Genomic DNA, 72,089 nt, shown 5'->3' on the forward strand with positions numbered 1-72,089 from the left:
AACACTATATCTAACCCTAAACCTCACCCTCACCCTAACCATAATCCTAACCCAACCCTAAACCCCACCCTAACCCTAATGCTAACCCTCACCCGCACCCTCACACTCATCGTAACTCTAACCCAAACCCTAACAATAACACTAACCCTAACCATCACCCTAACCCTAATCCTCACCCCCACCCTCACCCCACCCTCACCCTTAGCCTAACTGTAAGCCTAAGCCTAATCCTCAGTCTAAACCTCACACTCAGCCTCACCCTAAACCTAACCCTCACCCTTAACTTAACCCTCACCCTCACCTTAACCCTCACCCTCATCTTAACCCTTACCCTCAGTGTAAACCTCTTTACCCTTACCATCATCCTCACCCTAACCTCACCCGAACCCTAAACCTCATCCTAAGCCTCACCCTAACAATAAACCTAGCCATCACGCTAACCCTAACCCTCACCCTCAAACTCACCCTCAGCCTAACTGGAAGCCTAAGCCTAAGCCTTACCCTAACCCTTACCCTCACCCGAGCCCTCACCCTTACCCTAATCCAAACGATCACACTAACTCTAATCCTCACCTCCATCCTCACACTCAGCCTAACCATAAGCCCAAGCCTAGCCCTAACCCTAATCCTCACCCCCACCCTCACTCTTAGCCTAACCATAAGCCTAAGCCTAATCCTCACCCTAAACCTCACACTCAGTCTCACCCTAACCCTATTCCTAAACCTAACCCTATCCCTAAACCTCGACCTAACCCTCACCCTCACACTTACCCTAACACTAACCCTAACCCTAAACCTCCCCCTATCCCTCCCCCTAACCCTAACCCTACCCATAACCCTCATCTTCAGCCTCATGCTCACCGCAAACTTAACCCTAATCATAACAATAACAATAAACCTAACGCTAAGCCTAACCCAAACCCTAACTCTAATCCTCAACCCCACCCTCACCCTCATCCTAAGCCTAAACCAAACCATAACTCTAACCCTAAACCTAACCCTAAAACTAACCCTAATCCTCACCTCACCCTCACACTAACCCAAACCCTAACCGTAACCCTCACCCTAATTCTAAGCCTAACCCTAACCATAAACTTCACACTCACCCTCACCCTAACCCTAATCCTAAACCTAACCCTATCCCTAACCCTAGCCCAAACCCTAACCCTAACCCTAGCCCTCACCCTTACCCTAATCCTAACCCTATACCTCAATCTAAACTTCACACTAACCCGAACCCTAACCCGAACCCTAACCCTCACCCTCATGCTTGGCCTAAGCCCATGGCTAAGCCTAAGCCTAAGCCTAAACTTAACCTTAACCCTCACCCTAACACTAACGCTAACACTAAAGCTAACTCTATCCCTAAATCTCACCTTCACCCTAAGCTTAACTCTAATCCTAAGACTAAAACTAAACCTCATCCTAACCCTAACCCTAACCCTAACACTAACACTAACCATAACCCTAAACCTAACCCTAACAATAACCCTAACCCTAACCTTCACACTCACCCTAACCATAACTCTAACCCTAAAACTAACCCTCACCCAAACACTTACCTTCACCTTAACATAAACCCTAACGCTAACACTAACGCTCACACTAACCCTAAGCATCACCCTAACAGTAAACCTCATCCTAACACTAACCCTAACCCTCAAGCTCACCCTAAAACTCACACTAACCCTAACACTAATCCTCAATCTAACCCTCATCCTCATCCTAACCCTAACACTAACCCTCACCCTAACCCTAACCCTCACCATTATTGTAAACCTCACCCTCAGCCAAACCCTCAAATTTACCCTTACCCACAACCCCACCCTAACCCGCACCCTAACCCTAAACTTTACCCTAACCCTCACCCTAAACCTAACTCTACTCCTAAACCTCACCCTCACTTTAACCCTAACCCTAACCCTAACACTAACATTAACTTCACCCTAAACCTAACCCTAACTCTCACCCTCACACTCACTGTAAACGTATCTCTAAACCTAACCCTAACAATAACCCTAACCCTAACCTCACCCAACCATAACCCTCACTCAAAACCTAACACTCACCCTAACACTTACCCTCACCCTAACACTGACCCTAAGCCGAACACTAACCCTCACACTAACCCTAACCCTCAACCTAATCCTAAACCTCACCATAACCCTATCCCGAACCCTAACACTCACCCTCACCCTAGCCCTCATCATAACCCTAATTTTAACCCTCACCTTCACCCTAACCCTCATCCTCACCCTAAACCTCACACTAACCCTAACCCTAATCCTCAATCTAACACTCACCCTGAACCTAACCCTAACCCTTACCCTAACCCTAAACCTAACCCTAACCCTCAACCTAACACTCAAACTCAGCCTAAACCTCACCTTTACCCTTACCATCATCCTCACCCTAACCCTCACCCTAACCCTAACCCTCACCCTCACCATAAACCTAACCCTCAACCTAACCCTCACCCTAACCCTAACTCTAACCCTAAACCTTAATCTAACACTAACACTAAACCTCACCCTCAACCTAGCTCTCACCCTATCCCTAATCTTCATTCTTAACTTTACCCTAACCCTAACCTTAACCCTTACCCTAACCATAATCCTAACCCTAAGCCTCAACCTTACCCTAAAACTCAAGCTCACCATAAACCTAACCCTAACCCTCACCCTAACCCTAAATTTACCCGAACCCTAACTCTCACCGTAAACCTAACCCTAACCCTCACTCTCAACCTCACCCTCAGCCTAACCCTAAGCCTAAACCTAACCCTAACCCTCATACTCACCCTAACCCTTATGCTAATCCTAATCCTAACCTTTAGCCTAACCCTTAGCCTCAACCTAACCCTCAACTTAACCCTAACTCTAACACTAACCCTAACCCTAACCCTCAATTTCAGCCTCACCCTAACCATAACTCTAACCGTAAACCTCAACCTCATCCTAACCCGAACCCTAACCCTAACCCTAAAGCTCACCCTAACGCTAACCCTAAACCTCAACCTCAAACTAGCCCTCACCCTAACCCTAATCCTATCCCTAACCCTCATCCTAGCCCTCACCCTAACACTAACCTTAAACTTCACCTCACACTAACCCTAATCCTAACACTAACCCTGAACCTAACCTTAACCCTCACCGTCACTGTAACCCTTACCCTAACCCTCAACCTAACCCTAAATTGAACCCGAACCCTAACTCTCACCCCAACCCTAAACCTAACCCTCACCCTAAGCCTAACCCTCACCCTTACCTTAACCCTCACGCTCAGGCTAACCCTCACCTTTAACCTTACCGACACCCTCACCCTAACCCTAATCCTAAACCTAAACCTATCCCTAACCCTAGCCCTCACCCTAACCCTAACCCTAAAACTCAATCTAACCTTCACCCTTACGCGAACCCTAAGCAGAACCCTACCCTAAACCAAATCCTAACCCTAACCCTCACCATAACCCTAAGCCTAACCTTAACCCTAACTCTCACACTCACCCTCACCCACAACCAAACCCTCACCCTCAACCTAACCGTAACCCTCACCCTAACCCTAACCCTCACCCTACCACTTACATCACCATAACACTAACCCTAACCCTAACACGAACCCTCACACTAACCCTAATCCTCACCCTCACCCTAGCCCTCACCCTAACCCTAATTCTAACCTTCACCCTCACCCTAAACCTGACCCTCATCCTCACACTAAACCTCACACTAACCCTAACACTAATCCTCAATCTAACCCTCATCCTATCGCTAACCCTAACCCTTACACTAACCCTAAACCTAACCCTAACACTCACCCTTATCTTAATACTCACCCTCAGCGTAAACCTCACCTTTACCCTTACCATCAATGTCACCCTAACCTTACCCTAACCCTAAACCTCATCCCAACCCTCACCCTAAGGGTAAACCTAACCATCATCCTAACCCTAACCCTCACCCTCACCCTCACCCTCAGCCTAAACCTAAGCCTTAGCCTAAGCCTTACCCTAACCCTCACCCTCACCCGAGCCCTCACCCTTACCCTAATCCTAACAATCACCCTAACCCTAATCCTCACCCCCACCCTCACCCTCAGCCTAACCCTAAGCCTAAGTTGTAACCTAACCCTAACCCTCACCCTAATACTAACACTAACCATAACCCTAACAATAAACCTCAACTTAACCCTCACCCTAACCTTAACCCTAACACTAACCCTAACCCTAACCCTCGACCTAACACTGCCCCTAACCCTAAATCTAACCCTAAACCTCACCCTCACCCTAACCCTAATCCTAACCCTAACCATAAACCTTACCCTAACCCTCACCCTAACCCACACCCTCACCCTCACCCTCACCCTCACTGTTACTCTAACCATAAACCTAAAAATAACACTAATCCTAACCCTAAACCTAACCCTAACCCTAACCCTAACCCTAACCTTAATCCTAACACTCACCATCAACCTAACCCTAACACTAACCCTAAACCTCACCCTAACCCTAACACTCACATCACCGTAACCCTAACTCTCATCCTAACCCTCACCCTAACCCTAACCCTAAACCTAAACCCTATCCTAACACTAACCCTCACCCTCACCCTCACCCTAGCCCTCACCCTAACCCTAATCCTAACCCTAATCCTCATCCTAACCCTCACACTAAGCCAAACCTTAACCCTCACCCTAACCCTATTATTAACCCTAATCCTCACCCTAACCCTCAACTTAACCCGAACCCTAAGTCTCACCCTAACACTAAACCTAACCCTCTCGCTAACCCTAACCCTCACCCTCACCCTCAACTTCAGTCTAAAACTAGCCTAACCCTAATCCTAAACCTAACCTTCACACTCACCCTAACCCTTACCCTAATCCTAACCCTAACCCTAACCCTCACCCTCAGCCTCACCCTAACCCTAATTCTAACCCTAAACCTCACCCTCACCCTAACCCTAACCCTAAACCTAAACCTCACACTAACCTTAACCCTAAACCTCACCCTCAGTATAGCCCTCACCATAACCTAATCCTAACCCTAACAATCATTCTAACCCTCACTCTTAACCTAACGCTAAACCTCACCCTCACCATCACCCTAATTTTAACCCTAACCCTCAAATTTACCCTAACCCTCAACTTCACCATAACCCTTACCCTAACCATCACCCTATCCCTAAACTGAACCCAAACGCTACCCCTCACCCTAAACCTAACCCTCAACCTCAACCTCACGCTCAGCCTAACCATAAGCCTAAATGTAAACCTAACCCTAACACACACAGGAACCCTCACCCTAAAACTAATCCTAAACCTAAACCTAACCCAAACACTAACCCTCCACCTAACTCTCACTGTAACCCTAACCCTAGCACTAAACCTAACCCTCAACCTAACCGTGACTCTAACCCTAACCCTAACCCTAACCCTAAACCTCACGCTCACCCTAAACCTAACTCTAACCCTAACCCAAACCCTAAACCTCACCCTAACCCTAACCCTAATCCTAACCCTCACCCTAACCCTAAAACTAAACCTAACCCTCACAATAAACCTAACCCTAACCCTTACCCTCACCCTCACCCTCAGCCTAAACCTAAGCCTAATTCTAACCCTTACCCTACCCATAACCCTAAACCTTACCGTAACCCTAACCCTAACCCTAACACTAACCCAAAACCTAAACATAACCCTAAACGTAACCCTAAACCTAACCTTAATCCTCAGCCTCAGCCTCACCCTAACCCTAAACCTAACCCTAACCCTCACCCTAACTCTAAGCCTAATCCTAAACCTAACCCTAACTCTCACACTCACACTCACCCTAACCCTATTCCTAAACCTAACCCTACCCCTATCCCTAGTCTCACCATAACCCTCACCCTAGCCCCCACCCTTACCCTAATCCAAACCCTAAATCTCATCCTAAACCTCACCCTAAACCTAACTCCAACCCTCACCATACCCCGAAGCCTAACCCTCACCCTCATGCTCGGCTTAAGCCTAAGCCTAAGCCTAACCCTAACATTAACCCTCAACCTAAACCTAACCCTAACACTAACCCTAACTCTAACCCTAAATCTCACCCTCATCCAAAACCTAACTCTAAACCTAACCCAAAAACTAAACCTCATTCTAACCCTAACCCTAACCCTCACCCTCAATGTAACTGTAACCCTAATCCTAACCCTAACCCTCACCCAAACCCTAAGCATAACCCTCATTTTTAACCTAACCCTAATCCTCACTGTAACCCTAACCCTAACCATAAACCTAACCCTAATCCTCAGCCGCACCCTCACCCTAACCCAAATATTAACCCTAACCCTCACCCTAGCCCTAAGCCTAACCCTATCCCAAAACCTAACGCTCAAACTCACCCTCACCCTAAACCTAATCCTAAACCTAACCCTATCCCTAACCCTAACCCTCACCCTCAGCCTCACCCTAGCCCTCACCCCAACCCTAAATCTAAACCTAAACCTCATCCTAACCCTAACCCTAAACGTAACCGAACCCTAACTCTCACCCTAATCCTAACATTAACCCTCACACTTACCCTAACCCTCAGCCTCACCCTTACCATCAGCCTAAATCTAAGCCTAACCCTAACCCTAACCTTAACACTCACACACACAATAACCTTTACCGTAATCCTAATCCTAACCCTAAGCCTAACCCTCACACTCTACCTAACCCTCACCCTAACCCTAACTCTAATACTAACCCAAACACTAACAATCAACCTCAGTCTCAACCTAAACCTAAATCTAACCTTAAAAGTCACACTCATCCTAACCCTAACCTTAACCCTAACCCTAAACCTCACCCTAACTCTAAACCTAAACCTCACCCTCACCCTAGCCCTCATCCTAACCCTTACCGTAACCCTCAACCTAACCGTAAACTTAACCCGAACCCTAAATCTCACCCTAACCATAACCCTAACCCTAACCCTAACCCTCACCCTTAGGCTAACCCTCACGTTTACCCTTATCGTCACCCCCACCCCAAACCTCACCCTAACCCTAACACTCAACAAAACACTCATCCTAACCCTAACTCTACCCCTAAACCTCACCCTCAACCTAATCCTAACTCTAACACTAACCCTAACACGAAACCACACCCTAACCCTAACACTAACCCTCAAACTAACCCTAACACTCACCCTCAACCTCACCCTCAGCCTAAACCTAAGGCTAACTCTAACCCTCACACTCCCCCTCTCCCTAACACTAATCCTAAACCTAAGCGTAACCCTAACACACACCCTCATCCTAAACCTCACCCTAACCCTAACTATAACACTAACACTAAGCCAAACCCTCACCCTAACACTCACCCTAAACCAATCTCTAACCCTAAACCTCAAACTAACACTGACCCTAACCCTAACCCTAAACCTCACCCTGACCCTAACCCTAAACCTCAACTTCACCCTAGCCCTCACCCTAAACCTAATCCTAAACCTAAACTTCATCCTAACCCTCACACTAACCCTAACCATAACCCTCACCCGACACCTAACCCTCCCCCTCAACCTAACCCTCAGCCTAACCCTAAGCCTAAACCTAAACCTAACCCTAACCCACACACTCACACTCACCCTAACCCTAATCCTAACCATAACCGTAACACTTAACCTCACCCTAAACCTAAACCTAAAACTAACCCTAACCCTAATCCTCATCCTAACCCTCACCTGAACCCTAACTCTAACCCTAAACCTCACACTCACCCTAACCCTAACTATAACCCTAACCCTAAGCCTAAACCTCCCCTAACTCTAACCCTCATCCTCACCCTCACCCTACCCCTAACCCTAAACCTCACAATAACCCTAAAACTAACCCTAAACCTCACCCTAACCATAACGCTCAACCCTCACGCTAACACTTACCCTCACCCTAACACTAACCCTAACTCTAACACTAACGCTCACAGTAACCCTAACTCTCACAATAACCCTAAACCTCACCCTCACCCTAACCCTAACCATCGGCTACACCCTAGCCCCCACCCTAAACTTAATTCTAACCCTAACACTCACCCAAACCCTAACCCTCATCCTCACCCTAATCCTCACACTAACCCTAAACGTAATCCACAATCTATCCCTCACCCTCACCCTAACACTCACCCTAACCCTAACCCTCATCTAAACACTCACCCTAATCCTAAACCTATCAATCACCCTAACCCTAACCTCACCCTCACCCTCACCCTCAGCCTAAACCTAAGCCTAAGCCTAACCCTAACCCTAACACTCACACTCACCCTAGCCCTCACCCTAAACCTAATCCTAACCCTAACCCTCACCCTAACCCTAATCATAACCATCACCGAAAACCTATTCCTCACTCCCAAGATCACCCTCAGCCTAACCCTAACCCTAAGCCTAATGCTCACACTCAACCTCACCCTAACCCTAATCCGAAAACTAACCCTATCCCTAACACTAACCCTCACCCTAACCAGAAGTCCTCACCCTAACCCTAAGCCTAAACCTAAACCTCATCCTAACCCTAACCCTAACCCTCACACTCATGCTAAGCCTAAGCCTAAGTTAAGCCTAAGCGTAAACCTAACCCTAAACCTAACCGTCAACCTAATCCTAACCCTAACTCTCACCCTAACCCTGACCCTAACACTAACCCTAACTCTAACCCTAATCCTCACCCTCACCCTAACCCAAACTCTAAACCTAATCCTAAACCTAAACCTCATCCTAACCCCAACCCTAACCCCCACCCTTACCCTCACGGTAAACATAACCCTAACACTAACACTAACAATAACCCTAACTCTAACCCTAACCCTCACCCTAACCATAACCATAACCATAACCCTCACCCTAAACCTAACCCTCAACCTAACACTAAGCCTAACCCTAAACCTAACCCTCACACTAACCCTAACCATCACCCTAACCCTAAACCTCACCCTAACACTAACCCTAAACCTCACCCTCACCCTAGCACTCACACTAACTCTAACTCTCATCCTCACCCTAAACCTCACACTAACCTTAACACTAATCCTCAATCTAACCCTCACCTTCACCTTAACCTAACCCTAACCCTCACCCTCAGCTAAACCCTCACCCTAACCCTAACCCTAACACTCACCCTAACCCTAATCCTCACCCTCTGCCTCATGCTAACCCTAACTATAACCCTAAACCTCACCCTCACCCTCACCCTAACCCTAACCCTAAACCTCAACCTAACCCTAACCCTAAAACTCACCCTCATCCTAGCCCTTACCCTAACCCTAAGTCTAACCCTAACCCTCAACATACACTGCCCCCTAACCCTAACTCTAACCCTAAACCTAACACTCAACCTAACGTTAACCCCAACCCTAACCCTAAACTTCACCCTAAACCTCACCCTAACGAAAATCCTCAACCTCACCCTCAAACTCACTGTAACTCTAACCATAACCCTAACAATAACCCTAACCCTAACCATAACCATAACCATAACCCTCACCCTCAGCCTCACCCTCACCACAAATTTAACCCTAACCACAACATTAACAATAACCCGAAATCTAACCCTAACACTAATCTTCACCCCCACCCTCAACCTTAACCTAAGCCTAAGCCTAATCCTAAACCTGACCCTCTCAATGAAAGCCTAACCTAACCCTAACCCTAAACCTAAACCTAAACCTCACCCTAACCCTAATCCTAAAACTTATCCTAATCCTCATCCACACCCTCACCCTAACCCAAACCCTAAACTTAACCCTCACCCTAAACCTAAGCCTAATCCTTAACCTAACACTAACCCTCACCCTCACCCTCACCTTAAACCTATTCCTAACCCTAACCCTATCTCTAACCCTAACCCTCACCTAACCCTCACCCTAACCCTAATCCTAACCCTAACCCTAATCTTAACCCTCAACTTCATGCTCGGCCTAAGCCTTAGCCTAAGCCTAATCCTAACCCTAACCCTCACCGTAACCCTAACTGTAACACTAAGGCTAACTCTAAGCCTAAACCTCATTCTCACATTAACCTTAACTCTAACCCTAACCCTAAACCTAAACCTCATCCTAACCCAAAATATAACACTCACTCTCACCCTCACCGTAATTGTAACTCTAACCCTAACCCTAACAATAACCCTAACCCTAACCCTAACCCTCACCTGAACCATAACCCTCACCCTAAACCAAACCCTCACGCTAACAAATACCCTCAACCTAACACTAACCCTAGCCCTAACACTAAGCCTCACACTAACCCTAATCACAACCCTAAACCTCAACCTAACTCTCACCCTCACACTAAACCTAACACTAACCCTAAACTTAACCCTCACCCTAACCCTCCCACTAAAACTGGATCTAACCCTAAATTTCACTCTCACCTTAACCCTAACCCTAACCCTAACCCTATACCCCACCATAACCCTAACCAAATTCCTCACCCGGACCCTCACTATCACCATAATTCTAACCCTAACCCTAACAATAACACTAATCCTAACCCTAAACCTAACCCTAACCCTAAGCCCAACTCTAATCCTAACACTCACCCACACCCTAACCCTAATCCTAACCCTAAACTTCACCCTAACACTAACCCTAACCCTCACCCAAACCCTAGCACTCACCCTAACTCTAATCCTAACCCTAATCACCATCCTAACCCTCACCCTAACCCTAACCCTAACCCTCACCTGCACCCACACCCTCACCGTAACTCTAAACTTAACCCTAACAATAACACTAACCCTAACCTGAACCATCACCATAACCCTAATCCTCACCCCCAACCTCACCCCCAGCCTAACCCTAAGCCTAAGCCTAACCCTCACACTAACCCTCATACTCACCCTCACCCTAACCCTAAAGCTAAACCTAACCCTATCCCTAAACCTCAACCTAACCCTCCTCCCTCCCCTAACCCTAAAACTAAACCTAAACCTAACCCTCACCCTCACCCTCCCCCTCACCCTAACTCTAACCCTAAACTTCACCCTGACCCTAAACAAAACCCTCACTCTCACCCTCAACCTCACCGTACCTCTAACCCTAACCCTAACAATAAAACTAACCCTAACCCTAACCCTAACCCTGACCCTAACAATAACCATAACCCTCACCCTCAACCTCACCCTCACCGCAAACTTAACCCGAACCATAACACTAACAATAAACCTAAACCTAACCATAACCCTAAACCTAATCCGCAACCCCACCCTCACCCTCACCTTCAGTCTAACCCTTAGCCTAATCCTAACCCTCACCATAATACTAACCTTTACCCTAAACCTAACCCTAACCCTAACCCTAAACTTAACCCTAATCCTCAGCCTCAACCACACCCTAACCCAAACCCTAACCCTAACCCTCACCCTAAACCTAAGCCTTAACCTAACCTTATCCCTCACCCTAACACTTACCCTCACCCTAACACTAACCCTAACTCTCACACTAATCCTCACAGTAACCCTAACTCTCACCCTAACCCTAAACCTCACCTTAACCCTAACCCTAACCCTCAGCGTCACCCTAGCCCCCACCCTAATCTTAATTCTAACCCTAACCCTCACCCTAACACTAACCCTCATCCTCACCCTAAACCTCACACTAACCCTAACCCTAATCCTCAATCTATCCTTCACCCTAACCCTAATCCTTACCCTAACAATCACCCTAATCCTAACCCTTACCCTTAGGGCAACATTCAACCTCAGCCTAACCTTCATCTTTACTCTGACCTTCACGCTCACCCTAACAGTCACCCTAACCCTAACCCTCATTCTAATACTCACCCTAACCCTAACCCTATCCATCACCCTAACCCTAACACTCACCCTCAGCCTCACCCTCAGCCTAAACCTATGTTTAAGCTTAACCCTAACCCTAACACTCAACCTCACCCTAGCCCTCACCCTAAACCTAATCCTAACCCTATCCCTCATCCTAACCCTCACCCTAACCCGCACACTAACCATCACCCAAAACCTATTCCTCACCCCCAATCTCACCCTCAGCCTAACCCTAAGCCTAAGCCTAAACTTAACCATAACCCTCACCCTCAGCCTCACCCTCACCGCAAAATAACCAAAACCATAACACTGAAAATAACACTAATTTTAACCTGAAACCTAACCCTAATCCTAACCCCCACCCTCACCCTCAGCCTAACCCTAAGCCTAACCCTAGGCGTAACACTAATCCTGATTGTGACCCTAAACACAACATTAACCCTAACCCTAAACCTAACCCTAAACCTAACACTAATCATCAGACGCACCCTCACCCTAACCCACACCCTAACCCTAAGCCTAAGCCTAACCCTAACCCTAAGGCTCACACGCACCCTCACCCTAAACCTAATCCTAAAACTAACCCTATCCCTAACCCTACCCCTCACCCTATCCCTCATCCTAATCCAACCCCTAACACTAACACTAACACAAACCCTCACCCTAACCCTCAACCTAACCCTAATTCTAATCCTAACCCTCACCCTCGCCTTAACTGTAACCCTAACCATAACCCTAAACCTTACCCTAACCCTAACCCTAAACCTCACTCTCACCCTAGCCCTCACCCTAACCCTAACCTTAACCCTAACCCTCACCCTAACCATAACACTCACCATAACTCTGACTTTCACACTAAACCTAACCCTAACCCTCACCCTCACCATCACCCTAAACCTTACCTAAACCTCACCCTCACTCTAAACCAAACGCTAACCCTAACACTGACTCTAAACCTAAGCCTAACCCTAACCCTAACCCTCACACTCACCCTCAATCTAAACCTAATCCTAAACCTATCCCTATCCCTAAGCCTCACATGAACCATCACCCTAGTGCTCACCCTAACCCTAATCCTAACACTTCACCTCATCAACACTCAACCTAACCCTAACCTAACCCTCACACTAACCCTCACCCTAACCCTAACAGTAACACTAACGCTAACTCTAACCCTAAACATCACCCTCACCCTAACCCTAATTCTAACCCTAACCCTTAATATAAACCTCACCCTAAACCGAAACCTAACCCTCACCCTCATAGTAACCGTAAGCCTAACCCTAACCCTAACAATAACACTAAAAGTAAACCTAACCCTCATTGTAACCATAACCGTCACCATAACCCTAACCCTCACCCTAACACTTACCCTCACCCTAACACTAACCCCAACCCTAACACTAATCCTCACACTAACCCTAACCATCACCCTAACCTAAACCGCACCCTAACCCTAAACCTCACCGTCACCCTAGCCCTCACCCTAACCCTAAACCTCACCCTAAACCTAGACCTAATCCTAACCCTCTACCTTAACCTAACCCTCACGTTCATCATAACCTTAACCCTAACCCTAAGAATAACCATAACCCTAAACCTAAACTTAAATTTCACCCTCACCGTAACTCTAACCCTAACCCAAACCCTCACCCTAACCCTAACACTGACGCTAGCCCTAACGACAAACCTCACCATAAACCTAACACTAACCCTAATCTTCACCCTAGGACATACCCTATCCCTAATCCAACCCTAACCCTCATCCTAACCCTCACTCTAACCCTAAACCAAACCCTCACCCTCACCCTTAGCCTCAGCCTAACCCTAAGCAAAACACTAACCCTAACAACAACTGTCACACTCACAGTTACCGTAACCCTAATCCTAACCCAGCACCAACCCTAACCCTAACACTAAAACTAAACCTAACCCTCACCCTAACCCTCACTCTAAAGCTAACCCTAACCCTATTGCTCTTCCTAGCACATAACCTAACGCTAATCCTATCCCTAACCCTCACCATAAGCCTCAACCTTACCCTCGCTGTAAACCTAAACCTGAAGCTAACCCTCACCTTCACCCTAACCCTAATGCTAACCCTAACCCTAACACAAACACTAACCTCACACTCACCCTCACCTTATCCCTAATCCTAATCCTAAACCTTACCCTAACCCTCACCCTCACCCTAACTCTCAGCCTAACCCTACCCCTACCACTAACACTAACACTAATCCTCACCCTAACCGTAGCTCCAATCCTATCCCTCACCCTCGCCTTAACTGTAACCCTAACCCTAACCCTAAACCTCACCCTAACCCTAACCATCAACCTCACTCTCACCCTAAACCTCACCCTAACCCTAACCCTAAACTTCACTCTCACCCTAGCCCTCACCCTAACCCTAACCCTAACCCTCAATCTCAGCCTAAGCCTAAACCTAACCCTAAGCTTAATCCTAACCCTAACCCTCAAACTAACCCTCACAATAACCCTCACCCTAACACTAACAGTAACACTAACGCTAACTCTAACCCTAAACTTCACTCTCACCCAAACCCTAATTCTAACCGTAACCCTTAATATAAACCTCACCCTAAACCGAACCCTAACACTTACCCTCACAGTAACCGTAACCCTAACCATAACTCTAACAATAACTCTAAACCTAACCCTAACCTTCATTGTAACCCTTTGCATCACCATAAACCTAACCCTCACCCTAACACTTCCCCTCACGTTAACACTAACCCTAACCCTAACACTAATTCTCACACTAACCCTAAACATCACCCTAACCATAAACCTCACCCTAAACCTAGACCTAATCATAACCCTCAACCTTACCCTAAACCTCACTCTCATCATAACCCTAACCCTAATCCCCACCCTATGCCTAAACCTAATCATAACCATAAACCTCACCCGAACTGTAACCCTAACCCTCACCCTCATGATAGCCCACACCCTAACCATAAACCTAAACCTAACCCTCATCCTAACACTCACCCTAACCCAAAACCTAAACCTCACCCTAAACCTAAACCTCACCCTCACCCTCAGCCTAACCCTAAGCCTAAACATAACCCTAACCATAACCCTCACACTCAACCTCACCCAAAACCTAATCCTAAACCTAACCCTATCCCTAACCCTAACCCTCACCCTAAACCTAACCCTGACACTAAACCTAACACTAACCCTCACAGTAAATCTCAACTTAACACTAACTCTAACCCTAAACCTCACCCTATCCCTCACTCTAACCCTAACTCTAACCCTAAACCTCACCCTCAACCTCATCCTAACCCTAATCCTAAACATCACCCTCATCCTAACCCTCACCCTAACACTAACCCTAACACTAATCCTAAACCTAATCCTCATCCTAACTCTCACCCTAACCCTAACCCTAACTCTCACTCAAACGCTAACCCTAACACAAACCCTAACCCTAACCCTCAACCTCACCCTCACCCTCAGCTTAACCCTAAGCCTAAACTTAACCTAAGCCTAACCGAAACACTCACCCTAACACTAACCTTTATCCTAATCCTAACCCTAACCCAAACCCTCACCTAAAACCCTCACCCTCATCCTAACCCTCACACTAACCCAAACCCTAACTCTAACCCTAATCCTAAACCTTACCCTAACCGTCACCTTAACCCTAAAACGAACACTAAACCTCACCCTCACCCTCACACGAAATCTAACACTAACCCTAAACCTCACCCTAACCATAACCCTCACAGTCACCCTCACATTCGCAGTAACTCTAACCCTAAACCTAACAATAACACTAACCCTCACCCTAACCCTGACACTCACCCTCACCGTAACGCTAACCCTAACCCTAAACCTCACCCTCACCCTAAACCTCACCCTAACCCTAACCCAAAACCTCACTCTCACCCTAGCCCTCACCCTAACCCTAACCCTAACCCTCACCATAACCCTAAATTTCACACTAACCCTAACCCTAACCCTCAACCTCAACCTAACCCTAATCCTAACCCTCACCCTCACCCTAAACCAAACCCTAACCCTAACACTGACTCTAACCCTAAGCCTAACCCTAACCCTAACCCTCACACTTACCCTCAATCTAAACCTAATCCTAAATGTAACCCTATCCCTAAGCCTAACCCTCACATTAACCATCACCCTAGCGCTCACCCTAACCCTAATTCTAACCCTACACCTCATCCTAACACTCAGCCTAACGCTAACCCTAACCCTTGCCCTAACCCTAACCCTAACCCTCACCCTCACTCTTGGCCTAAGCCTAAGCCTAACCCTAAGCTTAAGCCTAACACTAACCCTCACACTAACCTTCACTCTAACTCTAACACTAACACTAAAGCTAACTCTAGCCCTAAACCTCACCCTAACCCTAACTCTAACCCTAACACTTAATATAAACCTCACCCTAAACCGAAAACTAACCCTCACTCTCACAGTAACCGTAACCCTAACCCTAACCCTAACAGTAACACTAAACCTAAACCTAACCCTCATTGTAACCATAACCGTCACCATAAACATAACCCTCACCCTAACACTTACCCTCACCCTAACACTAACCCTAACCCTAACACTAATCCTCACACTAACCCTAACCATCACCCTAACCCTAAACCTCAACCTAACCCTAAACCTCACCCTCACCCTAGCCCTCAACCTAACCCTCACCCTAAACCTAGACCTAATCCTAACCCTCAAACTTACCCTAACCCTCACCCTCATCATAACTTTAACCCTAACACCCACCCTATGCCTAAAAATAATCCTAACCCTAAACTTCACCCTAACCCTAACCCTAAACCTCACCCTCATGCTAGCCCTCACCCTAATCCGAATGCTAAACCTAACCCTCATCCTAACCCTCACCGTAACCCTAAACCTAAACCTCACGCTAAACCTAAACCTCACCCTCACCCTCAGCCTAACCTTAAGCATAATCATAACCCTAAACATAACCCTCACATTCAAACTCACCCAAAACCTCATCCTAAACCTAACCCTATCCCTAACCCTAACCCTCAGCCTAAACCTCACCCTAACCCTAACCCTAACACTAAACCTAACACTAACCCTCACAGTAAATCTCAACTTAACACTAACTCTAACCCTAAAACTCACCCTCACCCTAACTCTAACCCTCACCCTCACCCTCACCCTCAGCCTATGCCTAAGCCTAAACCTAACCCTAACCCTAAACCTCATACCCTCACACTAACCCTAATCCTAATCCTAACCCTAAACATAACCCTCACCCTAACACTAACCCTCACCATAACCCTAACCCTATCACTAACCCTAACCCTAAACCTCACCCTATCCCTCACCCTAACCCTAACTCTAATCCTAAACCTCACCCTCACTCTCACCCTAACCCTAACCCTAAACATCACCCTCATCCTAACCCTCACACTAAACCTAACCCTAACACTAATCCTAACCCTAATCCTCATCCTAACTCTCACCCTAACCCTAACACTAACTCTCACCCAAACACTAACCCTAACCTAATCCTCACCCTCACCCTCACCCTCACCCTCAGCTTAATGCTAAGCCTAACCCTAACCCTAAGCCTAATCCAAACACTCACCCTAATGCTAACCCTAATCCTAATCCTAGCCCTAACACTAAACCTCACCCTAATCCTCACCCTCATCCTAACCCTCACCCTAACCCTAAACCTAACACTAACCCTAACCCTAAACCTCACCCTCAACCTCACCTTAACCCTACATCTAACCCTAAACCTCACCCTCACCCTCACGCTAAACCTAACACTAACCCTAATCCTCAACCTAGGACATACCCTAACCCTAATCTAACCCTAACCCTCACACTAACCCTCAATCTAACCCTAAACAAAACCCTCACCCTAAATCTAACCCTCACCCTCACCCTCAGCCTCAGCTTAACCCTAAGCCTAACACTAACCCTAACCCTATCTGTCACACTCACAGTCACCGTAACCCTACTCCTAAACCTAACACCAACCCTAACCCTAACACTAAACCTAAACCTAAACCTGCACCTAACCCTCACTCTAACCCTAACCTGAACCCTATTGCTCATCCTAGCACATACCCTAACGCTAATCCTATCCCTAACCCTCACCATAACCCTCACCCGTACCCTCACTCTAAACCTAACCCTAAAGTTAAACCTCAACCTCACCCTAAAACTAATGCTAACACTAACCCTAACACTAACACTAACCCTCACACTCACCCTCACCTTATCCCTAATCCTAATCCTAACCCTTACCCTAACCCTCACGCTCACCCTAACTCTCATCCTAACCCTACACCCAACACTAACACTAACAATAACCCTCCCCCTAACCCTCACCCTAACCCTAACTCTAACCCTAACCCTCACACTCGCCTTAACCGTAACCCTAACCATAACCCTAAAACTCACCCTAACCCTAACCCTAAACCTCACCCTCACCCTAAACCTCACCCTAACCCTAACCCTAAACCTCACTCTCACCCTAGCCCTCACCCTACCCCTAAACGAAACCCTCAAACTCGGCCTAAGCCTAAACCTAACCCTAAGCTTAAGCCTCACCCTAACCCTCACACTAAGCCTCATCCTAACCCTAACACTAACACTAACGCTAACTCTAACCCTAAACCTTACCCTCACCCTAACCCAAACTCTAACCCTAACCTTTAATATAAACCTCAACCTAAACAGAACCCTAACCCTCACACTCACAGTAACCGCAACCCTAACCCTAACCCTAACAATAACACTAAAACTAAATCTAACCCTCATTGTAACCATAACCGTCACCATAAACTTAACCCTCACCCTAACACTTACCCTCACATTAACACTAATCCTAACCCTAACACTAATCTTCACTCTAACACTAACCATCATCCTAACCCTAAACCTCACCCTAACCCTAAACCTGACCCTCACCCTAGCCCTCAACCTAACCCTAACCCTCACCCTAAACCTAGACCTAATCCTAACCATCAAACTTACCCTAAACCTCACCCTCATCATAACCGTAACCATAACCCCCACCCTATGCTTAAACTTAATCCTAACCCTAAACCTCACCCTAACCCTAACCCTAACCCTCAACCTCATGCTAGCCCTCACCCTAATCCTAATCCAAAACCTAATCCTCATCCTAACACTCACCCTAACCATAAACCTAACACTCACCCAAACCCTAAACCTCACCCTCACCCTCAGCCTAACCCTAAGCCTAATCATAATCCTAACCATAACCCTCACACTCAACCTCACCCAAAATCTAATCCTAAACCTAACCCTATCCCTAACACTAACCCTAACACTAACCCTCACACTAAACCTCAACTTAACACTAACTCTAACCCTAAATCTCACCGTCACCCTAACCCTAAACCTCACCCTCACCCTCAACCTCAGCCTATAGCTAAGCCTAAACCTAACCCTAACCCTAACCCTCATACTCACCCTCACACTAACCCTAATCCTAATCCTAACCCTAAACCTAACCCTCACCCTAACACTAATCCTCACCCTAACCCTAACCCTAACACTAACCCTAACCCTAAACCTCACCCTATCCCTTACTCTAACCCTAACTCTAACCCTAGAACTCACCCTCAACCTCACCCTAATCCTAATCCTAAACATCACCATCATCCCAACCCTCACCCTAACCCTAACCCTAACACTAATCCTAACCCTAATCCTCATCCTAACTCTCACCCTAACCCTAATCCTAACTCTCACCCAAACGCTAACCCTAACCCAAACCCAAACCCTAATCCTCACCCTCACCCTCACCCTCAGCTTAATGCTAAGCCAAACCCTAACCCTAAGTCTAACCCAAACACTCACCCTAATGCTAACCCTAATCCTAGCCCTAACTCTAAACCTCAACCTAACCCTCACCCTCATCCTAACCCTCACCCTAACACTAACCCTAACACTAACCCTAACTCTAAATCTCAATCTAAAACTCACCCTAAGCCTAAATCTAACCCTAAACCTCACCCTCATCCTCACCCTAAACCTAACCCTAACCCTAAACCTCACCCTAACCCTAACCCTCACACTCACCCTCACCTTCACCGTAACTCACCCTAACCCTAACAATAACACTAACCCTCACCCTAAACCTAACACTCACCCTCACCGTAATCATAAAACTAAACCAAAACCTCACCCTAACCCTTACCCTAACCCTAACCAAAACCTAACCCTAACCCTAAACCTAACCCTCACCCTCAGCCTCACCCTCACTGTAAACTTAAACCTAACCATAACACTAACACTAACAATAACCGTAACCCTAAACTTACCCTCAACCTCACACTAACCCTAACCCTCACCCTAAACCTATCACTCACCCTCACTGTAACCCTCACCATAACACTCACCCTAACCCTAAACCTAACCCTATCCCTGAACCTCACCCTAACTCTAACCCTAACCCTCACCCTCAACCTAGCACTCAACCTAGCCCTAGTCTTAAACCTAAACCTCACCCTAAACCTCACCCTAACCCTAAAGCTAACCCTCACCCTAACCCTAAAACCCAAAAAATGACCCTAAACCTAACCCTCACCTTCACCCTCAAGCTCGGCCTAAGCATAAGCCTAAGCCTAAGGCTAAGCCTAACCCTGACACTCACCCTCACCCTCACCGTAACCATAACACTAACCCTACGCCTAACCCTCACACTAACACGCACCCTAACGCTAACCCTAACCCTAAACCTCACCCTCAGCCTTAACCTAACCCTCATCCTCACCCTCAGCTTAACACTAAGCCTAAGCCTAAGCCTAACCCTAACCCTCACACTCACACTAGCCGACACCATAACCCTAATCATAACACTAAACCTAACCCTAACACTCACACTATCCCTAACCCTAACCCTAAAAATAAACCTAAACCTCACCCTCACCTTAAACTAAAACTAACTCTAAACCTCATCCTAACCCTAACCCTGACCCTCAACATCACCCTCACCCTCACGCTTACCTTAAACTTAAACTTAACCCTAACCCTAAGAATAACCATAACCCGAAACCTAACCTTAAAACTCACCCTCACCTTAACTCTAACCCTAATCCAAACCGTCACCCTAACCCTAACCCTGACCCTAACCCTAATGCTTAACCTCACCCTAAACCTAAAACTAATCCTAATCCTCACCCTAGGACATACCCTAACCCTAATCCAACCCTAACCCTCACCCTAACCCTCACTCTAACCCTAAACCAAACCCTCACCCTAAATCTAACCTTCACCCTCACCCTCAGCCTCAGCCTAACCCTAAGCCTAACACTAACCCTAAACTTAACTGTCACACTCACAGTCACAGTAACCCTAATCCTAATCCTAACACTAACACTAACCCTAAATCTAACACTCACCCTAACCCTCACTCTAACCCTAACCCTAACAGTGTTGCTGGTTCTAGCACATACCCTAACGCTAATCCTATCCCTAACCCTCACCATAACCTTCACCCTAACCCTCACTCTAAACCTAACCCTAAAGCTAAACCTCACCCTCACCCTAACCCTAATGCTAACCCTAACCCTAACACTAACACTAACCCTCACACTCACCCTCACCTTAACCCTAATCCTAAACCAAAGCCTTACCCTAACCCTCACCCTCACCCTAACCCTCTTCCTAACCCTACCCCTAACACTAACACTAACACTAACCCTCACCCTAACTCTCACGCTAACCCTAATTCTAATCCTAACCCTCAACCTCCCCTTAACCGTAACCCTAACCATAACCCTAAACCTCACCCTAAACCTAACCCTAAACCTCACCCTCAACCTAAACCTCACCCTAACCCTAACCCTAAACCTCACTCTCACCCTAGCCCTCACCCTAAACCTAAACCTAACCCTAACCCTCACCATAACCCTAAATTTCACACTAAACCTAACCCTAACCCTCACCCTCACCCTCACCCTAACCCTAACCCTAACCCTCACCATAACCCTAACTTTCACACTAAACCTAAACGTAACCCTCACCCTCACCCTCACCCTAACCCTAACCCTAACCCTCACCCTCACCCTAAACCAAACCCTAACCCTAACACTCACTCTAACCCTAAGCCTGAGCCTAACCCTCACCCTAACCCTCACACTCACCCTCAATCTAAACCTAATCCTACACCTAACCCTATCCCTAACCCTAACCCTCACATTAACCATCACCCTAGCGCTCACCCTAACCCTAATCCTAACACTACACCACATCCTAACACTCACCCTAACCCTAACCCTAACCCTCAACCTAACCCTAACCCTAACCCTCACCCCCAGTCTTGGCCTAAGCCTAAGCCTAACCCTAAGATTAAGCCTAACCCTAAACCTCACTCTAACCCTCACCTTAACTCTAACACTAACACTAACGCTAACTCTAACCTTAAACCACACCCTCACCCTAACCCTAACTCTAACCCTAACCCTTAATATAAACCTCAACCTAACCCTTACCCTAACAATAACCGAAACCCTAACCCTAATCCTCACCCTCACCCTAGCCCTCACCCTAAACCGAATCCTAACTCTAACCTTAATCTTAACCCTAAACCTAACCATAACCCTAACCATCAACCTAAACCTAATCCTCATCCCCACACTCACCCTCAGCCTAACCCTAAGCCTAATCCTAAGCCTAACCCTAACCCTCACCCTCACACTCACCAAAACCCTAATCCTAAACCTAACCCCAACCCTAAACCACAACCTAACCCTCACCCTAACCATAAGCCTAACACTAACACTAACCCTAACCCTCACCCTAACCCTCCCCCTGAACCTAACTCTAACCCTAAACCTCACCCTCACCCTAAACCTAAACCTCACCCTCACCCTCACACTCACCGTAACTCTAACCCTAACCCTAACAATAACACTAACCCTAACCCTAACCCTAACGCTCACCCTCACCGTAACCCTAACCTAAACCCAAGCCCTCACCCTTACCCTAAACCTAAACCTAACACTAAACCACACCCTAACCCTACACCTATACCTCACCCTCAGCCTCACCCTCACTGTGAACTTAACCTTAACCTTAACACTAAAAATAACCCTAACCCTAATTCTAACCCTTACCCTCACACTAACCCTAACCCAAATCCTCACAGTAACCAGAACGCTGACCCTCACCCTAACCCTAAACCTAATCCTAATCCTTAACTTCGCCATTATGCTAACTCTAAACCTCACCCTCACACTTGCCCTCATCCTTACACTAATCCTAACTCTAAACCTCATCCTAACCCTCACCCAAAACCTAACCCTAACTCTAACCCTCACCCTCACCCTTACCCTCTGCCTAACCCTATGCCTAAGCCTAACCCTAACCCTAACCCTCACACTCGCCCTCACCCTAACCCTAATCCTAACACTAACCCTAACTCTAACACTAACCCTCACCCTAACCCTCCCCTAACCCTAAATCTAAACCTAAACCTCACCCTCAACCTAACCCTAACTCTAACCATAACCCTAAAACTAAACTTCACGCTAACCCTAACCTTAACCCTCCCCCTCTCCCTAAACCTAAAAATAACACTAACCCAAATACTAATCCTAATCCTAACTATAACTCTCACCCTAACCCTAACCGTCACCCTAACACTTACCCTCACCCTAAAACTTACCCTAATCCTAACGCTAACCCTCACACTAACCCTAACCATCACCTTAACCCTAAACCTCAACCTAACCCTATCCCTAACCCTCAACCTCACCCTAGGCCTCATCCTAACCCTACCCCTCATCCTCACCCTAAACCTCACACTAACCCTAATACTAATACTCAGTCTAACCCTCACCCTCACCTTAACCCTAACCCTAATCCTCACCCGAACCCTAACCCTCACATTTACCCTTACTGTCACCCTCACCCTAACCCTCACCCTAACCCAAAACCTCATCCTAACCCTCAGCCTAACCGTAACCCTAACCATCACGCTAACCCTAACCCTCAACCTCACCCTCAACCTCATCCTAAACCTAAGCCTAAGCCTAACTCTAACACTCACCCTCACCCTAGCCCTCACCCTAACCCTAATCCTAACCCTAACCCTCATCATATCCCTAAACCCAATCCTAACAATAACCCTAAACCTAAACCTAACCCTCATTCTAACCATAAACCTAACTGTAACCCTAACCCTCACCCTAAAACTTACCCAAACCCTAACACTAACGCTAACCCTAACACTAACCCTCACACTAACCCTAACACTCACCCTAACCCTAACACTCACCCTAACCCTAAACCTAAACCTCACCCTCAGCCTAGCCCTCACCCAACCTTAACTATCATCCTCACCCTAAACCTCACACTAACCCTAAAACTAATCCTCAATCGAAACCACACCCTCACCATAACCCTAACTCTAACCCTCACTCTAACCCTAACCCTCACATTTACCGTAATCCTCATTCTCAGCCTAACCCTCAACTTTACACTTACTATCACCCTCACGCTAACCCTCACACTAACCCTAACCCTCATCCTAACCCTCAACCTGACCATAACCTTAAGCATCACCCTAACTCTAACCCTCACACACACCTTCACCATAACACTAACCCTCACAGTAACACTAACTCTAACCGTAAACATCAACCTCAGCCTAACCCTAACCCTAATCCTAATGCTAAACATAACCATAACCCTAACCCTTACCCTAACACTCACCCTAACCCTAACCCTAACCCTAACCCTCACCCTAACACTAACTCTAACACTAAAGCTCACCTTCACCCTAATCCTAACCCTAATGCTCACCCTAACCCTAACCCTATACTTCACCCTCACGTTAGGGCCCACCCTAACACTAATACTAACCCTAACCCTCATCCTAACCCTCAACCTAAACCTAATCCTAACTCTCCCCCTAACCTTAAACCTAACCCTCAACCTCACCCTCATCCTAACACTAAGCCTAACCCTAAACCTAACCCTAACCCACACGCTCACCCTCAACCTTACCCTAATCCTAACCCTAACCCTAACTCTAACCCTAACACTCACACTAACCCTCACCCTAACACTAGCTCTAAACCGAACCCTAACTGTAACCCTCACCCTAAGCCTAAATCTAACCATAAACCTCATCCTCACCCTAAACCTAACTCTAACCCTAATCTTAACCCTGAACCTCACCCTAAACCTAACCCTAACCCCCACTGAAACTATAAATCTCACCCTAACCCTAATCCTCACCCTAACACTAACCCTAACCCTAACACTAACCCTCACACTAACCCTAAACCTCACCCTAAGCCTAAACCTCACCCTAACCCTAACACTAACCCTAACCCTCACCCTCACCCTAGCTCTCACTCTAACTCTAATTCTAACCCTTACCTTCACATAACCCTAACACTCATCCTTAACCTAAAGCTCACACTAACCCTAATCCTAATCCAAAATCTAACCCTCAGCCTCACCCTAATCCCTAACCCACACCCTTGCCTTAACCCTCACCCAAACTGTAACACTCTCCCTTATCTTAACCCTCACCCTCAGCCTAACCCTCAACTTTAAACTTACCATCACCCTCATCCTAACCCTCACCCTATCCCTAAACCTCATCCTAACTTTCAAGCTATCCGTAACCCTAACCATCACCCTAAACCTAACCCTCACCCTCACCCTCACCCTAGCCCTCACCCTAATCCTAATCCTAACCCTAACCATCATCCTAAACCTCATTCTAACCCTAAACCTAACCATCACCCTAAAACTAACCCTCACCCTCAACCTCACCATCAGACTAAAACTATTCATAAACCTAATCCTAACCCTAAACCTGAACCTCAAACTAACCCTCACCCTAATCCTAACCCTAAGACTAACCCTAACCTTAACCCTAACCCTAACCCTCCCCCTATCCCTAACACTAACCCTAACCCTAACCCTAACACCAACACTCACACTTATTCTAACCCTAAACTTCATCTTAACCCTAACTCTAACTCTCACCCTCACCCTCACCCTAACCCTCACCCTAAATCTAACCCTAAGCCTAAGCCAAACCGTAACCCTAAACCTCACATTCACAGTCACACTAACCCTAATCCTAACCCTAACTCTATCCCTAAACCTCAACCTAACCCTCACCCTCACCCTAAGGCTAAAACTAACCCTAAACCTAACGCTCACCCTAAACCTAAACCTCACCCTAACTCTAATCGTAACCCTAATCCTCATCCCCACACTCACCCTCAGCCTAACCCTCAGCCTCAACCTAAGCCTAACCCTAACACTAACCCTAACTCTAACCCTAAATCTCACCCTCACCCTAACCCTATCTCTAACCCTAACCCTAAACCTCACCCTAACCCTAACCCTCACCCGCACCCTCACCCTCACCTTAACTCTAACCCTAACCCTAACAATAACACTAACCCTAACCCTAACCATCACCCTAACCCTAATCCTCACACTCACCTTCACCCAAAGGTTACCCAGAGCCTAAGCGTAACCCTTACCCGAATCCTCACCCTCACCCTACCCTAATCCTAACTCTAACCCTATCCATAAACCTCAAACTAACACTTTCCCTCACCCTCAATCTCGGCAGAAGCCTAAGCCTAAGCCTTACAGAACTCTAACACTCACCCTAACCCTCACCCTAACCCTAACCATAACACTAACTCTAACTCTAACGTTAAACCTCACCCTCACACTAAGCCTAACTCTAACCCTAACTTTAAACCTAAACCTCACCTTAACCCTAAACCTAACCCTCACCCTCACCCTCACCGTAACCGTAACCCTAAACATAACCGTGACAATAACCCTAACCCTAAACCTAACCCTAACCATAACCCTCAACATAAACCTAACCCTCAATCTAACCCTCACACTCACCCTAACCCTAACCCTAACCCTCACCCTAACCCTCACCCTAACCCTAATCCTCACCCTTACCATAAACATCAATCTAACATTAACCCTCACCTTTACGCTTACCGTCACCCTCACCCTAACCCTAACCTTCATGCTAACCCTCACCCTAAACGTAACCCTAACCATCACCCTAACCCTAAACCTCACCCTCAACCTCCGCCTCAGCCTAACCCTAATCCTAACCCTAAACCACATCCTAACCCTCAAGCTAACTATAACACTAACCATCTCTTTAAACCTAATCTTCATCTCCACCCTCATCATCAGCCTAAACCTAAGCCTAAGCCTAAACCTAACCCTAACCCTAACCATCACTTTAACCCTAACCCTAACACTAACACTAACCCTAAACCTAAACCTCACCCTCACCCTAAACCAAACCCTAACCCTAAACCTAAGCCTAGCCCTAACTTTAACCCTCACACTCACTCTCAAGCTAAACCTAATCCTAAACCTAACCCTATCCCTAAACCTAACCCTCACACTAACCCTCAACCTAAGCCTAACTGTAACCCTAAACCTCACCCTCACCTTCATCCTAAACGTAAACCTAAAGCTAACAATAACAATAACCCTAACACTAACCCTAACCCTCACCCGAACACTTAACCTCACCCTAACCCTAAACCTAACCCTCACTCTCATCCTAGCCCTCACCCTAAACCTTAATTCTAACCCTTTCCCTCACCCTAACCCTAACCCTTATAAACAATCTAACCCTCACCCTCACCCTAACACCTAACCCTCACCCTTACCCTAACCCTCACCCTAACCCTAACCCTCAACCTTAACTTAACCCTCACACTTAGCCTAACCCTCAACTTTACCCTTACCATCATCCTCACCCTAACCCTCAGCCTATCCCTAAACCTCAGGCTAACCTTCAACCTAACCGTCACCCTAAACATCACCCAAACCCTAACCCTCACCCTCAACCTCACCCTCATCCTAACCATCACCCTTATAATAACCCTAACCATCACCCGAACCCTTATCCTCACCCCCACCATCACCCTCAGCCTAACCCTGAACCTAAGCCTAAGCCTAAACCTAACCTTCACACTCACCCTCACCGTAACCCTAATCCTAAACCTAACATTAACCCTAACCCTAAACCTCAACCTAACACTCACCCTAACCCTAATCCTCCCCCTAACCCTCCCTCTAACCCTAACTCTAACCCTAAACCTCACCCTCACACTAACCCTAATACTCACCCTAACCCTAAACCTAATCCTAACCCTAACCCTCACACTTACCCTCATCCTAAACCTAATCCTAACCCTAAGCTTTCCCTAAACCTTAACTTAACCCTCACCCTCACCATAAGACTAGCACTAACCCTAACACTAACCCTAACCCTAACCCTCGCCCTAACCCTCCCAATAACCGTAACTCTAACCCTAAACATCTGCCTCATCCTAAGCATAACCCTAACCCTCACCCTCACCCTCACCCTCTTGCTCGGCCTAAGCCTAAGCCTAAGCCTAAGACTAATCCTGACCCTCACACTCACCCTCACCCTAACCCTAACCGTAATACTAACCCTAACCCTAACTCTCACACTAACCCTCACCCTAATGCTAACTCTAAGCCTAAACTTCATCCTCACCCTAACCCTAACCCTCCCCCTCCCCCTCCCCCTCCGACTAACATTAAGCCTAACCCTAACACCAACCCTAACCCTAACACTAACCCAAAATCTCACCATAACCCTAACCCTAACCCTCACCTTCACCCAAGCCAATACCCAAAACCTAAGCCTAAGCCTAACCTTCACTCTAACCCTAACATCAACACTCACCCTAACTGTAAACCTCACACTAACCCTCACCTTAACCCTAAGCCTAATCCTAACCCTAACACTAAGCCTCACCCCCACACTAAACCTCACACTAACCCTAACCCTAACAGTAACCCTAACCCTAACCCTCAACTTCACCCTAGCCCTCACCCAAACCCTAACCCTCATCCTCATCCTAAACCTCACACTAAACCAAACACTAACCCTCAATCTAACCCTCACCCTCACCCTAACCCTAATCCGAACCCTCACCCTTAACATAACCCTCACCCTCAACCTAACCCTCACCTTTACTCTTATTGTCACACCCATTCTAAACCTCACCCTAATCCTAACCCACATCCTAACCCTCACCCTAACCATAATCCTAACCATCACCCTAACCCTAATGCTCACCCTCAACTTCAGCCTCAGCCTAATCCTAAGCCTAAACCTAACCCTAAACTTCACACTCATCCTAGCCCTCAAGCCTAAACCTAATCCTAACCCAAAGCTTCATGCTAAATCTCAACCTAACCATAACCGGAATCATCACTCTAAACCTAATCCTCATCCCCACCCTCACCCTCAGCCTAACCTAAGCCTAAGCCTAACCCTAACCCTAATCCTCACACTAACCCTCACCCTAATCCTAATCCTAACCCTAACCCTAAACCTAAACCTAAACCTCAACCTAACCCTCACCCTAACACTAACACTAACCCTCAACCTCACCTTAGTCCTCACCCAAAACCTCACCCCCAACTTAACCCTCACCCTCTCTCTAAACCGAACCCTAAATCTCACCCTAACCCTACCCCTACCCCTAACCCTAAACCTCACCCTAACCCTAACACTAACACTCCCCCTCACCCTAGCTCTCACCCTAATCCAAATTGTAACCCTAACCCTCATCCTAACCTTCATCATAATCCTAACGCTAACCCTCACACTAACCCTAAAACTAATTCTAACCCTCAACCAAACCTTAATCCTGACCCTCACCATAACCCTAAACCTAACCCTCACCCTAACCCTAAACCTAACCCGAAACCTAAATCTCACCATAACCCCAACCCTAACACTCACCCTCACACTTGCCCTCATCCTAACCCTAATCCTAACCCTAACCCTCATGCTAACCCTCAACCTAACCCTAACCCTTACTCTATACCTAGCCCTAATCTTAAATCTCAACCTAACGCTAAACCTAAACCTCACCCTAACCCTAACCCTAACCCTCACCAGCATGCTATCCCTCACGCTAAACCTAATCCTAAACCTAACCCTCATCCTAACCCTCACCCTAACCCTAACCCTAACCCTCATTCTAACCCTAACCCTCACCTTCACCCTCAGCCTAACCCTAAGCCTAACCCTAACCATAACCCTCACACTCACCCTCACACAAACCCTAATCTTAAACCTAACCCTATACCTAACACTAACCCTCACCCTAACCCACATCCTAACCCTAACACTAACACTAACACTAACCATCCCCCTAAACCTATACCTCACCCTAACCCTAACACTAATCCTCAACTTCAACCTAGCCCTCAACCTAACCGTAACCCTCATCCTCACCATAAACCTCACACTAACCCTAACACTAATCCTCAATCTAACACTCACCCTCAAGCTCACCCTAACCCTAACCCTCACCTTAACATTAACTCTAACCCTAAACCTCACCCTCACCCTCACCCTAACACTCACCCTCACCCTCACCCTCAGCCTATCCCTAAGCCTAACCCTAACCCTAACCCTAACACTCACACTCACCCTCACCCTAACCCTAATCCTAATCCTAACCCTAAACCTAACCCTCACCCTAAACTTAACCCTCACCCTAACCCTAACCCTAACACTAACCCTAACCTTAAACCTCACCCTATCCCTCACCCTAACCATAACTGTAACGCTAAACCTCCTCCCCCTCCCCCTAACCCTAACCCTAAACATCACCCTCACCTTAGCCCTCACACTAAACCTAATCCTAAACTTAACCCTCATCCTAACCCTCACCATAACCTTAAACCTAACCCCCACCCTAACCCTATCATTCACCCTTAACCTCACCCTTCGCCTAACCCTAAAACTAATCCTAAGCCACACACTCTCCCTCAACCTAACCCTAAATCTAACCCTTACCCTAACCGTAACCCTCACCATCAAACTCACCCTTAGCCTAACCCTAAGCCTAACCCTATACATAACCCTAACCCACACACTCACCCTCAACCTAAACCTAATCCTAACCCTAAACCTAACGTGAACCCTAACCCTCACCCTAACCCTAACCCTAAACCTAACCCGAACCCTAAACCTCAGCGTAACCCTAACCCTCACCCTCACCCTCACCCTAGCCCTCATCCTAACCCTAATCCTAACTGTAACCCTCATGATAACCCTCACCCTAACCCTAACACTAACCCTCACCCTCAACCTAACCCTAATCCAAACCCTCAACCTAACCCTAAACCTCACCCTCACCATAACCCTAACCCTATCCCTCAACCTATCCCTAAACCTAACCCTAACGCTAAACCTCGCCCTAACCCTAACCCTAACACTCACCCTCACACTAGCACTCACTCTAACCCTAATCCTAACCTTAACCCACATCCTAACCCTCAATCTAAACCTAAACCTAACCCTCACCCTAACCCTAACTCTCAACCTTAACCTCACCCTTAGCCTAACCCTAAGCCTAAACCTAAACCTAAACCTAACCCATACACTCACCTTCAACCTAACCCTCAACCTAACCCTCACCCTAACCCTAACCTTCACCCTCAACCTCACCCTTAACCTAACCCTAAGCCTAACCCTATACATAACCCTAACCATATACATAACCCTAAACCACACACTCACCATCACCCTAACGCTAATACTAACCCTAACTCTAACACTAACCCTCACATTCACTGTAAGAGTAACCCTAACCCAAACCCTAACAATAACCCTAACCCTAACTCTAACACTCACCCTAATCAAAATACTCACCCTAACCCTAACGCTCTCCCTAAAAGTTACCCTCACCTTTACACTAACCCTAACCCTAACATTAACCCTCACATTAATCTTAACCCTCAACCAAACCCTAAATCTCACCCTAACCCTAACCCTCACCCTCACTCTAGCCCTCACCCTAATCCTAATTCTAACATTAACCCTAACCCAAACACTTAACCCTAACCCTTACCCTTATCTTAACCCTCACCCACAGCCTAAACCTCACCTTTACGCTTAACATCACCTTCACCGTAACACTAAGCCTAACCCTAACCCTCATCCTAAACCTCACCCTAAACTTAACCCTACCCATCACACTAACCCTAACCCTCACCCTCAACCTCACCCTCAGACTAACAATAAGCCTAAGCCTAAACCTAAACCTAACCCTCAACATCACCCTAGACCTCACCCTAACCCTAATCCTAACCCTAACCCTCATCCTAACCCTCAACCTAACCCTAACCCTAACCATCACCCAAACCCTAATCCTCACACCCAACCTCACCCTCAGCCTAACCTAAGCCTAAAACTAAACCTCACACTCACCGTCACCCTAACCCTAATCCTAACCCTAACCCTAACCATAACCCTTAACCTCAATCTAACCCTCACCCTATCCCTAACCCTAACACTAACCCTAACCCTAACGCTCCCACTAACACTAACTCTAACCCTAAACCTCACACTCATCCTAACCCTAACCCTCACCTCACCCTAACCGTAAGCCTAACCTCAACTGTACCCTCACCCACACCCTCACTGTTACTCTAACCCTAACCCTAACAATAACACTAATCCTAACCCTAAACCTAACCCTAACACTAATCCTAGCCCTAACCTGACGCTCAGTCTCACCCTCACTGCAAACGTAAACATAACCATAACAGTAAAAATAATTGTAACCGTAACCCTCATCCTAATCCTCACGCTCACCCTAACACTCATCCTACCCCTAATACTCACCCTAACCCTAACCCTCACCCTCACCATAACCCTAACCCTCATCCTCACCCTCACCCTCACCCTAACACTTGTCCTCACCCTAACCCTAATCCTAACCCTAATCCTCAACCTAACACTAAACTAACCCTAAACATAACCCTCACACTAACTCTAATCTTAACACTAATCCTTAACCTAACCCTAACCCTCACCCTAACCCTCAGCTGAAACCTAAGCCTAACCCTAACCCTAAACCTCACCCTCACACTTGCCCTCACCATAACCCTAACTGTAACACTAAACCTAACCCTAACACTCCCAGTAAACCTAACCGTAAACCTAACTCTAAACCTAAACCTCACCCTCACCCTAATCCTAACCCTAACCCTAAACCTAAACTTAACCCTCACCCTCACCCTCACCCTAATGCTAACCCTAACCCTCAGACTCACCCTAACCCTAACCCTAACCCTAACCCTCATCCTAACCCTAAACTAACCCTCAGCCTAATCTTCATCCTAACACTAATCCTAACTCTAACCCACACCCTATCTTTAACCCTAAACCTAACCCTCAACCATACCCTAACCCTCAACCTCATCCTCAACCTCACCCTCACCCTCACCCTAACCCTCACCCTCACCCTCACCCTAACCATAATCATAAACCTAACCCTCACACTAAACCTAACTCTGACACTCACCCTCACCCTATGCCTAACCCTACACTAAAGCGTAATCCTAAACCTAACTCTCACTCTCACCCTCACTCTAAACATAAACCTTACCCTAACTCTAAACCTAACCCTCACCATAACCATAACCCTAAACCTCACCATAACCGTAACACTAAGCCTAACCCTAACCCTCACTCTAAACCTACCATTAACCATAATGCTATCCCTAATTCTCACCCTCAGCCTAAACCTCACTCTAACCCTTACCCTAAACCTCACGCTAACCCTAATCTTAACACTAACACTAAACCTCACCCTAACCCTCACCCTAACATTAAACCTAAACCTAACCCTCACCCTAATGCTCACCCTAACCCATAACCTAACCCTAACGCTCACCATCACCCTAACGCTCACCCTAAAACATACCTTCATCCTAAACGTAACCCTAATCCTAACACTAACCTTCACCCTCACCTGACCTAACCTGGATCCTAACCCTCACAGTAACCCGAACCCTAAATATCACGCTATCCCTAAACTTCACCTTCACCCTAAACCTCATCCTAACCCTTACCCTCACCATAACCCTAACCCTAACCCTAACACTAATCCTCACCGTAACCCTAACCCTCAACCTCACCCTAACCCTCACCCTCACCTAAAACCTCACCCTAACCCTAACCGTCAACCACACCCTAAAACTCACCCTCACCCGAAACCTACCCCTCACCCTAACCCTACCCTAACCCTCATCCTAACCCTAACTCTCACCCTAAACCTGACTCTAACCCTCAACCTAACCTTAACCCTGATCCTAAACCTCACCCTAACCATAACCCTAACACTAATGCTAACCCTAAACCTCACTCTCACCCTAACCCTCACCCTTACCCTTATCCTCACACTAACCCTAAGTCTAACCCTAATTCTCACATTAACCCTAACCCTCACCCTCACCCTAAGCCTAACCCTCACCCTATCCCTAATCCTAACCCTCATGCTATCCCTAACCCTAACCCTAAACCTCACCCTAACCCTAACCCTAACCCTAATGCTATCCCTAACCTACACCCTCACCCTAACCATCACTCTAACCCTTACCAACTCCCTAACCCTCACCCTAACGCTAACCCTAATGCTATTCCTAACCCTCACCCTAACCCTAACCATCACTCTAACCCTTACCAACACCATAACCCTCACCCTAACGCTAACCCTAACCCTAACACTAACCCTCTCCTTAACCCTCACCCTAAACCTAAGCCTAACAATAAGCCTAACCTTCACCTTAAACCTCACCCTAAAACTTCCTTCACCCGAACCCTAACGCTAACCCTCAACCTAACCCTCATCCTAACCCTAACCCTAACCCTCACCCTAACCATCATGCTAACACTCACATTAATCCTAACCCTCACTCTCAGCCTCAACCTCACCCTCAGCCTAACCCTAACCCTAAACCTAATCTAAACACTAACCCTCACCCTCACCCTCACCCTAACTCTAAGCCTATCCCTAACCAAAACCCTCACCCTAATCCTAACCCTATCCCTAACCCTCACCCTAAACCGTACCCTAATCCTAAAACTAACCCTCACCCTCACCCTAACCCTTAACCTTACCCTAACCCTCACCCTAACCCTCATCCTAACCATAACACTTACAATAACCCTCACCCTAAACTTATCCCTAAACCTAACCCAAAACCTAACCCTCACCCTCACACAAAACCTCACCCTCACTCTCACCCTAACCTTCACCCTCACCCTCAACCTAACCCTAACCATTACCGTAAACCTCACCCTAAACCTAACGCTGACACTCACCCTCAGCCTCACCCTAAAACTTACGCTAACCCTAACCCTAACCCTCACCCTAACCCTCACACTCACCCTCACCCTAACCCTAATCCCACCCTAACCCTATCCCTAAACCACAACCTAACCCTCACCCTAAGACTAACACTAACCCTAAACCTAACCCTCACCCTAACCGTTCTCCTAACACTAAATCTAACCCTAAACCTCACCATCACTCTAAACCTAACCCTAACCCTAAACCTCACCCTAAAACTCACTCTAACCCTCACCCTCACACTCAACATAACTCTAACCCTAACCCTAAAAATAACACTAACCCTAACCCTAACCACAACCCTAACACTAACCATAACCCTCACCCTCATCCTCAACCTCACCCCAAACTTAACTCTAACCATAACAATAACAATAACAATAACCCTAACCCTATCCCTAATCCTAACCCTAACCCTCACGGTAACCCTAAACCTAAGCCTAACCCTAACCCTAAAACTTATCCTAACTCTCACCCTAAACCTAACCCTAACCCTCACCCTAACCCTAACCCTAACCCTCACCCTCACGCTTGGCCTAAGCCTAAGCCTAAACCTAAGCCGAACTCTAACCCTCACCCTAACTCTAACCCTAATCCTAACCCTAACAATGAGCCTAACCCTAAACCTAACCCTCACCCTAACCATAACCCTCAACATAATCCTAACCCTAAATCTAACCCTCACCCTCACCCTCACCCTAACACTCACCCTAACCCTAACACTCACCCTTGGCGTAACCCTCAACCTAACCCTACCACTCACCTTTATACTTACCATCACCCTCACCCTAATAACCCTAACACTAACCATCATCTTAACCCTCACCCTAACCATAATCCTAAACATCACCCTAATATTAACCCTCACCCTCACCCTCAGCCTAAACCTAAGCCTAAGCCTAAACCTAAGACTAACCCTCACACTCACCCTCACCCTAACCCTAATCCTAACCCTAACCCTATTCCTAAACCTTAACCTAACACTCAGCCTCACCCTAAGACAAACACAAACCCTAAAACTAACCCTCAAGCTAACCCTCCCACAAACCGTCACTCTACCCCTAAACTTCACCCTCAACCTAACCCTAACACTTAACCTAACCCTATTCCTCACCCTAACCCTAACCTGCACCCTCACCCTCACCCTCACCGTAACTCTAACCCTAACCCTAACAATAACACGGACCCTAAACCTAACCCTAATCATAAACCTCACCCTCAGCCTCACCCTCATTGCAAACTTAACCCTAACCATAACACTAATAATAACCCTAAACCTAACCCTATCTCTAACCCAAAACCAAACGCAAACTCTAATCCTCATCCCCTCACACACACTCAGCCTAACCCTAACACTAACACTAACTCTAATCCTAAACCTCACCCTCACCCTAACCCTTTGTCTAACCCTAATCCTAAACCTCAACCTAACCCTAAACCTAACCCTCACCCGCACCCTCACCCTCACTGTAAATCTAACCCTAACCCTAACAATAACACGAACCTTAACCCTAACCATCACCCTAACCCTAATACTCACCCCCACCTTCACCCTCAGCCTAACCCTAAGCCTAAGCCTAACCCTAACCCTAACCCTAACACTCACCCTCACCCTAACCCTAATCTTAACCCTATCCCTAAACCTCAACCTAACACTCACCCTCACCCTAATGCTAACACTAAACCTAACCCTAGCCCTCCCCCTAACCCTCCCCCTAACCTTAAATCTAATCTGAAACCTAAACAGCACCCTAACCCTTACCCTAACCCTAACCCTAAACCTCACCCTAACCCTCACCCTCACCCTCACTATCACCCTATCCGTAACTCTAACCCTAACCCTAACAATAACACTAACCCTAACCCTAACCCTAACATTAACCATAACCCTCACCCTCAGCCTCACCCTCACCGCGAACTTAACCCTAACCAAAACAGTAACAATAACCCTCACCCTAGCCCTCAATGTAACCCTAACCCTAAACCTAAACCTAAACCTAACCCTAAAATTAACCCCAACCATAATCCTCACCCTCACCCTCACCCAAACCCAAACCCTAAACTTAATCCTCACCCTAACTCTAACCTAATCCTAAACCTAACCCTAACGCTAAACATAAACCTAACCCTAACCCTAACCCTAACCCTAAACCTCATCCTAACCCTCACCCTAAACCTAACCCTAACCCTCACCCTAACCCTAACCCTATCCCTCACCCTCATGCTCAGCTTAACCCTAAGCCTAAGCCTAAATCGAACTCTAACACTCACCATAACCCTCACCCTAACACTATCCCTAACACTAAACCTAACTAACCCTACACCTAACCCTCACCCTAAGCCTAACTCTAACACTAACCCTAATCCTAAACCTCACCGTAACCCTAACCCTAACCCTCACCCTCACCGTAAACATAACCCTAACAATAACTCTAACCCTAAACCTAACCCTCACCCTAAATATAAACCTCAACATAACCCTGACCCTCAATCTAAAGCTAACCCTCACCCTAACCCTAACCCTCACCTTTACACTTACCTTCACCCTCACCAAACACTCACCCTAACCCTAACCCTCATCCTAACCCTCACCCTAACGATAACCCTAACCATCAACCTAACCCTAATCCTCACCCTCACCCTCAGCCTCAACCTAACCCGAATCCTAAGCCTAAACATAACCCTAACCCTCACCCTCAAATTCGCCCACACCGTAACCCTAATCCTAACCCAAACCCTCATCCTAACCCTCAACGTAACCTTAACCCTAACCATCACTCTAAACATAAACCTCATCCCCACCCTCACCATCAGCCTAACCCGAAGCCTAAGCCTAAACCTAAACCTAACACTAACCTTAACTCTAACCCTAAACCACACCCTCACCCTAACTCTAACCCTAAACCTAAACCTCACCCTACCCCTAACCCTACACCTCACCTTCACCGTAACCGTATCCCTAACCCTTATACTAAAAATAACCCTAACACTAACCCTCACCCTAACCATAACCCTCAACATAACCCTATCCCTCAATCTAACACTCACCCTCACCCTAACCCTAACCCTAACCCTCACCCTAAACCTCACCCTAACACTAACCCTCACCTTTCCCGTAACTCTCACCCTAACCCTAACCCTCACCTTCAAACTTACCGTCACCCTCACCCTAACACTCACCCTAACCCTAACCCTCATCCTAACCGTCACCCTAACCGTAACCCTAACCATCAGCCTAACCCTAACACTCACCCTCAGCCTCAGGCTCAACCTAAACCTAATCCTAAGCCTAACCCTAACCCTAACATTCACCCTCATCTTAGCCCTCACCGTAACCCTAATGCTAACCCTAACCCTCATCCTAACCCTCAATGTAACCATAACCCTAACCATCACTCTAAACCTAATCCTCATCCCCACCCTCACCATCAGCCTAACCCTAAGCCTAAGCCTATTCCTAACCCTAACTCTAACCCTCACTGTAACCCTAAACCTAACCCTAACCCTAATCCTCACCCTCACCCTAAACCAAAACCTAACCCTAAACATAACCTTAACCCTAACCCTAACCTTCACACTCACTCTCAACCTAACACTAATCCTAAACCTAACCCTATCCCTAACCCTAACACTCACACTAACTGACACCCCAGCTCTTACCCTAAACCCTATCCTAACCCTAACCCTCATCCTACTCCTCAAACTAACCCTAAACCTAACACTCACCCTAACCCTAAACCTCACCCTCAACCTCAACCTCAGCCTAAAAGTAAGCCCAACCCTAAACCTAATCCTCACATTAACAATAACTCTAAAACTAACCCTAAAACTAAACCTAAACCTAACACTAACCCTAACCATAATCCTCACCCTCACCCTCAACCTAACCCAAACCCTCACCCTAACACTCACCCTAAACCTAACCCTAAATCTTACCCTAATCCAAACCCTAAACCTCACCCTAAGCCTAACCCTAAACCTCACGCTCACCCTCACCCTCAAAGTAAACCTAAACCTAACAATAACAATAACCCTAACACTAAACCCTAACCCTCACCCTAACTATAACCCTCACCCTAACCCTAACCCTCACCCTAATACTTACCCTCATCCTAACACTAACCCTAACCCTAACCCTAACACTCACCCTAACCCTCACCCTAACACTAACCCTAACACTAACCCTAATCCTCACCCTCACCCTCACCCTAAACCAAACCCTAACCCTAACCTTAACCCTCATCATAACTCTCAACCTAACCCTAATTCTCCCACTCACCGTAACACTAACCCTCACACCCACCCTTTCCCTCAGCCTAACCCTTAGCCTGAGCCTAAAACCTAACCCTAACCCTCACACTAACCCTCACCCTAAGCCTAATGCTAACCCTAACTCTATCCTTAAACCTCAACCTAAACCTCACCCACATCCTAAGACTAAGACTAAACCTAAACCTAACCCTCTCCCTAACCCTCTCACTAACACTCACTCTAACTCTAACCATCGTCCTCAACATAACCCTAACCCTAAACCTCACCCTAAACATCCCCCTAACCCTCACCCTAACCCTAACCCTAACCCTCACCCTCACGCTGGGCCTAAGCCTATTCCTAACCCTAAACCTAACCCAAAGTCTAAACCTCACCCTAACCCGCACCCTAAACGTAACCATAACAATCACCCTAACTCTAACCCTAAACCTCACCCTCACCCTAAGCCTAACTCTAACCCTAACCCTAAACCTAAAACTCAACCTAACCCTAACCCTAACCTTCACCCTCACCTTCACCGTAACTATAACCCTAACCTTAACCCTAACACTAACCCTAACCCTAAACCTAACCCTCACCCTAACCATAACACTCAACATAACCCTAACCCTCAATCAAAGCCTCACCCTCACCCTAAACCTAACCCTAATCCTCACACTAATCCTAACCCTCACCCTTATTGTAACCCTCACCCTAACCCTAACCCTCATCCTAACCCTCACCCTAACCCTAACCCTAACCATCATGCTAACCCTAACCCTCATCCTCACCCTCAGCCTCAGCCTAACCCTAATCCTAAGCCTAACACTCACCCTAACCCTCATCCTCACCTTAGCCCACACCGTAACCCTAACCCTAACCCTAACCCTCATCCTAATCCTCAATGTAACCATAACCCTAACCATCAGTCTAACCTAATTTCATCACCACCCTCACCATCAGCCTAACCCTAAGCCTAAGCCTAACCCTAACACTAACACTCACCCTAAACCAAACCCTAACCCTAAACCTATACCTAAGCCTCATCCTAACCCTAACCCTAATCCTAATCCTCACCCTCACTGTAACACTAACCCTCACCCCCACACTCACCCTCAGCCTAACCCTAAGCCTATGCCTAACCCTAAACCTATCCCTAAACCCCAACCTAACCTCAAACTCACCCTAAGTCTAACACTAACCCTAAACCTAACCCTCACCCTAACCCTCCCACTAACCCTTACTCTAACCCTAAACCTCAACCTCAACCTCAACCTAACCCTAAACCTAAACCTCACCGTAAACCCCACCCTAAACCTAACACTCACCCTCACCCTCACTGTAACTCTAAACCTAACCCAAAACATAACACTAACCCTAACCCTAACCCTAAACCTAACCTTAACCATAAACCATCCTCAGCGTCACCCTCACCGCAAACTTAACCCTAACCATAACACTAACAATAACCCTAACCCTAACCCTAACCCTAACTCTAATCCTAACCCTAAACCTAACCTTAATCCTCACCCCCACCTTCATCCTTAGCCTAACGCTAAGCCTAAACCTAAAACTAACCCTAACTCTAACCCTAAACCTCACCCTCACCCTTACCCTAACTCTTACCCTAACCCTAAACCTCACCCTAACCCTAACCCTAACCCTCACCCGCACCCTCACACTCAACATAACACTAAACCTAACAATAACAATAATCCTAACCCTCACCCTAACCCTCACCCTAACTCTTACCCTCACATGAACCCTAACTCTCAGCCTAACCCTCATCCTGACTCTAACCCTAACCCTACCCCTCACCCTAACCTTAACACTAAGTATAAACCTAACCCTCATATTAACCCTAACCCTCACCCTCACCCTCAAACTCACCCTCAGCCTAACCTTATCCCTAACCCTAATTTAAACCCTAACCCTCACCCTCAACCTCATCTTAGCTCTAAACCTAACCCTAACCAAAACCCTCACCCTAATCCTAACCCTATCCCTAACCCTCATGCTAACCCTAAACCTAATCCTAAACCTAACCCTCACCATCATCATAAACCTTATGCTCACTCTAACCCTAACCCTAACCCTCAGGATAACCCTCTTCCTAAACCTAACCCTAACCCTAAACCTCACCCTAACATTAAACCTAACCCTAACTGTCACCCAAACCCTAACCCGAACCCTCACCCTCAACCTCACCCTCAACCTCCCTAACCTTCACCCTCACCCTCACCCTAACCCTAACCATAACCTTAACCCTCACCCTAAACCTACCTCTGACATTCACCCTCACCATCACCTTAAGCCTAGCCCTATACCTAAGCCTAATCCTACACCTAACCCTCACCCTTACCCTCACCTTAAACCTAAAGCTTACCCTAACCATAATCCTAGCCCTCACCTAATCCTAACCCTAACCCTAACCCTAACCCTCACCCTCACATTAACCCTATCTCTAATGCTAACCCTAACACTCACCCTCAACATAACCCTAACCTTAAGCCTCACCCTAAACCTAACCTTAACCCTAATACTATATGTAACCCTCATTCTCACCCTAAACCGCACTGTAACCCTTAACATAACCCTAACCCTCACCCTAACCCTAACCCTAACACTAACACTAAACCTCAACCTAACCCTCACCCTATCCCTAAACCTAAACCTAACCCTCACGCTAACGCTCAACCTAACCCTCAACCTAAACCTAAACCACAACCTCACCCTAACCCTCACCCTAAAACTTACATTCACCCTAACCCTACAATAACACTCACCCTAATCCTCACAGTAACCCTAAGCCTGAACATCACCCTAACCATCACTGTCACCTTAACCCTCACCCGAACCCGAACCATCACTCTCACCCTAAAACTCAACCTCTCCTGAACCCGAACCCTCACCTTAACCATACCCTAAACCTCACCCTAACCCTAACCTTCGCCCTAATCCGAACTATAAACCTCACCCTCATACTAACCCAAACCCTCACCTTAAACCTCACCCTAACCCTCACCCTAACCCTAAAGCTAACCCTAACTCTCACTCCCACCCTAAACCTCACCCTAACACTTATCCTCACACTAACCATAACCCTAACCCTAATCCTCACATTAATGCTAACCCTCACCCTAACCCTAATCCTACCCCTCACCCTACCCCTCACCATAACCCTAACCCTAACCCTCACCCTAACCGTAACTCTAAACTTAACCCTCACCCTCGCTCTCACACTAATCCTAACCCTAAAACCCTAACCATAACAATAACACTAACCCTAACCCTTAACCTCACCCTCACCCTCACCCTAACCATAACCCTAACCCTATCCCTCACCCTCAACGTCACCCTCAACCTCACACTGACCCTCAACCTCACCCTCAACCTAACCCTCACACTACCCCTAACCCTCACCCTAACCCTAACCCTAACCCTCAGCCTCACCCTCAGCCTAACCCTTAAACTAACCCTAATACTAACCCTAACCCTTATACTCACCCTAAACTTAACCTTAACCCTAACCCTCATCATCACCCTCACCCTAACACTCACAGTCAACCTAACCCTCATGCTCAAGCTCTCCCTCACCCTAACCCTCACCGTCAACCTAAAAATCACCCTAACCCTAACCCTCACCCTCAGACTAACCCTTACACTAACCTTAATCCTAACCCTAAACCTTACCCTCACCCTAAACCTAACCTTAAACATAACCCTCATCGTCACCCTCACACTCACACTCACACTCAACCTAACCCTCATGCTCAAGCTCACCCTCACCCTAACCCTCACCGTCACCCTAAAAATCAGCCTCACCCTAACCCTAACCCTTACCCTAACCCTAAGCCTAACCCTAACCCTCACCTAACACTATCCCTAAGCCTCACCCTCACCCTAATGCTAACCCTAACCCTAAGCCTAAACCTAACACTTACCCTAACCCTAACCCTAACCCTTAACCTAAAACTAACCCTAACCTTCACCCTAACCCTAATGCTAACCCTAATCCTCAACCTCACACTAATCCTCACCCTAACCCTTATCCTCACACTAACCCTAACCCCCAGACTCACCCTCACCCTAACTGTAACCCTAAACCTAAACCTCAACCTAATCCTAACTCTTACCCCAACTATAAACCTAAACCTAATCCTCACCCTAACTGTAACCCTAACCCTAAAACTCACCCTCACCCTCACCCTAACCCTAATCCTCACCCTCACCCTAACCCTAACCCTAAACCTAATACTCACCCTAAACTTAACCCTTACCCTAACCCTAACCCTATCCCTCACCCTAAACCTCACATTCACCCTAACCCTAACACTTACCCTAACCCTAACCCTAACCCTAACCTTAACCCTAACCCTAACCCTAACACTAAACCTCACCCTAAATTTTATCCTCATACTAAACCTAACTCTAACCGAAACCCTAACCCTCACACAAACCCTAACCCTCTCCCTAACCATAAACCTACCCCTTACCATAACCCTCACCCTAACCCTAACCCTCACCCTAAACCATAACCTAAATCTCACCCTCACACTAACCCTCACCTTAACACTAACCCTCACCCTAAACCAAACCCTAACCCACAACCTAAATTTTACCCTCATCCTCACCCTCACCCTTAACCTAAACCTCACACTAACCCTAAACCTAACCCTCACCCTAACCCTAACCATAACCCTAAGCCACACCCTAACCCTCAACCTAACCCAACGCTAACCCTCACCTTCTTCCTAATTCTTAACCTCACCCTAACCCTATCCCTTACCCTTACCCTAACCCTCACCCTAATCCTAACATTCAGCCTAACACTAACCCTATCCCTTACCCTAACCCTCATCCTAACCCTAATCCTAACCCAAACCCTCACCCTAAAACTAATCCTAACCCTATCCCTAACCCTCAAAAACACTCTAACCCTCACCCTCACCCTATCCCTAACCCTAAACATAATCCTAACCTTCACCCTCACCCTCACCCTCACTGTAACTCTAACCCCCACCCTATTCCTAATCCTCACCCTCACCCTAACCCTAACCCTCACCCTCACCCTAACCCTAACCCTAACACTCAACCCTCACCAAAAACCTCACCCTAACACTAGCCCTAACCTTCACCCTTATCCTAGCGCACAACCTAAATCTAACTCTAACCCTAACCCTAACCCTAAACCTCAACTTCACCCTCACCCTCACCCTCAACCTCAGCCTAATCCTAACCCTAACCCTAATCCTAAACCTAACCCTCACACTCACACTCACTCTAACCCTAACCCTAAACCTCACACTCACCCTAAGGCTAACCCTAACCCTCACACTCACCCACACCCTAACCATTAATCTCACCCTAACCCTAACCCTAACCCTAACCCTCACCCAACCCTAAAACTACCCCTCAGCCTAACCCTAACCCTCACCCTCACCCCAACACTGATGCTAACACAAATCCTCATTTGCAACATAAGCCTCAGCCTAACCCTAACCCTGACCCTAACCCTTACCTTACCCCCACCCTCACTCTCACCCTAACCCTAACCCTTACCCTCACCATAACCCTATCCCTCACCCTCAACCTAACCCTCACACTAAACCTTACGCTCACCCTAACCCTCACCCAAACCTAACCAGAACCCTAACCCCCAACTTAACCTTCACCCTAACCCTAACTCTAACCCTAACTCTCAGTCTCAACCTAACATTCATCCTAACACTTACCCTCACACTAACCCTAACACTAACCGTAACTCTCACAGTAAGCCTAACCCTCATCCTAACCCTAAGCTTAACCCTCACCCTAACCCTAACTCTAACCCTAACCCTCACCCTGACCCTAATCCACACCCTAAATCTAACCCTAACCCTTCCCTAACCGAAAACCTCACCCTCACCCTACACTCAGCCTAACCCTTACCCTAAACCTAATCCTAACAATAACTCTTATTCTCACCCTAAACCTAACCCTAACCCTCACTGTCACCCTCCAACTCACCCTCACCCTAACTCTCACGCTCAACCTCACCCTCACCCTAACCCTAAACATCATCCTAAACATCACCCTAACACTAACCCTAACGCTAAGCCTAAACGTACCCTAACCCTAAACTTAACCCTAACCCTCACCCTAACTCTAACCCTAAGCCTAACCCTGACCCTAACCCTAACCATAACCCTAACCCTAAGCCTAACACTAACCCTTACCCTAACCCTAACCCTAACACTAACCCTAACCCTCACCCTAAACCTTATGCTAATCTAACCCTCACCCTCACCCTAATCCTCACCCTAACCCTTATCCTCACACTAACCCTAACCCTAACCCTCAGCATCACCCTCACCCTAAACCTAAACCTAAAACTAATCCTCACCCTAAACCTAAACCTTACCCTAACCCTCACCCTAACCCTCACCCTCACCCTCACATTAACCCTAACCCTAAACCTAACCCTCACCCTAACCCTAAACCTTACCCTATCCCTAACCCTACCCCTCAACCTAACCCTCACCCTCGTCCTAATCCAAAGCCTAACCCTCGCTCTAAACATAACCCTAACCCTAACCCTCACCCTAACCCTAAACCTAACCCTCACCCTAACCCTAACTCTAACCCTTACCCTAAACATAAACCTAAACCTAAACCTAACCCTAACCTTAACCCTCACCCTCACCCATACCCTCATCCTAAACCTAACCCTAACCCTAACTCTCAACCTAACCCTAACCCGAATCCTAACCCTAACCCTCACCGTCACCATCACACTCACCCTAACCCTCAACCTCAAACTCACCTTCAACCTAACCCTCAAACTAACCCTAACCTTCACCCTCACCATAACCCTCTTCCTAACCCTAACCCTACCCCTCACCCTAACACTCACCCTAAATCTATCCCTCACCCTAACCCCAATCCTAAACCTCACCCTCACCCTAACCCTCACCGTCAACCTATCCCTCACCCTAAACCTAAACCTGACCCACACCCCAACCCTCAACCTCACCCACACTCTCACGCTCACCCGAACCCTCATGCTCTCCCTCACCCTCACCCTCACCCTAACCCTCACCCTCAACCTAACACTCAACCTAAACCTCATCCTCACCCTAATCCTCACCCTAACCCTAACCGTAACCCTTACCTAACCAAAACCCTCAACCTCACCCTCACACTCACCTTAGCACTCACCCTCACCAAAGCCCTCACCCTAAACCTAAACCTCACCCTAAACCTACCCTAACCCTCAGCCTAAACCTTAGCCTCAACCTAACCCTAACCCTAACCCTCACCATAACCCTAAAACTCACCCTAACCCTCACCCTAACCCTAACCTTAAAGCTCACCCTAACCCTCAACCTCCTTCTCACCCTCACCCTAATTCTCACCCTAACCCTGATCCTCACACTAACCCTAACCCTAATCCTAACCCTAAGCCTCACCCTCACTCTCACCCTAACCCTAACCATAATTCTAACCCTAATCCTAACCCTAACCCTTATGCTCACCCTCACCCTAATTCTAACCCAAACCCTAACCCTCATCCTCACTCTCACCTAACACTAACCCTAACCCTAATCCTAATTCTAACCCTCACCATCACCCTCATCCTAAATCTAAGCATAACCCTTACCCTAGCACAGATCCTCAACCTCACACTAACCCTAACCCACACGCTCACCCTAACCCTAACCCTAACACTCAACTCTCACCCTAAACCTCACCCTAAAACTAACGCTAACCTTAACCCTCACCCTCATCCTACCGCTCAACCTAACCCTAACTCTACCCCTAACCCTAACCCTAAACATCACCTTCACCCTCACTCTCACCCTCAACCTCAGCCTAATCCTAACCCTAACCCTAAATCTAACCCTAACTTTACCTCTACCCCTAACCCTAGACCTCACCCTCACTCATAACCTCAACCTCAGCCTAACCCTAACCCTAACCCTAAACCTAAACCTAACCCTCACACTCACCCTAAGTCTAGGCTTAACCCTCACCCTCACCCACACCCTAACCCTTAACCTCACCCTAACCCTCACCCTAACCCTAACCCTCACCCTAACCCTAAAACTACCCCTCAGCCTAACACTAACCCTCACCCTCAACCCAACCCTGATGCTAACACAAATGCTCATTCTCAACCTAAGCCTCAGCCTAAATCTTACCCTCACCATAACCCTATCCCTCACCTTCTCCCTAACCGTCACCCTACTCCTTCTCACCTAACCCTCACCCTAACCCAAACCCTAAACCTAACCTTCACCCTAACCTTCACCCTAACCCTCACCCTAACCTTAAAACTAACCCTCACCCTAACACTCACCCTAATCCTAAACCTAAACTTAACCCTCACCCTCACCCTGTCAACCTAACACTTACGCTCCCCCTAAACCTAAACGTTACCCTAACACTAACCATCACCCTAACCCTAACCCTCACCCGAACCCTCACTCTCACCTTCACCCTCAACCTAAACATCACCCTAACCCTAACCCTCACCCAAACCCTAACCCTCACCCTAACCCTAAACCTAACCCTCACCTTAAACCTCACCCCCACACTAATCCTCACGCTAAACCTAACCCTAGACCTATCCTAAACAAAAACATCACCCTCACCCTAGCCCTCACCCTAAATCTAACCCTAAACTTAACCCTCACCATCACCCTCACCCTCAGCCTCACCTTCAGCCTCACCCTAACACTAAACCTAATCCAAACCCTAACCCTGACCCTCACCCTCACTCTAACCCTAACCTTAACCTGCACCCTAACCCTAAACTTAACACTCAACCTAACCCTAACCCTAACCCTAATGCAAACCCTAAACCTCACCCTCACCCTAACCCTGACCCTAACCCTAACCCTTATCCTCACCCTCACTCTCACCCTAACCCTAACCCTTACCCTCATCCTAAACCTCACCCAACCTTAACCCGAAACCCTAACCCTCACCCTAACACCCATTCTAACTTTCAAACTAACCCTAACGCTAACCCTAACAATCAGTCTCAACCTAACACTCACCCTAACCCTTATCATCACACTAACCCTAAACCTAACCAGAACACTCACACTAAGCCTAACCCTCATCCTAACCTTAACCCTAACTCTCACCCTAACCCTCACCCTCACCCTAACCCTAAACCTCAACCTAACACTAACCCTCACCCTCACCCTAATCCTCACCCTAAAGCTAACCCTAACACTTACCTAACCTCACCCTCACCCTCAGCCTAACCCTTTCCCTAACCCTAATCTTAACCCTAAATCTTACCCTCAACCTACACCTAACCCTCACCCTCACCCTAACCCTCAAGCTCAACCTCAACATCACCCTAACCCTCACCATCACCCTAAACATCACCCTAACCCTAAACCTGATGCTAACCCTAACCTTACCCTAACCCTAAACCTAACCCTCACCCTAAACCTTATGCTAACCCTAACCCTCACACTCATCCTAATCCTCACCCTAACCCTTATCCTCAAACTAACCCTAACCCTAACCCTCAGCATCACCCTCACCCTAACCCTAAACGTCACCAACACCCTAACATTCACACTCACCCGAACCCGAATCTTCATCCTCACCCTAACCCTAACCCTAACCCTCACCTCAACCCTAACCCTCACCCTAAACCTATCTTTAACTCTCACCCTCACCCGAACCCTCACCCTCACCTGAATCCTCACCCACACCCTAACCCTCAGTCTCAACTAACCTCACCCTAAACCTCACTCTCACCCTAATCCTCACCCTATCCATAACCCTAAACCTTACCTAACCGAAACCCTCACCTTCACCCTCACACTCACACTCACACTCACCCTCACCCTAACACTTAACCTCACCCTAAACCTGACCCTAACCATAACCCTCACCCTCACCCTAATCCTCACCCTCACCCTAACCCTAACCCTTACATAACCGAAACCCTCACACTCACACTCACCCTAACCCTCACCCTCAACCTCACCCTAACCCTAACCCTAACCCTCACCTTCACCCTAACCCTAATCCTAACTCTAACCCTAACCTTCACCGTAACACTAACCTTTACATTAACCTTAACCCTAACCCTAAACCTCACCCTCACCCTAACACTTACCCTAAACCTAACCCTCACCATAACCCTAACCCTTACCCTATACCTAACCCTCAGCCTCCACTAACCATAACCCTTACACTATACCTAACCCTTAGCCTCAAACTAACCCTAACCCTTACCCTATACCTAACCCTCAGCCTCAACCTAACCCTAACCGTAACCCTCACCGTAACCCTAACTCTCACCCTAACCCTGAGCCTCACCCTAACCCTCACCCTCACCCTAATCCTCACCCTAAACCTAAACATAACCCTTACCTAACCAAAACCCTCAACCTCACCCGCACACTCACCCTAAAACTCACCTGCACCGTAGCCCTCACCATAAACCTAACCTTCATCCTAACTCTAAGCCTAAGCCTCACTCTCACCCTCACCGTAACCCTCACCATAACCCTAACCCTAATCTTAAACCTAAACCTCACGCTCACCCTCACCCTAATTCTATCCCAAACCCTAACCCTCACCCTCAATCTCACCTTACTCTAACCCTAACCCTAATCTTAATTCTAATGCTCACCCTCACCCTCGCCCTAAATCTAACCCTAACCCTTACCCAGACCCTAACCCTCACACTAATCCTAATCCTCAACCTATCCCTAACCGTAACCCTAACCCTCACCAAAACCCTCACCCTCAAACTAACCCTAATGCTAACCCGAACCCAAACTCTCACAATAACCCTCACCCTAACCCTTACCCTCAACCTAACCCTAACACTCACCCTCAAAATAACTCTCACTGTAATCCTTACCCTCACCCTTACCCTAACTGAAACATTAACCCTAAACTTCACCCTAACCCTCACCCTAACCCTAACCCTCACCCTCACCTCACCCTAAATATAACCGTAACCCTAACCCTCACCCTCAACGTCATTCTCAACCTCACGCTGACCCTCAACCTCACCCTAACCCTCACACTACCCCTAACCCTCACCCTAAACCTAACCCTAACCCTCACCCTCACCCTCACCCTCAGCCTAACACTTCCACTAACCCTAAGCTAACCCTAACCCTTACCCTCACCCTAAACCTAACCCTAGCGGTAACCCTCACCGTCACCCTCACACTCACCCTCACCCTCAACCTAACCCTCACGCTCAACCTCACCCTCACCCTAACCCTCACCGTCACCCTAAAAATCACCCTAACCCTAACCCTCACCCTAACCCTAACCCTTACCCTAACCGTAAGCCTAACCCTAACCCTCACCCTAACCCTGATGCTAACGCTAAACCTCAACCTCACTCTAACCCTCAACATAACCGTTACCCTCACTATCAACCTCAACCTGAACCTAACCCTAATCCTAACCCTCACACTAACCCTAACCCTCACCGTAACGCTAAACCTAACCCTAGACCTCAGCCTTACCCTCACCCTAAACCTAACCCTAACCCTAATCCAAACTGTATCCCTACGCATAACCATAACACTCACCCTAACCCTCACCCTCCCAGTAACCCTAATGCTAACATTATTCCACAACCTCACCCTAATCCTCGCCCTAAACCTTACATTCACTCTAAACCTCATCCTCACCCTAAACCAAACCCTAACCCTAATACTAACACTAGCCCTCACCCTCATCCTAACCCTAATCCTAAGCCTAACCCTAATGCTAACCCTAAACCTCAACCTCTCAATAACCCTCACATTAACCCTAACCCTCACCCTGAACCTCACCCTAACCCTAACCCTAACATTAACCCACTCCCTAACACTCACCCTAACACTAACCCTAACCCTACCCCTCAGCCTATCTCTCACTCTAAACCTATTCCTAACCTTAATCTTCACCCTATCCCTAACCCTAACTCTAACCCTCACCCTAACCCTCACCCTCACCATACCCCTAATGCTAACATTAACCCTCAGCCTCACCCTAAACCTCGCCCTAACCCTTACCCTCACTTTAATATTATCCATCACCATCAACCTAACCCTAACCCTAACCCTTACCGTAACCCTAACCCTCACTCTAACCAGAACCCTAACACTAACACTAAACCTCACCCTAACCAGCACCCTAAACCTAAGCCTAAGCCTAACCCTCACTCTCACCCTAACCCTTACCCTTACCGAACCCTAAACCTAAACCTCAGCCTAACCCTCATCCTAACCCTAAACCTAACCGTCACCCTAACCGTCACCCTCACCCTCAACCTCACCCTCAGCCTAACCCTAAACCTAACCCTAATACAAAACCTATCCCTTACCCTCACCCTCACCCTCACTCTAAACCTAACCCTAACCAAAACCCTCACCCTAACCCTAGCCCTATCCCTTACCCTTACCATAACCATATCCTTCATCCCCACACTAACCCTCACCCTAACACTTTCCCTCACCCAACCCTATCCCTAACCTAACCCTCACCCTATCCCTAAGCTAACCCTAACCCTCACCCTCACCATAACCCTCACCCTAACCCTTATCCTCACCCTAACACTAATCCTAACCCTCAGCCTAATCCTGAACCAAACCCTAACTCTAACCCTATCCCTCACCCTAACATTAACCCTAACCCTACCCCTAACTCTCAAACTCACCCTCACCCTTATCCTCACCCTCAGAGTAAACCTAAACATAACCCTAATCCAAAACCTAATACTCACCCTCACTCTCATCTTAACTCTATACCTAACCCTAACCATCACCCTCACACTAACCCTCACCCTCATCCTCACCCTCACCTTAACCTTCTCCCTAACCCTTACCCTCCCACTAACCCTAAACCTAAACCTACCCCTCACCCTTACCCTCACTCTAACCCTAATCCTCACCCTAACATTAACCCTAACCCTACCCCTCACCTTAACCTTCACCCTCAGCATAAACCTAACACTAACCATCACACTAACCCTAAACTGAAGCCTAAACCTATCCCTCACCATCATCCTAACCCTTACCCTCACCCTAAGCCTAAAACTAACACTCAGCCTACCCCTCATCCTAACTCTAACCCTAACCCTAACCCTCACCCTCACCTTAACCCTAACCATAACCCTAACCCTCACCCAAACCCTAAAACTCACCCTCACCCTCAACCTCACCCTCAGCATAACCATAAACCTAACCCTAATTCAAACGCTAACCCTCAACCTCACCCTCATCCTAACTCTAACCCTAACCCTAACCCTCACTCAAACCCTAACCCTAACACTAACCCTCACCGTAAACATCAACCTAATACTAAACCTAACCCAAACCCTCAACCAATCGCTCACCTCACCCTAAACCTAACCCTAACCCTCACTCTCACCGTAAACAAAACCCTAACCCTAACCATCACACTAACACTAAGCCTCACCCTAACCCTAAACCTAACCCTCAGCCAAACCCTCATCCTAAACCTAACCCTAACAATCAACATAACCCTAACCCTAAACCTAACCCTAACCCTCACGCTAAACCTAACCCTCACCCTCAGCCTAACCATATACCTAATCCTAAACCTAACTCAAACCCTCACCCTCTCCCTAACTCTAACACTATCCCTAACTCTGACCCTCACCCAAACCCTAACCTTATCCCTAGACCTCACCCTAACCCTAAACCTCACCCTAACCCTAACCCTAACAGGCACCCTCACCCTAACCCTAACCCCCACCCTAAACCTCACCCTAACCCTAACGCTAACCCTAATCCTCACCCTCACCATAAACCTCACACTAACCCGTACCCTCACCATAACCATAACTCTAACCCTAATCCTCACATTTCGCCTAACCCTAACCCTAAACCTAACACTCACTCTCAACCTAACACTCAACATCACCTTAACGATCACCCTAACCCTAAACTTCACCCACATTGTAAAACACACCCTCACCCTCACCCTCACCCTCACCCTAACCCTCACCCTAACCCTCACCCTAAATCTCACCTTAACCGTAACGCTAACCCTAACCTTCAGTCTCACCCTAACCCTCACCCGAACCCTTATCATCACACTAACCCTAACCCTAACCCTAACGTCACATTAAACCTAACCCTCACCCTAACCCTAACTCTCCCTCTCACCCTAATTCTTTCCCTAACCCTCACCCTAAACCTAACCGTAATCCTCACCTTCACCTTAAACCTCACTGTCCCCTAACCCTAACCCTAATCTTCAGCAACAACCTCACCCTCACCCTCACCCTCACCCCTACCCTCACCCTCACCCTAAACATCACCCTAAACCTAAACCTCACCCTAAACCTAACCCTAATCCTCACCCTAACCCTAATCCTCGCCTTAAACCTCACCCTCACCCTAATCCTCACCGTAAACCGAACCCTAAGCCTTTCCTAACCTAAAACCTCACCCTCACCCTAACCCTCACCCTAGCCCACACCATAAACCTAACCCTAACCCTAAACCTCACCCTCATCCCCATAATCAGCCTAACCCTAACCTTAACCATAATCCTAACCCTACCCTAATCCTAACCCTCTAACTAAACCTAACCGTAACCCTAATGCTAACTCTAAATGTCACCCTCAACCTCACTCTAACACTAACCCTCACCTTAACCCTAACACTAAACCTAATGCTATCCCTAAACCTCACCCTCACCCTAACCCTCACCGTAACTTTTACCATCCCCCTTTCCCTCACTCTAACACTAATCCTACCCCTCAGTCCAAGCCTCACCTTAACCCTATCTCTAACTCTAATCCAAACACTAACCCACACACTGAACCTCACCCTAACTATAAATCTAACCCTAACCCTAACCCTAAGCCTTTCCCTAAACCTCACCCTAACCCTATCCCTAATCCTAAACCTAACCATCACCCTCACGCTCACCATAACCTTAATTCTCTCTCTAACCCTAAACCTAACCCTAGCCCTCACCCTAAAACTTACCCTCACCCTCAACCTAACCTTAACCCTCAACCTGAACCTAACCCTCACCCTAAGCCTTACCTATACCCTGACTCTAAACCTAAGTCCAGCCCTAAATCTCACCCTAACCCTAACCTTAGCCCTAACCCTCACCCTAATCCTAACACTCACACTAACCCTAAACCTAAACCTTACCCTCACCCTCACCCTAACACTAACCCTAACCCTAACCCTAACCCTCACCCTAACTCGAACACTAACACTCACACTCAACCTAAACCTTACCCTAGCACTTACCCTCACCATAACAATAACCCTAACCCTAACTTTAAATCTAACACTAACCCTAACACTAACCGGCACCCTCACCGTCACCCTAACACTAATCCTCACCCTCATCCTAAACCTTACCATCACTTAAACCCTAAACCTAACGATCACCCACACACTCACCCTCACCCGAACCCGAACCCTCACCCGAAACCTCACTCTCACCCTAAGCCTAACCCGTACCCTCAACCAACCCTAACCCTAACTCTAACCCACACCCTCACCCTAACCCTAACCATAACCCTAACCCTTACCCTGACCATTACCATAAACATAACGCTAGCCCTACCCCTCATTCTCACCCTAAACCTCACCCTAACCCTTATCCTCACACAAACCCTAACCCTAAAACTAACCCTCACACTAACCCTAACCCTAACCCTTACCCTAACCCTGACCCTAAACCTCACCCTAACCCAACCATAAACAAACGATAAGCCTAAACCTCACCCACAACCTAACCCTCATCCTAACCCTTATCCTCACACTAACCCTAACCCTAACGCTAACCCTAACCCTCACACTAAACCTAAACCTCACGCTAACGCTAACCCTACCCCTCACCCTAACCCTAACCCTGACACTCACCCTGACACTAACCCTCTACCTAACCCTCCCCCTCCCCTAATCCTCACCCTAACCCTAACCCTATCCCTTGCCTACCGAAACACTCACCCTCACACTCAACCTAAACCTCACCCTCACCCTAGCCCTCATCCTATCCCTAACCGTACCCCTCAACCTTAACACTTACCCTCACCAAAACCCTAACCCTCACACTAATCCTAACGCTCACCCTAACCCTAACCCTACCCCCTCACACTAACCCTCACCCTAACCCTCACCCTAACTCTAAACTTCACCCTCAACCTAACCTTAACCCTCACATTCAACCTAACCCTCACCGTCACCTTAACACTCAACTTAAACCTAACACTCACCCCCACCCTAACCCTCACCGTCACCGGACCCCTAACCCCACCCTAACTCTAAACATCAATCTAAACATAACCCTAACACCAACACTCACCCAAATCCTAACCCTAACCCTCAACCTAACACTAACACTCACACTAACCCTCAAACTCAACCTAATCCTCACCCTAAAATTAACCCTAAACCTTACCTAACCGAAACTCTTACCCTCACCCTCAGCCTAACCCTCACCCTCACCCTAGGCCTTAACCTAACCATAACCCTAACCCTCACCCTAAATCTCCCCCTCCCACTCAGCCTAACCCTAAACCTAACCCTAATCCTAACCCTAACCCTCACCCCCATCCTCACCGTAACCCTAACACTAACGCTAATGCTGAACCTCACCCTCACCCTCACCCTAACCCTAACTCTAACCCTAAAAATAACCCTAACCCTAACCGTAATGCCTCACCCACACCCTAACCCTAACCGTAACCATAAAACTCATCCTAACCCTAATCCTAAACCTAACCCTCACAATCACACTCACCCTAACCGTCACCCTCACGCTCACCCTCAGCATCACACTAACCCTAACACTAAATCTAACCCGCACCCTAACACTCACCGTCACCCTACCCTCACTCTAACCCTAACTCTCAACCACAGCTTAACCCTCACGATCAACCAAACCCTCACCCTCACCCTGAAACTCACCCTCACCCTAACACTCACCCTCACAATAAACATCACCCTAACGCTAAACTTCACCCTAACCCTAACCCTCACCCTAACCCTAACCCTCACCCTAACCAAAACCCTCAACCTCACTCTAACAATAACCCTAACACTAATCCTAACACCAAATCTCACCCTCACCTTCAAATTCACCCTAACCCTAACCCTAAACCTAACCCTCACCCTAACCATCATCCTACCTCTAATGCTAACCCTAACCATCATCTTCACCGTAACCCTCACAGTAAGCCTAACCCTCATCCTAACCCTAAGCCTACCTCTCACCCTAACCTTCACCTTAATCCTAACCCTAACACTAATCCTCAGCCTAACCCTAACCCTCACACACACCTTAACCCTCATCATCACCCGAACCCACATCCTGACCCTAACATTCACACTAAGCAAAACCCTAACCCTAATCATAAACCTAACCCTCATCCTCACGCTCACCCTAACCTTAACCCTAACCCTTAACCTAACCTTCACCCTAACCCTCACCCTAACACTCACCTTCACCATAAATATCAAACTAACCCTAACCCTCAGCCTAACCCTAACCCTACCCTCACCCTAAACCTAACCCTCACCCTAACCCTCACAGTCACCTTATCCCTCAACCTAACCCTAACAGACACACACCCTAACACTCACACTCACCCGAACCCTCACCCAACCCCTAACCCTAACCCTCACCCCAACCCTAACCCTCACCCTAACCCTAACTTTAACCCTCACACTCACCCTAACCCTAACCCTAACCCCTTACCCTAACCCTCATCCTAACCCTTAATCTAACCCTAACCCTCACTCTCACCCTAAACCTCAACCTAACCCTTATCCTTACACCAACCCTAACCTAACACTCACACTAACCCTAATCCTCACACTATCCCTAACCATAACCCTCACCCTAACCCTCACCCTAGGCCTAACCCTAACCCTCATCCTAATCCTACCCTTAACCCTAACATTCACCATCACCCTAACCCTCACCAACACACTAACTCTCACCCTCACCCGAACCCTCAATCTCAACCTAACCCTCACCAACACCCTAAGACACACCCTCAACCGAATCCTCACTCTCACCCTCACCCTCACCATAAACATCACCCTAACCCAAACCTAACCCTACCCCTCACCCTCACCCTAACTGTCATCCTAACCCTTATCCTCACCCTAACCCTAACCCAAACCCTCACCCTAACCCTAACCCTCAACTGAACCCTCACTCTCACCTTCACCCTCACCCTAAACATCACCCTAACCCTAAACCTCACGCTAACCCTAACCCTAACCCTCACCCTAACTCTAACCCTCATCTTAAACCTCACCCTCACCCAAATCCTCACCCTAAACCTAACAATAAACCTTTCCTAACCAAAAATATAACCCTCACCCTAGCCCTCACCCTAAACCTAACCCTAAACTTAACCCTCACCCTCACTCTCACCCTCACACTCAGCCAAACCTAACCCTAACCTAACCCTAACCCTCACCCTCACCCTCACCCTCACCCGCAACCTAACACTAACAATAACCCTAACCCTCACCCTAACACTGAACCTCAACCTCACCCTCACCCTATCCCTAATCCTAACCCTAACTCTAATCCTAACCCTCACCCTCACCCTAACCCTCACCCTAACCCTTAACCTCACTTTTACCTAACCCAAACCCTAACCCTCACACTAACCCTCACCCTCACCCTAACCATACCACTAACCCTAACCCTTACCCTCACCCTAACCCTAATCCTAACAGTAACCCTAAACCTAAACCTAGTCCTCACACTAAACCTAACCCTCACCCACACATTAACCCAAACGCTCACCCGAACCCTCACCCTAACCCTAACCCTAAACCTAATCCTAACACTCTCACTAAACCTAACCCTCTCCCTAACTGTAACCCTACACATCAGCCTAAACCTCACCCTAACACTAACCCTAACGCTAATCCTTATCCTATCCCTAAATAAAACCCTAACCCTCACACTCACCCTAGCCCTCACCCTAACACAACCCCAAACCCTAATCCTCACACTAAACCTAACCCTCACCCTATCCCTAACCCTTCACCTCAGCATAAGACTGACCCTAACCCTAACCCTAACCCTAAACCTAATCCTCACCCTATCCCTAACCCTAAACCTAACCCACACACTCACCCTAGTCCTCACCCTAACCTCATCCTAACCCTATCCCTGAACTTAAACCTCACCCTCATCCTAACCCTCACCCTAACCCTTACCCCTAACCTAATCCTATCCCTGACCCTGACCTTAACCCTAAAACTCACACTAACCCTAACCCTCACCCTAACCCTAACCCTACCCCACAGCCTATCACTCATCCTAATACTAACCCTAATCCTATCCCTCAACCTAACCCTAACCCTAACATTAACCCGAACCCTCACCCAAAACCTAACCCTTACCCTCACACTCACACTCACCCTCAGCCTAATCCTAACACAAACCCTAATCCTAAACCTAACCCTCACCCACAGCCTCACCCTAACTCTAAACCCAACCCTAACCATAAACCTCCCCCTTCACCTAAACCCTCACCTGAACCCTCACTCTCACCCTACGGCTCACCCTCACCTTAACCCTAACCCTAACCCTCAACCTAACCCTAAACCTCACCCTCAAACTCAAACTCACGCTAACACTAAGCCTCACTGTTACCATAAACCTCACCCTAACCCTTAACCTTACACTAACCCTAACCCTCACACTAAACCTAAGCCTCACCCTCCCTCACCCTTACCGTAACCTTACCCTCACCCTAACCCTCAATCTAAACGTAATGCTAACCCTCAACCTACCCCTACCCCTAACCCTAATCCTCACCCTAACCCTAACCCTCACTCTCACCCTCAAACTCACACTAACCCTAACCCTCACACTAAACCTAACACTCACCCTCACCCTAACCTTAACCCTACCCCTCACCCTACCCCTCACCCTCAACCTACCCCTCACCCCTACCCTAATCCTAACCCTGATCCTAACACTCACCCTAAAGCTAACACTAAACCTAAACCTCACCCTCACCCTAACCCCCACCATCACCCTAACCCTCACCCAAACATGAACCCTCACCTCAACCTAACCCTCACTCTCACCCTAACCGTAAACCTAACCCTAATCCTCTCCATAACCCTCAACCTCACCCTCACCTTAAGCCTAACCCTACCCCTAATCCTAAAACTAACCCTCACCCTCACCCTAACCCTAATCCTAACCCTAATCCTAAACCGAACCCTCACCTTCACCCTAAACCTACCTCTAAACATCACCCTCACACTCACCCTTAACCTATCCCCAACCCTAAGCCTTAGCCTAACCCTAACCCTCACCATAACCCTAACCATAACCCTCACCCTCACCCTCACCCTAACCCTAACAAGAACCCTATCCCTCACACTAACCCTTATCCTCACACTTACCCTAAACCTAACCCTAAACCTTACACTAACCCTAAACCTCACCCTAATCCAAACCCTAACCCTAACCCACACCCTAAACCTAACTGTAACCCTCACACTCATGCTAACCCTCATCCGCACCCTAATCCTCACCCTCACCGGAACCCTCATCCTCACCCTAACCCTCACCCTAAACATCACCCTAAACCTAACCCTCACTCTCACCCTAATCATAAACCTCAACCTCACCCTAACCCTCAGCCTAACCCTAGTCCTTAACCTAATCATAATACTCACCCTCACCCTAACTCTCACCCTAACCCTTACCCGATCCTTCACCTAACCCTAACCCTAATCCGCACACTAACCCGATCCCTCACCCTAAACATAAAACTAACCCTATCCCTTACCCTCACCCTAATCCTAACCCTAACAATAACCCTAACCCTAAAGCTAGTCCTCACACTAACCCTAACCCTCATCCACACCATAACCCGAACCCTCACCCTAAACCTAACCCTAAACCTAACCCTAACACTCCCACTAAACCTAACACTAACCCTAACTGTAACCCTACCCATCAGCCTAAACCTCAGCCTAACACTAACCCTAACCCTAATCCTAAACCTAATCCTCACACTCACACTCACCCTATCCCTAACCCTAACATTCACACTCACCCTAAGGCCAACACTAACCCTCACCCTCAACCTCACCAAAACCCTTAACCTCACCTTAACCCTAACCCTAACCCTCACCCTAACCCTAAAACTACCTCTCAAACTAACACTAAAACTAACCCTCAACCCAATCATAATGCTAACACAAATGCTCACTCTCAACCTAACCCTTAGATTAACCTTTACCCTCAACATAACCCTATCCCTCACCCTCTCCTTAACCCTCACTCTACCCCGCCGCTCCCCCTAAACCTCACCCTACCCCAAACCCTAACCCTAACCCTAAACTTCACCCTAACCCTCACCCTAACCCTAAAACTAACCCTCACCCTAACCCTCACCCTAACCCTAAACCTAACCCTAACCCTGACCCTCACCCTAGCTGTCATCCTAACTCTTACCCTCACCCTAACCCTAAACCTAACCCTCAACATAACCCTAAAACTACCCCTCAGCCTAACACTAACCCTACCCCTAACCCAACTCTGATGCTAACACAAATGCTCACTCTCAACCTAACCTTTAGATTAACCCTTACCCTCAGCATAACCCTATCCCTCACCCTCTCCTTAACCCTCACCCTACCCCTTCCCCTCCCCCTAACCCTTACCCTACCCCAAACCCTAACCCTAACCCTAACCTTCACCCTAACCCTCACCCTAACCCTCACCCTAAACCTAACGCTAAACCTCACCCCAACCCTCACCCTAACCCTAACCCTAACCCTAACCCTCACCCTCACCCTACCTGTCATCATCATAACACTTACCCTCACCCTAAACCTAAACCTAACCCTAACCCTAACCCTCACCCTAACCCTAACCCTCACCCGAACCCTCAGTCTCACCTTCACCGTCACCCTAAACATCAACTTAACCCTAACCCTCACCCGAACCCTAATCCTAACACTGACCCTATCCCTAACCCTCACCTTAAACCTCACCCTCACCCTAATCCTCACCCTAAACCTAACCCTAAACTTTTCCTAAACAAAAACATCACCCTCACATTAGTCCTCACCCTAAACCTAACCCTAACCTTAATCCTCACCCTCACCCTCACCTTCACCCTCAGCCTCAGCCTCACCCTCACCCTAACCCTAAACCTAATCCTAACCCTAACCATGAACCTCACCCTCACTCTAACCGTAACCCTAACCTGCAACCTAGTCCTAACCCTAACCCTAACCCTAAACCTAACACTCAACCTAATCCTAAACCTAATCCTAATGTTAACCCTAACCCTCACCCTCACCCTAATTCTCACCCTAACACTTACCCTTACCTTCACTCTCACTCTCAACCTAACCCTAACCCTTACCTTCACGATAAACCTATCCCTCACCTTCAACCTAACACTCACCCTAAACCTTATGCTCACCCTTACCCTCACCCAACCCTAACCCGAACCCTAACCCGAACCTTAACCCCCATCCTAACCTTCACCCTAACCCTAACGCTAACCCTAACCCTCAGTATCAACCTAAACATAACCCTAACACTTACGTAACCGAGACCCTCACCCTCACCCTCACCCTCAACCTCACAATCAACCTAACCCTTACCATAACTCTAATAGTAACCCAAACACTTACGCTCACCCTATCCCTAACCCTAATCCTAACCCTCACACTAACCCTAGCCCTCACCCTAACCTCAGCCTAAACATATCCCTAACCATAAACCTCACCCTCATCCTAACCCTCACACTAACCCTTACCCTCACCCTAATACTAACCCTGACCCAAATCTTAACCCTAAATCTCACACTAACCCTAACCCTCACCCTAACACTAACCCTACACCACAGCCTAACCCTCATCCTAAAACTAATCCTAAACCTATCCCTCACCCTAACCCTAACCCTAACATTAAGCCTAACTCTCACACTAACCCTAACCCTCACCCTCACCCTCACACACACTCTCAGCCTAAACTTAACCCTAACCCTAATCCTAAACCTAAACCTCACCCACACACTCACCCTAACTCTATCCCGAACACTAACCATAACCCTCCCCCTCCCCTTCCCCCTCACCAGAACTCTCACTCTCACCCTAATGCTCACCCTCACCCTAACCCTAACACTATCCCTAACCCTCACCCTAACCTTAAACCTCACACTCACCATCAACCTCACACTCACCCTAACCCTCACCATCACCCTAACCCTAACCCTAACTATAAACCTTACGCTAACCCTAAACCTAACCCCTCTCCTAACCTGAAACTTCAGCCTCACCCTCACCCTAATAATAACCATCACCTTAATCCTAACCCTAACACTCACCCTAACCCTAACCTTCACCTCAGCCCTCAACCTCATCCTAATCCTCACCCTAAACTTACCCTAACCCTTACCTAAGGTAAACCCTCACCCTCACCATAACCCAACCCCAAAACTAACCTCATACTAACCCTAAACCTAATCCTAAGCCTAACGTTCCTCCTAAACCTAACCCTAACCCTAACCCTCACCCTAACCCTAACCATAACCCTAACCCTCACCCTATCCCTAACCCTCACCCTCACCTTGACCCTAACCCTCACCCTCACCCTAAAATTAATCCTAACCGTAACCCTCACACTCACCCTTATCCTAACCCTCATCCTAAACCTAAGCCTAACCCTAACCCTAAACGTAGCCCTAACCATCACCTTCATCCTCATCCTCACCCTTAACCTAACCCTAACCCTCACCCTAACCCTAACCGTAACCCTCACACTAAACCTAACCCGCACCCTCACCGTAACCCTAACCCTACCCCTCACCCTAACCCTCATGCTCACCCTAACTATAACCCTAAACCTAACCCTAACCCTCACACTAACCCTAAACCTAACCCTCCCCCTCACCCGAACCTTCACCCTCACCCTCACCCTAAACATCACCCTAACATTAACCCTCACCCTAATCGTAACCCTAAGTCTCACCCTAACCCTAACAATCAACTTAACCCTCAATCTCACCCTAATCCTCACCCTAACCTAACCTTAACTCTTACCTAAACTAAACCCTCAACCTAACCCTCACCCTTACCCTAGCCCACACCCTAACCTTAACGCTAAACGTAACCCTCACACTAACTCTAAACCTAACCATCAGCCGAAACCTTATCCTAAACCTAAAACTAACCTTTACCCTAACCAAATCCTAACCCTAACATTAACCTTAACCCTAACCCTCACACTAAACCTAAACCGAACCCTCAGCCTATTGCTCATCCTAACCCTAACCCTAACCCTAACCCTAACCCTAAACCTCACCCTAAACCTCACCCTAACCTTTACTCTCACCATAACCTTAATCCTAACCCACACCTTAACCCTCACCTGAACCCTCACCCTCACCCTCACCCTAAACGTTACGCTAACCCTCACCCCAACCCTAACCCTCACCCTAACCCTAACTCTAACCCTCACCCTCAACTGAACCTTAACCCGAACTCTAACCCTATACCTCACCCTAAACCTAACTCTAAACGTAACCCTAACACTTAATCTCATCCTAATCCTCACCCTAAGCCTTTTCCTCACACTAACCCTAAACCTAAACCTCACCATCACCCTAACCCCTCACCCTCACCGTAACCCTCACCTACATCCTAACCTTCACCTTCACCCTCACCCTCACCGTAAACATCACCCTAAACATCACCCAAACCCTAACGCTCAGCCTAACGCTAACCCTAACCCTCACCTTAACCCTAAACCTCACCTTCAACCTCACCCTCAGCCTAATCCTCACCCTAAACCTAACCCTAACCCTTCCTAACAGAAAACCGCACCCTTGCCCTCACCCTAGCCCTCACCCTAACCCTAAGCCTAAGCCAAACCCTAACCCTCACCTTCAAACTTATCCTCAACCGCAGCCTCACCCTAACACTAAACCTAATCCTAACCCTAACCCTCACCCTCACCCTCACACTAATCCTAAGCCTAAACCTAATGCTAACCCTAAAAATCACCCTCACCTTAACACTAATCCTAACCCACACCCGAACCCTAATCCTATCCCTAATGCTATACCTAAACCTAACCCTCACCCTAAGACTAATGCTGACCTTAATACGCAACCACAATCTGAATCTCACCCTAACACTTACCCTCATCCTAACCCTTACCTTAACCCTAAACATAAACCTAACGCTCACCCAAACACTCACCCTAACCCTTACACTAACCCTATTCCTCACCCTCACCCTAACCCTCACCATATCCCTTTTCCTCACACTAACCCTAAACCTTACCCTACACATCATCCTAATTCTTACCCTAAACTCAACCCTAACCCTAACCCTCACCCTAACCCTAAACCTAACCCTCATCCAAACGCTCACCCTAACCCCAACACTAACCGTATCCCTCACCCTCACCCTAACCCTCACCCTTTACCCTCACCCTAAGCCTAACACTACCCCTAAAACTAATCCTAACCCTAACACTCACCCTCACACTCACCCTAACTAGAACCCTAACCGTAAACCTAACCCTCAACTTAACGATAAACCTATCCCTAACCCACACCCTAACCCTAAACATCACCCTAAACCTATCCCTAACCCTCACCCTCACCCTAACCATAACACTCACCCTCACTCTTAACCTCACCGTCACCTTATCCCTCACCCTAAACCTAACCGTGACCCACACCCTAACACTCACACTCACCCGAACCCTCACCCTCAGCCTCACCCTAACCCTAAGCCTAACCCTTACCCTAACCCTCACCCTAACCCTTAATCTAACCTTAACCCTCACTCTCACCCTAATCCTCAACCTAACCCTTATCCTTACACTAACCCTAACCCTAACACTCACACTAAACCAAATCCTCACCCTAACCATAACCATAACCCTCACCCTTACCCTAACCCTAACCCTCACCCTAATCCTATCCCTAAACCTAACCCTCACCCTCACCCTAACCCTCACCTTCAACCTAACTCTCACCCTAAACCTAATCCTCACCAGCACCCTAACTCTAACCCTCACCCTAACCTTCACTCTCACCCTGACCCTCACCAACAACCTAAGCCACACACTCAACCGAATGCTCACTCTCACCCTCACCCTAAACATCACCCTAACCCAAACCTTCAACTTAACCCTAACCCTAAACCGCACCCTAAACCTAACCCTCAACTTAAACCTCACCCACACCCTAAACCTAATCCTAAACCATTCCTAACCGAAAACCTCACCTTCACCCTAACCCTCACCCTATCCCTCACCCTCACCCTAACCCTCACCCTAAACCTAATGCTAAACTTAACCCTCACCCTCATGCTCACCCTCACACTCACCCTCACTCTCAGTCTCACCCTAACCCTAAACCTAATCCTATCCCTAACCCTGACCCTCACCCTCACTCTAAACCTAACCCTAACCTGCACCCTAAGCCTAAACCTAACCCTAATGCTTACCTTAACCCTCAACCTCACCCTAACCCTAACCATAACACTCAACCTAAACCTAATCCTAACCCTAATGCTAACCCTAACCCTCACCCTCACCATAACCCTAACCATAACCCTTACCCTTACCCTCACCCTCACTCTATCCCTAACCCTAACACTCACACTAATTCTCACCCTATCACTAACATTTATGCTAACCCTAACCATCAAACTCACCCTAACCGTCGCTCTAACCCTTACCCTCACCATAACCCTATCCCTCCTCAACCTAACCCTCACCGTAAACCTTACACTCACTCTAACCCTCATCCAACCCTAACCCTAACCCTAACCTTCACCCTAACCCCCACCCTAAACTTCACCATAACCCTATGGCTAACCCTAACCCTCAGTCTCACCCTAACCATCACCCTAACCCTTATGCTCACACTAACCCTAACCGTAACCATAAACTTCACAATAGGCCTAACCCTCATCCTAACCCTAAGCTTAACACTCACCGTAACACTCACCCTAACCCTAACTTTTACCCTAACCCGAACCTTAACCCTAACCCTAACCCTCACCCTAACCCTCACCCTGAACCTAAACCTAACCCTCACCCTAAACCTCATACTCAGCCTAAACCTAACCCTAACCCTCACCCTCACCCCAACTGTCATCCTAACCCTTACTCTCACCCTAACCCTAACCCAAACCCTAACCCTCACCCTAACCCTAACATTCACCAGAACCCTCACTCTCACCTGCACCCTCACCCTAAACATCACCCTAACCCTAACCCTCACCCTAAACCTAACCCTAACCCTCACCCTAAAACTTTCCCTCACCTCAAACCTCATGCTCACCCTAATCCTCACCCTAAACCTAACCCTAACCAAAAATATCACCCTCACCCTAGCCTTCACCCTAAACCTAACCCTAACCTTAACCCTCACACTCACCCTCACCCTCAGCCTCACAATAACACTAAACCTAATCCTAACCCTAACCCTGACCCTCACCCTCACCCTAACCCTCACCCTAACACTTACTCTCACAATAAACCTAACCGTGACACTATACCTAACCGTCACCGTAAACCTAACCATAATCCTCACCTTAACCCTCATCCTAAGCCTAACCCTAACCCTCAACCTAACCCTAACCATAAACATTACATTAACACTAACCCTAACCCTCACCTTCACCCTCAGCCTAACAATAACCCTAACCCTAATCCTAACCCTAACACTCACCCTCAAACTCACCCTAACTCGAACTCTAATCGTAAACCTAACCCACACCCTAACCATAAAACTAACCCTAACCCACACCCTAACCCTAAACATCACCCTAACCCTAAACCTCACTCTCACCCTAACCATAACCCTCACCCTAACTCTTAGCTTAACCCTAACGATAACCCTAACCTTCACCCTCACGCTAAAACTCACCCTAACCCATAACCTCACCATAACCCTAAGGGTAACCCTAAACCTAATATTCACACTCACCCTAACCCTAACCATCACCCTATCACTCACCTTAACCCTAACCCTCACCCTCACCCTAACCCTCACCGTCACCCTAACCCTAACCTTCACCCACACCCTAACACTCACACTCACCCGAAACCTCACCCTCACCCTCACCCTAACCCTAACCCTATCACTCACCCCAACCCTAACCCTCACCCTAACCTTACCTTTAAGCCTCACACTCACCCTAACCCTAACCCTATCCTTAACCCTTACCCTAACTCTAACCCTTAATCTAACCCTAACCCTCACTCTCACCCTAATCCTCAACCTAACACTTATCCTTACACTAAGCCTAACTGTAACCCTCACACTAACCATATCCCTCACCCTAACTCTAACCATAACACTCACGTTAAAGCTCACACTAACCTGAAACCTCACCAACATCCTAACCCTCACTCTCAACCTCACCCTCACCCTAACCCTCACCAACAACCTAACCCAAACGCTCACACGAACCCTCACCCTCACCCTAAACATCACCCTCACCCTAACCCTAAACCTCACCCTAACCCTAACTCTCACCTTAAACCTCACCCTCACCCTATTCCTCACCCTAAAACTAACCCTAACCCTTTCCTAACCGAAAACCTCACCTTCACCCTAACTTTCACCCTAGCCCTCCCCCTAACCCTAGACCTCACCCTTAACCTAATGCTAAATTTAACCCTCACCTTCACGCTCACCCTCACCCTCAGCCTCACCATAACCCTAAACCTAAACCTAACCCTAACCCGGACCCTTACCCTCACTCTAACCCTATACCTAACCTGCAACCTAACCCTAAACCTAACCCTAATGCTAAACCTTACCCTCAACCTTACCCTAACCCTAACCCTAACACTCAACCTAAACCTAACCCTAACCCTAATGCTAACCCTAACCCTCACCCTCACCCTAACCCTGAGCCTAACAATAACCCTACCCCTCAGCCTACCCCTCACCTTCACCCTAAACTTCACCCTCACCCTAACAGTAATGCTAACCCTAATCCTCAACCTCACCCTAACCGTTTCCTTAACCCTTACCCTCACCATAACCCTATCCCTCAACCTCAACCTAACCCTCATCCTAACCCTTTCGCTCACCCTAACCCTCACCCAACCGTAACCCTAACCCTAACCCTCACACTAACCCCCACCCTAAACTTCACCCTAACCCTAAGGGTAACCCTAACCCTCAGTCTCACCCTAACCCTCACCCTAAGACTTATCCTCACACTAATACTAACCCTAACCCGAAACCCTCACACTAAGCCTAACCCTCATACTAAACCTAACCCTACCTCTCACCCTAACACTCACCCTAACCCTAACCCTAACCCCAACCCAAGCCCTAACCCTAACCCTAATCCTCACCTGAACCCTAACACTCACGGTCACCCTAAGCCTCACCCTTACCCTAACCCTCACCTACACCCTAACAATTCCTCTACCCTGAACCCTAACTCTCACCCTAAACCTCACCCTCACTCTAACCATCACCCTAACCCTTACCCTCACCCTAACCCTCACCCTCACCCACACCCTAACCCTCACCGTCACCGGAAACCTCTCACTCTCTCGAAATTTCACCTTCACCTTAAACATCACCCTAACCCTCACTCTCACCCTAACCCTCACTCTAACACTTAACATCACCCTAACCCTATCCCTAACCCTAACTCTCACACTAAACCTAACCCTCACCCTAAATCTAACACTAAATCTAACCGTCCCCCTAACCCTCACCCTAACCATAGCCATGAAAGCTAGGGTGAGTCTCAATCATACCCTCAACCTCACCCTCACCATAACCATAACCCTCATCCTAGCACTCAACCTAACCATAACTCTAACCTAACCCTAAATCTAAACCTCACCTTCACCCTCACCCTCACCCTCACCCTAAGCCTAATTCTAACCCTAACCCTAATACTAACCCTAAACCTAACATTAAACCTACATCTACCCCTACCCCTAACCCTAACCCTCACCCTCACCCTCACCCTTACCTCACCCTCACCCTAAACCTCACATTAACTCCAATCCTCACCCTCACCCTAAACCAAACACTCACCCTCACCCTACACCTAAACCTAACCCACAACCTCACCATCACCCTCACCCTCACACTCACCCTAACCCTAACCCTCACTCTAACCCTAACCCTAACACTCACCATAACCCTAACCATAACACTCACCCTCACCCTCACCCTCACCCTCACCCTAAACCTAAACCTCACCCTAACCCTCAACCGAACCCTAATGCAAACCCTAAACCTCACCCTCACCTTAACCCGAAAGCTAACCCTAACCATCACCCTCATCCTAACCCTCACAATAACCCTTAAACTCACCCTACCCCTAACCCTCACCCTCATTCTAACCCTCACGCTAACACTTACCCACAACCCAACCCTCACCGTAACCCTCACCCTATCCCTAACCCTAACCCTAAACTTCACCTTAAACCTCACCCTCACCCTAATCCTCACCCTAAACCTAACCCTAAACCTTTCCTAACCAAAAATATCACCCTCATCCTAGCCCTCACCCTAAACCTAACCCAAAACTTAATCCTCATTCTCACCCTCACACTCAGCCTCCAGCTAACCCTAAACCTAATCCTATCCCTAACTCTGAACCTCACTCTCAGCGTAACCCTAACCCTAACCTGGACCCTAACCTTAACCCTAACCATAATCCTAACACTCAACCTTACCCTAACCCTAACTCTAATGCTAACCCTAACCCTCACCCTCACGCTAACCCTTACCCTAACCCTTACTCTTACCCTCACCCTCACTCTCACCATAACCCTAATTCTTACCCTCACCAAAACCCTATTCCTCACCCTCAACATAATCCTCATCGTAACCCTAACCCTACCTCACACCCTAACCCTCACCCTAACCCTAACCCTAACACTCAACCTAACCCTAACCCTAACGTCACCCTAATCCTCACCCTAAACCTAATCCTAACGCTTACCTATCCAAAATCCTCACCCTCAACCGCACCCTCTCCCTCACCCTCAGCCTAACCCTTACCCTTACCCTAAACCTAAACCTAACCCTAACCCTCACTGTCACCATCCCATTCACCCTCAAACTTACCCTAACCCTCACTCTCAAATTCACACTCACCCTAAACCTCACCGTCACCCTAAACATCACCCTAACCCTAAACCTCACACTAACCCTAACCCTTACCCTAACCCTAAAATTAACCCTAAACCTCAACCTAACTCTAACCCTAAGCCTAAACATCACACTAACCCTAACCCTAACCCTTACCCTAAGCCGAACCCTAATCCTTACCTTAACCCTAACCCTTACCCTAAACTTAACCCTAACCCTAAGTCTCACACTAAACCTTATGCTAACCCTAACCCTCATCCTCACCCTAATCCTCACCCTAACCCTTATCCTCACACAAAACCTAACCGTAACCTTCAGCATTAACTTCAACCTATTCCTAAACGTAAAACTATCGCTCACCGTAAACCTAACCCTTACCCTAACCCTAAACCTAAACCTCACACTAACCCTCACACTAACCCTCACCCTAAAATTATCCCTCACACTCACCCTAACCCTAACCCTAACCATAACCCTTACCCTAACTCTAACCCTGCCCCTCAAACTAACCCTCATCCTCACCCTAATCCTAACACTAACCCTCACCTTAAACCTAACCCTAACCCTAACCCTCATCCTAACCCTAAACCTAAACCTCAACCTAACCCTAACCCTTACCCTAAACCTAACTCTAATCCTAAACCTAACCCTAACCCTAACCCTCACCCTCACCCTCACCCTCACCCTAACCCTAAACCTAAACCTAACCCTCACCCTAACCCTAACCCGTATGTTATCCCTAAACCTTACCGTCACCATCACCCTCACCTTAACTCTCAACCTCAAACTCACCTTCACCCTAACCCTCAAACTAACCCAAACCCTCACCCTAACACTAACCTTCTTCCTAACCCTAACTCAACCCCTCACCCTCACCCTAAACCTTACCAAGACCCTTACCCACACCCTAACCCTCACCCTATCCCTAATGCTAAATCTAACCTTAACCCTCACCCAACCCTTAACCTCACCTTAACCCTAACCCTAAGCCTAACCCTAATCCTCACACTAAACCTAACCCTAACACTACTGCTCAGCCTAACTCTCACCCAAATCATAACACTAATCCTCACCCTATCCCTAACCCTAACCCTAACACTCACCCTCACCCTAGACCTCACACTAATACTAACCCTAACCCTAACCATCACCCTCACACTAACACTCACACTAACCCTAAACCTAACACTAACCTAAACTCTCACCCTAACCCTTACCCTCACCCTAACCCTAACCGTCACCCTTTCCCTCACCCAAACCCTAATCCTAACCCTCACCCTCACTCTAACCCTCACTCTAAACCTTACCCTCACCCAAACCCTAACCCTAACCCTCACCATAACCCTCACCCTAAACTTAACCCTAACCCTAACCCTAACCCTCCCCATAACCCTCACCTAACACTAACCCTAAACTTAAACCTCAACCTAACCCTACCCCTCACCCTCACCCTAACCTTCAACCTCACCCTAACCCGCACCCTAACCCTAACCGTCACACAATCGTTAACTCTCATGAGAAACCGAACCCTGACCCTTAGCCTCACCCTCACCCTAAACATCACACTAACCCTAACCCTCACCCTAACCCTAAACCTAACACTCAGCCTATACCTAACGGTTACCCTAACCCAAAACTTCACCTTAATACTCAAACTAACCCTAACCCTAA

Source organism: Dipodomys merriami, unplaced genomic scaffold (assembly GCF_024711535.1).
Source record: "Dipodomys merriami isolate MVZ:Mamm:240054 unplaced genomic scaffold, mDipMer1.0.p SCAF_74, whole genome shotgun sequence".
NCBI lineage: Eukaryota > Metazoa > Chordata > Mammalia > Rodentia > Heteromyidae > Dipodomys > Dipodomys merriami.